The sequence below is a fragment of the Salvia splendens genome, chromosome 21 (assembly GCF_004379255.2).
Source record: "Salvia splendens isolate huo1 chromosome 21, SspV2, whole genome shotgun sequence".
NCBI lineage: Eukaryota > Viridiplantae > Streptophyta > Magnoliopsida > Lamiales > Lamiaceae > Salvia > Salvia splendens.
In genome coordinates this window covers 301,519-362,466 of record NC_056052.1, presented here as the reverse complement: position 1 = coordinate 362,466, position 60,948 = coordinate 301,519, and the positions used below count along the sequence as shown (strand labels likewise).

Below are 60,948 nucleotides of genomic sequence, written 5' to 3'. Positions count from 1 at the left end.
AAAATAATGAGTTAATAAGTAGTAGTGTTTTTTTTAAATGTTCCAATTAATTTGAAATATTGAAAATAGTTCGATTCACTTAAACCTCGGGGACCAAGTTGTGAATAGCAAAAAAAGTTAAGGGGCCTAATCACAATTATTGTTTTGGCCCTTTGTGACTTTGTCAGTATGCGGGAGATGAATCACCGCATACGCATTCATTCATTCATTGCTGTCATCTCCTTCAGATATAAAAAATCCCACCACACTATCTCTGTCTCTGCACAAAAATCTAATCAGACGCCTTTCATTTTCCTTTCACTCGCGCAAAAAATATCTCTTCAGATTTGAGGTTCAGCTTCTTCTTGTTTCTTTTCTACTTTATTTTGTTATTTCGATCGTCTATTGGGTTTTTTTTCGTCTTCTGCATGGTCCCTGTGTGAGGAAATTCAGGTTGTGGGAGAGCCCATTTGTTTTAATTTCAAGAGAATTGATGTTTTTCTGCACAAGTTTTAGTTTGTTTGTGAGTAAATGTGTATGCTTTGGTTTGTGTTTGAAAGAAACTCAGCCATTTTGTTGTTAAAGCTCACAAATTTGATAATTGTTTATTTACATAATCTCTGTGTTGCTTGACATAGTTTTCTTGTGTGGTGCATGTGTCAATCTATAGCTTCTCTACATATAATGTTTTGGAAACGATTTGATACTTCAAATCTGCATCTTGTTTTATTTCAGTGTAATTTTGGCCAATTTGATTTGTTTATTTTAAGTGGCAGATGTCTTAATCAATTTGTTTTGTGTTCTAATTTAAATTTTGCATAGAATGTTTCGATGATTATGGCTACACCTCCTTGTTTGAATAGATTCAATCTATGGAATGATTCAATTTTATTTTTTTCGAAAAACATAACAAGTTAAGAGCTTCCTCTTCTACAGATTAGAGCTCCAATTTCAGACAAACAGCTCTTGTAAACTTCTTTAATTCATATTTTAAGCTCAAGATTACATTTTGGTTCTTTTATCAAGCAATCCATGCTTAAAAGCATCTTATTTTTTTCTTGTGCAACTTGTAATTTTTGGTTTACATTTCAAAAGATGATGTTTACTGTCTTCCAAATGTAACGTTTCTGTTCACGTACTTTTGGATTTAATGTGTTGCTAAATTGCAAATGATTCATTTCCTTTTACTGGGATAGGTATACCAAACATGGCCTCCATGCAAACTAGCTTGGCCTCCTCTGCTTTGACGAAATACCTCAACAGCTCCTTCCTCCATGGAACTAACATGAATGGACAGGTTGCAAGCATAAGAAGAAAGGAAGTCTCCCCTGCTTTCTTTTCAGGTCCCAAAGCTACATTAACTTTTGATCCCTCTACTACCAACAAAGAAAAAGTTAAGACACGGAAGCACACAGTTGATCCGAATGCTCCTGACTTCCTCCCGCTTCCATCCTTCGAGGATTGCTTCCCTAAAAGCACCAAAGAATACACGTGCGTAGATTTGCTATAACATTGTTCCTAATCTTGATTTTGTTCATATGCATAGATCTCGTCGTGTAATATACTCTTTAAGTTTTTTTTTCAGGGAAGTTGTCCACAATCAGTCCGAGACCGTGCTGCACGTCCCATTTAGGCGTGTCCACCTTTCGGGTGATGAGCCACATTTCGACACCTATGACACCAGCGGTCCACAGAACATCAGCCCCCGCGTTGGTATATTCTTACTAGCATTCGTTCTTCTTGTATTTTGGTGAATGTTGAAGTTATTAGTATTCTTCTCTACATTGAAATTTCATATCATTGAGATAACTATTTAAAATTGGTAATCCCATTTTCTTTTCAATTATGTTATGTTCCGATAGTTAGTTACATGTGCTTCATATGTATCTCAACAGGACTCCCGAAGGTGAGGAAGGAGTGGATTGACAGAAGAGAAAAGGTGGGTGGACCACGGTTTACGCAGATGTACTATGCTAAGCAGGGAATCATCACCGAGGAGATGGTGTTCTGTGCTGCTCGTGAGAGGTTAGACCCAGAATTCGTGAGATCTGAGGTTGCTCGTGGCCGTGCAATCATCCCCTCGAACAAGAAGCACCTCGAGTTGGAGCCTATGATAGTGGGGCGCAACTTCTTGGTGAAGGTGAATGCAAACATCGGCAACTCTGCTGTCGTGAGCTCAATCGAGGAAGAAGTCCACAAGCTTCAGTGGGCAACAATGTGGGGTGCTGACACTATCATGGACCTCTCAACGGGCCGCCACATCCACGAAACCCGCGAGTGGATCCTACGCAACTCTGCTGTGCCTGTTGGCACCGTGCCTATCTACCAAGCGCTGGAGAAGGTTGACGGTATCGCTGAAAATCTCACTTGGGAAGTCTTCAGAGAGACACTGATTGAGCAAGCTGAGCAGGGTGTTGATTACTTCACCATCCATGCTGGTGTCCTGCTCCGCTACATCCCACTGACAGCTAAGCGGATGACCGGCATTGTCTCTCGTGGCGGATCCATTCACGCTAAGTGGTGCCTCGCTTATCACAAGGAGAACTTTGCATATGAACACTGGGACGATATACTAGACATCTGTAACCAGTACGACATAGCCTTGTCGATTGGTGATGGATTGAGGCCTGGATCGATTTACGACGCCAATGATACTGCTCAGTTTGCCGAGCTCTTGACTCAAGGTGATTTGACACGTAGAGCTTGGGAGAAGGATGTGCAGGTAATTAGTACTACTCAATTTCCTACTTTAAGTCCATTTACCAAGTTGAGTTGTTTCGACACTAATTATATATATTGAAGCATTATCGTTTACCAAGTCGTAACCATTCTGCGTAACCCAATCAGGTGATGAACGAAGGGCCTGGACACATTCCGATGCACAAGATCCCGGAGAATATGCAGAAGCAATTGGAGTGGTGCAATGAAGCACCTTTCTACACACTTGGCCCTTTAACAACTGATATCGCTCCCGGATACGATCACATCACCTCAGCCATTGGAGCTGCCAACATCGGGGCTCTTGGAACGGCGTTACTCTGCTACGTGACCCCTAAAGAGCATCTCGGGTTGCCTAATCGCGACGATGTGAAAGCCGGAGTCATAGCGTACAAGATAGCTGCACATGCCGCTGATCTGGCAAAGCAGCATCCTCACGCTCAAGCTTGGGATGATTCACTGAGCAAGGCGAGATTCGAATTCCGCTGGATGGATCAGTTTGCTCTGTCGTTGGACCCGGCCACTGCCTTGTCGTTCCACGACGAAACGCTGCCGTCTGATGGTGCTAAAGTGGCACACTTCTGCTCGATGTGCGGGCCTAAGTTCTGCTCAATGAAGATAACCGAGGACGTCAGGAAATATGCGGAGGAACACGGCTATGGGGACGCGGAGGAGGCTGTATTGCACGGCATGGAAGCCATGAGCGCTGAGTTCTTAGCTGCCAAGAAGACTGTGAGTGGAGAGCAACATGGCGAGGTTGGAGGTGAAATTTACTTGCCAGTGGAGTATGTCAAATCTAAGACAGTTTGAAGGTAACTTATTTTCCTCTTCAAGAAACTATATGATAAGAAATACTTAAGTTAATTATAGTTTATAGCTTCACATTTGAGAAGAGTTTCAATTATAGCATGAACTTTGAGAAACTGTTTAGTTATAGGAAGCAACAACAACAATTGTATGTTCGCTAGTGACTTCTGATCGTTATATGACAAGATTTGTTCGATTAATGCATTGGCTTTTCGGTCATGTCAAGACAGATTTTGGCATATTACTCGACAATTTTGGTTGAGTATCAAGTATTATGTGAAAATATTCGTCTTGACATAACCGACAAAGTCCATACATCAATCAGATGAATCTTGTTAAACTTTTCTTGAAGTTCGAGCTAAAGAAAAAACTAATTTCCGAGTTTAGGCTATAAACTATAATTAACCCATTTACTAGGGAAAGTGTTGTGTATCCTACCATTTTAAATTGGAGTCTTTTTGATCAACATCTATTGCAGGGGCTTCTTTCACAGAAGACGCAATAAACAAGGCACGATCGAGAACCGAGTCTTGGAGCTATGATGCACGGATTAGCTAAGTCAAGATTCAAGAATGATGAGGTTTGAGAAACCTCTTGATGCATTAGGTGAGTACAATAGTAGCTTGAGCTATGAAGCGTGTCGAACGCCCTTTTAATGTCGATCACCATGTGCTTATATGGATTGCAATAAAAATGTTTTTTTTTCTTCTTTTGATGTTAAATGTCTCCTTTAGTCCATTGAATGACGTGAAAATGCACCGGGGGTGTCTGTATCGGGTCCAGTTGCAGCCGTTGAGGCTCGGGGCTTGGACCCGATCGGGCTGAGAAAGTCCCTTTGCACCTGAACAGGATAATGCCTGCGTAGGGAGTGTGCTTTTTTGTGTTTTGTGTGTTTGCAGATGGAATGAAGATCGACTGCCCAGTTTGAGCCATCTCTGCACCTTCATATTATGTATGCTTGTATGAAGCAAGCATTTCAGCATGTCCTGTGGTGTGTGTTTTGGTTTAGAAACTTAGAAAATGGCAGATTTAGGTGGGTCGGGGGTGTGGTCTCCGGCACCCCGCGTTGCTGGAGGAGAAGAGAGGCGGGGCACCGGGTCTGGGTATGTGTTGTGGCATTCGAGCCAGGACATTTTAATTATTTTTTTCAAAATTAATTTAAAATACTATTATAAATTATTTATTTTATGAAAAACTAATCAAATTTTTTTATAAATTTAAATTATGTAATTTTTGGTTTATACTATATGTTATTTTAGAAAATTTAAATATGCAATTTTTGGTAATTATAATTTTCAAATTCTATAAATACCAACACATTTCATATTTTTATGTTTTTTTATAAAGTATTTTTTTTATTCATAGTGTTATTTAATTTTGTAAAGTGGATGATTATTAAAAATTGAAACATTAAAATTAGAGTTGTTGGGGTAGAGCTATGTGAAGGTCTGAGAGGTTATAGGAGTTGTTCGGACATAGATATTGAGGAGAAGAGGATATGGCAGATGAGAGATGTGTGTGTGTTTGGATGTGGTTTGTAGATGCTCTTACAGTCTTACTCCATTAGGTTAGGTTAGGTTTGGCCGCATGTGCTCCTCGATTTCTCGTTTGAATGTTTTAGTGTCTTGTTTCATTTTAGTTGGTCGGCTTTCTTTAACAACCATATCGTTGTTTCGTTATCTTCATCAAATGTTATTGCCTTGTTATTTACATTGAGACTATATATTGTGACTCCACGGGTTGGTTTCTCATTAGCGTATGTCGCAAAACGGCCACACTATATCCCTACCGAGGGGTCATCGTGGCTAAAACTCAACCTCCATTGCACCTCCGGAGTTGAACATATTGATCAATCCAACTATGGCAAAACAAGCCATTCATTCATTCACAAATCACAACATGTTCGTATTATCACCAATTACAATTCCATCCAAATTTTCGATTCTTCAATTTTTTAGTTTTGGCAAGAAAAATATTTTTTAACTCAAAATATAGTTATAAAATCTACATACATTTTAACTTTCATTGTAAATACTAAACAATTTTTGCAACTCTAGAAGATAAAATATGCGAACCGAAGCTTCATCTTTACTGTAACCCAATTTAATTTTCTTAATATGAACAATCCAACCAAGTAGGAAAATTAATAATCTAGTATGTATTTTGAATGAGTAAATAATTTAGTAAAATAATGATATATTAAATGTATATTTCAATGTAACCCAATCTAATATTCTTAAAATTAACAATCTAACCAAGTAAGAAAGTTTAATATAGTAATCTATATATTCTGAATTGGTAAATAATATACTAAGGTAATCATACATTAAATGTATTCTCTTAATAAAATGTACTAAAATTAAAACCAATTTGTGATTTTACGAAAGGAAATAGTGTTTATTTAAGAAATTAGTTTTACCTTATATCAATGTTTGCACTTTATTCACCCTCATAAAAAATAGGGTAATACAAATATCACTATAATAAATTTTCCAAGAAATATGCATTACAAATTCCCATCAAACTCAACAAACTTGCCTATCTTCGCTCTGTCCGCCACTGCATCTCTCTCCCCTTCTCCAAACTCTTCAAACTCTCTTTAAGTACCTACAGAGACAAATCTCTTTCAAAAATGGCTTTTGCTGCAAAACCTACTAATGGTTGCTTAGCTTCACTTAAATCACTCTTCACTCCTAAAAAAGCTTCACTCTCACACCCATCTCTCTCAATCCCTTTCAAATCCATTAAACTACAAATTTCTTGCTCCTACGCTTCCTCAATTCCACTCTCTCTCAACAGGAAAGAGCCTCTTCTGAGAGTTTCTGTCATCGCCGCTCAGCAAGAAGAGGACAACCCTGTTCTCTTCGACGGAGAGGCTGATGGCTTCGTGGAGTCGCTGGAGGAAGCCAAATTGTATGTGGGAAATTTGCCGTACGACTTCCAAGGTGGGAATTTGGCTCTGATTTTCGAGGAGGCTGGCACTGTCCAAATAGTCGATGTATGGAGCTTTCAATTCCTTTAATGTATTTGATTAACTTACTACTTATTTGGGTGTGAATTGATGAGTTCAAGATTGAATTTTTATATAGCAGTGAGTTTTGATATAGTGGGTTGCATTGGTTGGGCAATTATTTGGTGTTTCAATATGTTGTCTAGTGTTGATTTGCAGATGATCGATTTAAGGATCTTTCAATTACTTTAATGCGTTTGAGTACTCCATTTGGGTGTCAATTTATGAGTTCAAGATTGGATTTTTATGTAGTAGTTGCATTTTAATTTATACTATTCTGGTGTCAAGGTTAAATTTTGGTATAATGGGCTGCATTTATTTGGAGTTTTGATTTGTGGGCTGATGTTGATTTGCAGATTATTGTCAATAGGGATACTAAAGAGAGTAGAGGGTTTGGATTCGTGACGATGAGTAGTGTGGAAGAAGCTGAGAAAGCTGTGGAAATGTTCAATCGCTATGTAAGTTTGATTGGTAATTGCTGAGGCTCATTATTTACATAATTATATTGTCTGGTTTTTTGGTTGATTATGAATTATTGATATGGTGAAAACTGTTGTTTGTTTTTCTATGTAAGAGTAGTTGAAGAGGGGTGTAATGTACTAATACTATGACACATGCATTTTCATAGTATCATTTTTCTGAGGGAAGCAACATCGCTTCAGGGACTTGCTATATAATAAGGTTTGCGAAGGTGTCTTAATGTGATGACTAAAAAGAACCTCGCATCCGTGATTTTGTTCTTTAAAATCGAAACTTTATACGTGGGGAGGAGCTATATTAGGAGTATTACATTCTAGTTCATGCGAAGAGAAATCCCATTTCTTGTAAAAAGTGTGTTGTTTGTCGACCTTTTGTTTAAAAGCATGCTTCATATCCCCCCAAATCCGTTTGAACAGGATCTCAATGGCCGATTGTTGACTGTTAGTAAGGCGGCTAAAAGAGGAACAAAACCCTGCTCGAGTGTTTACACCTTGTTACAGGATATATGTAGGTAACATGCCTTGGAGTGTGGATGACGAAAGCCTTGAGCAGATTTTTAGTGAGTACGGTACAGTTGTGAGTGCTCGTGTCATCGCGGATAGAGATAGTGGAAAATCTCGAGGTTTTGGCTTTGTAGTGATGTCAAGTGAAGCTGAAATGAACGATGCCATAGCCAACCTTAATGGAGTGGTAAATCTGCTCAGAGCATATCTCTCGCTCTCTCTATATATATATATTTGTGTGTCTGTGTGTGACAGATTCTAGATTCGCAGAAACTCGAAATATTTAGATTGTAATAATGTTCTTCTATTGTGGACTTTGTGCAGAATTTGGAGGGTAGAACAATAAGGGTGAATGTGGCTGCAGATAAACCACCAAGAGACAGTTCCTGAGTTGTGCAACATCGAGTCTTAGGCTGTTGTGACAGATTTTATTCTTTTGTGGTAGATTACCATCGATATGCTATTGTGACAGTTTTGTTTCCATTAATCTTTTGATGCCAATGTTTTTACTGGACTTGTTATGTAGATTTCATGTATGCTGGATAGAGTTATACAATGGTTTTATTTTAAAATTTCATAATCATAAAAATTAGGGTTGATTGCCTGTATGCTCATGAAGATCGAGAAGTTTGGTCAAAATTTGATTCGTCTCATCACAAATTATGAACTTTTTAAAAATTCTCAACTGTCTCACGATGTGTTGGTGCACATGTGAGCCTCATAGATATTTTGTAGGCCAATGTATTGAAGATGTGGGTACTCAATTAACATTACAAACTTCTTGTTCAAATAGATGTGGGACGTCATGAATATTTGACAAACATTAGTTTGCAGAACATTAACTTGATGAATAACCTAACTGTCCCGACTTCAAAACTGCAGACCATGCTCCCTTGCAGCATTGGCTAGAGCCTCGATCCGGCCATGGTAGGGGTAACCACCCCGGTCGAAGGCCACCTTCTCGATCCCTTTCTCCAGACAAGCTTTAGCTATGGCTTCACCCACTCTCTTGGCAACATCCTGTCGCAAGAAAATTGTGTGTTCTGACATTAATAACGATGGTGTGAATTATAAGAAGCAATAAGGTTGGTTAGAGCCATTTTTATGTATCGAAAAAAAGGTGTAATAAGGAATCTTAGACAAAGATTAAACCTCACTTTTCTACATCCAATTTCAAAAGAAGAGATCTTAAAGGCCTGCCTCTTAGTGATATGCCAACTTCTAAAAACCAATAATTACATTTCTTTAACTTAATACAAAGAATCACTATTTCATTTAACCATCAACAAGAAATCCATCATTTTTCTACTTAAGAGGCTCTTGAAAATTGTTTGGCAAGAAAAACTCCTGAACAACTTCTAAGTTGTAAAATTATGTTCCAAAGCTCCCAAAAATAAGTTTCTAAATCCTAACTTATTCTTTCATAATCTTATAAGCTTTATCCAAACACTCCGACAACTTATAAGCTTTTGAGACATTATGTTTCGTAGGCTCTCGAACCTTTAAGGAATTGTCAGAGCTTATAATCTCTCTAAAGTAAGCGCTTAGCCAAACACCCATTAGTTCATTCGTACGTATACTCCTAATGATTTCATTCACTGCCACTACATCCAGGAGAACTTATCTGCCATAAGCTTTTAAAGGCCAATCCTCTACATAAAAGAAGACAGTGAAAACGTCGTTGAGCTTACAATAGTTGGGCCAGAGCTGTAGTCAAACTCCTCTGAGATAGGTTTTTGCATTGTTGAGGCTGAAGCAAGAGTGTGCATCTTTGTATCATCAATTACTTGAGCATAGATGTGCTTGTTGGAGCGAAAAACACACAATCTTGGCCTCTCGGGCGTCCCTTCAACCTGAGAATACTCGGATTAACATAAAAAATGAAGATGAACAAACATGACCATGAATGAGTTTTACTATAAAACAGTACATATATATGATATTCTCACCAAAATCATGTCATATTTTACTCAAAAAAAGCTGTAAATAAAGCTACATTGTTAAATAGTTCTGAAAGATTCGTATCTTAAAACACACTACAGATTTATCAATAATACTAGAATAATTTTTATGTATTCAATGCAATAATAGCTAATAAATAACTCAATATTGATACAAATAATAGAATTACTCAACAATCAAATAGTTAGAAAACAAGAAAATTTTACTACTACTACTATGTAACTGGATCCTCTTATGAAATACAATGTGATTATCATGCAACAATAAAATGTTTCTTATTTTTGATTAATTATTCTTATACATACACGCAGTGAGTCCATGTTTCTGCTAGAAGGTCACCCGATTGGTTGATTAATTTTTTTTTTGCAATTAGCACTCGTTGATTGATGTTCTTCTATGCGTCTTAAACTTGAAATTAACAGTTACCTTCTTGCGAATGCGAATGTGACGAGCAGTTCGGTCCTCTCTTCTGGTGGTGGCGGCGGCTTCGACTACGAGGCGGCGGTGGGGAGCTATTTGCACGGAATTGGGGCAAACTCCATCGGAGAGCTGGCCGTGTTGAATTGTTGTCTGAAGAAACGATAGCGAAATGGAAGTGGAATTGCACCACATCTCTCTCTCTCTCTCTCACTCTCACTCTCACTCTCACTGAGTCTCTCTGTGTGTAACACTATTGATGAAGCAGCTAGCTAGAATGCAAGCATGAGGTGGAGTGTTGGGATAAGGAGAGAGAAGGATAGGAAAATTGGGCCAATGTATTGGGCTTTAATGTTAATAGAGTTGATTGTATTGGGCTTTTCATAAATATTTTGAATAAGCTTAATATTTCCATTTGCTAAAATTAAATGTCTCATGGCGATAAAACATTTTAGATGAAGATATTGTTAATAAATAAATTTGGGTTTAGAAATTATGGTGGTATGGAATATTTTTATTAAACAATTAGTATGGAAAAAAAACAATATTTAATACTATGACTCATGACTTAATTAGAAAGCAAAGAAACAATATATGAGGTAAATTATCGGAGTTATACAAATATGCACGGAGTTGCTTTATTTCATGAACGCAGAGCAGAGTTCTACACTGTGTTGTGTTGCCTTATTTCATATTTATCATAAATATACACATACATGCTCGTAAAATTAGCGGTCCCGGAGTTGCGCTTCTCGGCTAGTCAGTGGCACGTAACGAACACCTGTCTCACTCTGGATGTTGACAGTGCCATCTGCGTTCTTGTCGACAACCTTCAGTTCCTGGGAGATTGTCCCAACGGGGATCACCAATCTGCCACCAGGTTTCAGTTGTTCGATGAAGGCCAGGGGAATTTCTGGTGCAGCAGCACCGACGTGGATGGCATCGTAGGGCACAAACTCCGGCCATCCCTGCCTACCATCTACAACAACACAGCATAGATGATTTAAGGAATGCAAAATGACAGCTTCAGCACATTTATAAATTGACAAGACATATATAAATTGAAGAGATTAAAGGTGTTTGCTTTTAGTGATATCCAAACTAATCTACCATTTTATTTGATGTGATTGATTAATTTTGATCTAGTTTCACCATCTTATTCTTCAAATACTCAATCCTATATTTTACGGTCCATCATATCGCCAAAATAAACGCCCCATAAAAGATACGAGCAATGCGATAATTTATGAGTATGAGATACCAGTAACATGGATTGAGAATGATCCTTCTTTCAGCAGCGGAGCTGCAGCACTCTTCTCTATGTTCTTGATCGAGAATTCAGCCAATTCAGGAATATGCTCGACACCAACAGTCCGGCCTTGTGCTCCGACCATAACAGCAAAGCAGGCAGTCAGATAACCGGTTCCTACAAGAAGAATTTACAAAAAACTCAAACTGTAAATGAATTATCCAGGAATGGAAGCTAAGATTACAGTGTCCCAAATAACCAACATATGCACTAAGTTATACTCCCTTTGTCCCCTAAAAATAGACACTTTGGGATGGCACGAGTTTTAATGCGAAATTGGAAGTATGGGAGAAAAGGAGATAAAGTAGTTGAAGTAGTGTTAGTGGATAGTAGGACCCACATCATTACTAGTGTAACGTGTGGTGGAAAAGGTTTCTATAAATAGAAGTTGCCTAATTTTAACAGACGGGCCAAAATGGCAAAAAGATTATTTTTTGGGGATGGAGGGAGTATTTACAAAAGCATGGTATTAGAACATGTGCTCCGACCATAACAGCAAAGGAAGCAGTCAGATAATCGGATCCTAGAAGAATAATTTACCCAAAAGCTCAAATTGCACAGAAATTTGCAGGAATTGAAGCTCGAATTTACAGTGTCCCACATAACCAACAGTAATCAACATATGTACTAAGTTATATTTGCAAAAATCATTTTATGAAATCTTGGGCACAGTGATGCTATGTTCCTCAAAATGGACCAACCATCTAAAGAACACAACCAGAACAGAAAGTATGCACTGTAAATCTTTACCAGAGCCGACATCCAAAGCATGCATGCCAGGTTTAAGATGGCTCTCCAACAACTCAAGGCACATGGCATGCATGTGAGGTGCAGAGATAGTAGCATTGTATCCGATCTGCATAGGACTATCAACATATGGGGTTGTACCCTCTGGAACAAACAAACCCCTGTCAATCGTTTGCATCACTTCAGCCACTCTCTTTGATTTTATAATACCAAAACTCTGTAAGTGCTGCACCATTCCTTCATTCTTATTGATACTGCTACCTCTCCAGTATTGCTGTTGGGGAAGAGAAAACGAACTTGAGATTGGATGCAATATAAAGTTCCTCTCATGATCAGTTAGTATAGACACCAGAAAAACCACATGACAAGATCATATCTATCATAGGCCTATGAAATAACAATATATACAAACAACTCACCACTCAAACACACAAAGGGAAAAAAAAGCTAAAACAATTTCTTCCCGGACAACAATTCATGTCATCTATTGCCTTTTATAAAATCAAAAGCTCCAGCTAATCATCTCTATCACATCCAGCTCCTACTGTGGGTAAACTTAGGTATCCAACATAAGCAAAGAACGCGTCAGATCTTATAAATCACTCAACACAAAACAGTAAGTAGTATTCTGCATTCTTCATTCTGCAATTCTAGTAGTTCTGTTTTTATGTGAACTAAGTCGATGGATTCATTTATCTTTGCCATCTATAATAGCTAAATTTAAAGGAAAGCACTGGACATATTAACATTGACATACTAAGAATTTCCAGACATAATCTTAGAAAAAGCCTAAATCAAGCTCCAATTAAACAGAAAAGCCCTAATCAGATTAGTATTTAGCTTCAATTAGACTCAATCAGGTCGATATCCAGCATTAATTGATTTCGCTCAGTCAAAATCTGTAAATTGTATTAATCCACACAAAAACAACAAATCTATGATTGCAAATTCAGCTCAACAGAATCATGATGTGTTACTGACAAATTCCAACAACGAGCTCTCAGATTCAAATACTAATCAAAACATTAAATATACAATCTTTGAGTAAACAGACTCCATTACTTCCAAATTCAATCTCGTTTCACAATGCAAATGCACACACACTGCGTCTGCGTGCGTGAGCTTATGATCGCGAGTGGTAATGAAATAGAGTAAGGATACCTCCATGCGGTAGAAAAGAAGGTTGAGGATGCTCCAGCGCCGGAGAGAGAAGGTGTGATCGTTTCACGGTGGCGGTGGCTGCGAGGAGTGAAGTGATCAAAGATCAAACTGGAGGCGCACGGTAGCTGAAAAACTACGCCTTGAGCGTATGATAGCGACAGAAAGCGTTGAAATGTTGAATGATCATTTTATACTATAAACATCTCATCCTTATCAGTATTATATACTTCGAAATTTTGGTTTTTGAAATTACTAATTTTATCCCAATATTTTTAATTTGTATTTGATCAATCATTTTAAATAATAATTCTAAAACTAAAAATACAATTTTTATATACAAATAATCATCTTCGACTATTTATGTCATGATTTACCATTCAAGCGAAATTTAGATAATACACATAATTAATACTCCGTTCTCTCTGGTCCCGTTCGGTTAACCATATAAAATAATGGTGGATAACAATATAGGATACAACAGAGATGGGCTTTTTTTATATAATGGGCTTTATCTAGGATTGATTTAGTAGGAGAGGGTAAGGCTAGAATGAACTTTATCTAAGATTGATTTAGTAGAAGGGGTAAGGCTAGATGAATAGTCTAATTAAAATAGTCAAATTGCATTAGTTATGCCGGCTTCAATTTAAAAGGTGACACCAATTTTTTCAACAGAATCAATTTAAAGGGTGACACTTAATACTGATTAATAGTGCATACCGAACCAACACTCTGTGTATAAAAAAAATTCTTAATTTTCAATTTTCTATCTTCCATTAAAATTAGTTTTATACTACTAAAAATGACTTTTTTTTTGCTTTATCCATATTTTTTTCTCGCTATCCCAGTCTCCATAGCAGAGAGGAACACCCACCACACCTCCCCAAAGTCATCATTCTAATTACATTATGCAAGATGTCCGATCACCTTGATTATTCTATCGGATTTTTTCCTGTAAATTTTTCATGTTTAGTAATCCTTTAAATAAAGGAAAAAAATAATTGGGGAAACGATATCCGTGCCCTTAATTATGTTATTACTAACTATAAAAAAAAGCTTATTTACTAGGAAGAAGCTTGACTTAGAAAGAGAAAGCTGTTTATGTATAACTAGAAAATGATGATATTCACTTTTGTTTGTTTTGAATTAAAAGCGCAAAAAGAAGAATACAGGTACCTCACACTTATTATGGCGGCATGAGTTATTCTTGTAAGGAATCATTGCAAAACAAGATTGTATTCATCTTGTGAGAATTATTGTGAGACAACTATTCACCTTTTAAGAAGGTAAGTGTCCACTATGGCATGGACGCGGCTATAGCCGCGTCCACGGCGGGCGACGGGCGGGTTATAGTGGAGGGCGCGGGCGGACGGCGAAATCGGGGCGGTAGGGGGGCGGACGCGGGATAGCCGCGTTCGGGGCGAGCCCGCGGCTGGGTGAGATGGAGGAAGAATGGGTGGGGCGATGGCCGCGGCGCCCTATAGTGTGGAAACGGGGCGGATGCGGGCGCCGCGGCGGTTGGCGGCTGTGTGAGAAGGGGGGGCGCCGCGGCGGTTGCCATAGTGGACGCTAAGGGATCACTCACCTGATTATCTTCTCAACTAAATTGAAGAATGGTTTGGAATCCGACTAAATTGATTTGAAGAATCAATTTTTAATATATACGTTACAATATTTCAACATAAATTATTTATATTTTATTCATATAATCTTATATATGCATTTAACTCGTAATTAAGATGAGAATTTAATTAATTTCAACAAATAACTTCATTCTACATTATAATTAATACTATAATTCATGAATCTAAAATGACATTGATTTTTAATCATAAGAGAAACAATGACAATTTATAATTTATACATATTGATATACCCAACATTTGATAGAATTTTATAAGTAATACACCTAAGGGAGATGATCAAAATAAGTATGTGTTTAAATCCAGAAATGCAGACCAAATCTTGGCCCTAGGATTAGATGATCTAATGGTCAATAATTAACCAAAAACACGGAAGGTCATAATTAAGCAATTTTAGGTCATATTATAATATTTGGGTTTAATGTCATGCTAAGATCGTTTTAGGTCATGCTTTGTTAGCATGACCTAAAAATTACTTAATTATGACCTAAAAGTGACATAATTATGATATTGTTCTGCGTTTCTGTATTTAAATCTAGTTTTGCATAGATCAAAACCCATACACCTAAACCCTAAACCTTTACAAAAATAGGAAAGTGAAAATAATTTATTAATTTTTTTAATGATAAGAAGAAGTGGAAGTGAAAATATTTTGGAAAATAATAGGAGTGTCGTTATAGATGTTTTTTTTATAAATTAGGAGAGTGAAAAATATTTTTTTCATATATGAAAAAGAGATTTTTTAAGAAATAACATAAATGTCACTGTAAGAACATAAAATAACCTAAAGCTAAACACTTTACTCAGTAGTATACCTAAACATTAAACCCTAAACCCTTTACAAAATTAGCAAAATGAAAATAATTTATTAATTTTTATAATGATAAGAGGAAGTGAAAGTGAAAATATTTTTTTAATAAATTAGGAGAGTGAAAATAATAAGTGCAAGTGATAAGGCTGTCTAGATATTTTTTTAATAAATTAGGAGAGTGAAAAAGATTTTCTTTATCAAAGGAGTTTTTTCTAAGAAATAACAATAAATGTCATTATAATAAAATAAAAATATAATAATGTCACTATAAACCTAATTTTAGTTCTAATAACAAAACTTTAAACAAATAAGAGTTTTTTCTGAGAAATAACAATAAATGTCATTATAATAAAATAAAAATACAATAATGTCACTATAAACCTAATTTTAATTCTAATAACAAAACTTTAAACAAATAATGGATTAACATTTTATGAAATAAATACTCCACAAATTATATATATTATTATACTAAATACAAAAGAGCTATAGTTACGTTTACGCATATACGCAGTAATTTTTATATTTATAATGTGGACATAACTTTTAGTTATTTAAAAGTAGGGGAGTGATCAATGGCTAACTAATTAGCAATCACAAATTAAGATCAAATCTTAGCCATTAAAGATTTAGTGGTTGAAATAATGTGACGTGAATTATATTTTAAATTAAAAAATATATTAAATAAACTTATAGGGTATTAATGTCAATTCTCTCCGATCAAAATTATCTTAAAACTTTAAATTTATGAAACTCTCTCGGTTTAAAGTATTTTTTTGCAAAAAATATATAAAATTAAAGATAATTTTATAAGGATTCCAACGAGATCTCAATTGCATGTGTTCCGACAATGTCCGGGTGATGAAATTTGATAAATTATATTTCAATTTTCGTATATTTTGATAAGCAGATTTTATCAACAAATGCAAAAAAAAATCTCAATATAGTGTATGCAAAATCTCAATATAATGTAGGTAAAATATCAATAAAACTATATTGATATTTTATTGTACTTGTGTTGATATTCTCATGTCATATTGTTGATATTTGTAATACACTATATTGATATAAAATAAACACCCACGAAAATTATCATATGATAATATAATGACGATATTACCCTTTTGTTGATACACTATTTTGTCTACTATTTATTGAAATTTGTGAGCTTTAATCTCATCCACTTATTTCAAAATTCAAGGGTGTAAATTTAGTCTTAGTTTTTAGATTATGATGTTATAAGCATTAGAAGATGAGCCTTTAAAAGTAAAAGTATATAATTTGTATATTTATAAGACACCGAATTTAAGTTATTTAAACACTCTATATATTACTCCATTTTTTCAGAAAAAACAGTTATTTTTAATTTAAGTTTTAACATGGCCCGCTTAGTAAAAACAAACAAAGGAAGTTAGGATTCAGCTAAAATATAAATACATGAAAAATAATACTGTACATTATTTTTGTAAAGTGGAAAAATGACTTCCGTGAGACTAAAAATAAAGCAAATTTACATCACACAAGACAAAAAAACTAAAGAATGTATAATTACCACTTCTCCTAATGAGATTTAAGATATTGTTTACCAAAAGCTATAATTTAAGATTGCACTGACGAGACACTTCCTAGTCGAGCTTCATTTCATTGCAATATAGTGACCATATACACTGAAAACTCAAACCTTGAAACCTAAATCCTAAACCATTAACTTTAAAATATACTCATCATGACCAACAAAAGAGCCAAATATCAATAAAATTCTCCCTCCGTCCCAGTTCAATTTTACTTTGTTGATCACCTATTCTATTTCGGGGGTTTTAGATCTGTATTCGATATCTTACGCTGAGTCGGCCTATTTGATAATCCTTACTGATAGTAGAGGTTTTTTTTACCTGAATCTTGGCTGTAAATCTGTTTATATGTTCATATCTAGAAAGTGCTTTACAATTGGAGTATATGAACGGTAAACAAAAAAAAATCTTGCTTGCATTTATCCAAGCATCTATTCACCCAATGGTATTATTTATTGGAGTCGAAGTAGTGTTTTGTTGAAGCTAGACTGCATTCTATCTAATCAAATAATTGTGTTTCTCCCTTAGATTTCTCTCTTCCTCCATCAACATCCTTCAACTCTCTCCTTCATTAACACAGTTTTTGTAGCAGTCGAATAAACGTACAGTATTACGCTGCTGTTGATACATGCAAACCCCGACCGCCCGTCGATTTCCTCTCCCGGACGACGCTAAATAATATTATAGGCCCTTGTCCAAAAATGACAAATTCTGTCCGTCGGATCTTTCGGATCATTGAGAATAGTTTCTGTCTGGGCCCAATTTATACTCTCTTAAGGTAATTAGTATTTGTTTTTCATATAGAATGCTATATGCTATAAAAAAGTACCTGGTGAGTGTATGAATAAGCATGATTTCATTCAGATCTCTTTGCTGCTTTGTTTTTTTTGGAGCAAGCGCACCTCTGTTCCCTCTTTGGCTCTTTCGTTTGTGGACTATCATCCCATTCCTTCGTCATACTTTAAGAGTGTCTATAATGGTGGCCTTCAATGGCCACCAATTGTGGCCCGGCCACCAATTGTGGCTCCCATGTGGCCTTTGTAATGGCAAATGTAAAAAAGTCAATGCAAATTCAAAGTGCCACCAAATGTGGCCCTCTAAAATGTTAAATTTTTTTTTGCTTTTTTTTAATGTTATTTTTTAATTTAATTTAATGTTATTAAATTTTAGTAGATTAATAATTTGGATAATAAAAATAATTTAATAAAGAGAGAAGTAGAAACAAATTTTCGTCGTACTATTAATAGGGGAAAATTCTACAACGAAAATATTTTAAAAACACAACATAATAATAAAAAGAAAAAAACGCCACCGCTTCCTACTCGGTGGCGTCATCGGAATCCGGCACATCTTCTTCACCTCCTCCACCGCCGCCGACACCGGCCCCACTGCCGCTTGCTTCGCCCGTCGCCGACCCATCGGAGAAGCCCAACTTCGACCTCAACCTAAGAATGAGGTCGTAGTACATCATCTTGGTGATAGGGTCCGTCGACTTCTCGTACAAGGACAAGTCATCCTGGAGTTGCTTCATCATCTGCACCTCCAGTGTTAGAGTCAACGCCGCGGTCGGTGTTGAAGGGTGCGGTGTCGCCGCGCTCGCCCGAGAGACTTGGGAAGCGGATCTAGCTTCTCGGATGGCGGATTGTTGGCCCTGCGGGCGCTGGCGCCTCGACATTGTCGAGGGGGGCTCATCCCTCATATCGTCATTCAGGTCGAATGCACGTGAGTCGGTACCACTGCTGTACGTGCCGTCGGCCCCGATTTTTGTCCGCTTCCCAGTAGGACCGGTCTCATCGTCGCAGATCGCCTTGAATTGAGGGGAGTCTCGGAGAAGCATGTATTCATTCCAATAGGTGAACTTAGGCCAGCTTTCAGTATTAAACAACTGATACGATAAAGCCCGTACGTCGCCTTCGCTGCGGCCGCTTTCGGCATTCTGGAGCTGTCTCTCGTAAATGTTCATGAACCTCTTCACAGCGCTACTGATCCGGCCGAACTTCTTCCGGATCTGGCCTTCATCACGTCCGGCACTGCCTTCTGGTTTGAAGCCGTTGTACACCGTCAGGACGCCGCTCCAGAAGCAAATGTCGGTCTAATCCGTGCTGATGACCGGATTCGTCGTGACCGCCTCCCAAGCCCGCGCAACAGCGAGGGATTCGTCGTCGTTGTACTTCTCGCCACGCCGATCACCACCGCCTCGGCCACCGCCGGTGGCCGGCTCTCTGTCTCCACCTCGCCCGCCGCCGGTGGGCCCATGCTCTCTGCCGCCTCGTCCCCCACCGCCTCGCCTCCCACCGCCGCCGCCTCGCCTCCCACTCCCACCGCCGCCACCTCGCTAGTCGCTCCCCACCACCGCCGGTTCGGCGACCCCCGGTGGGGGCCTCCATCTCCACACTACCGGATGTCGGGGTCTCCGGTGTACCCATCAACTGTTCCCATGTGAATCTATCAGATTCAGACAGAGGAGACGGGGAGTATTGGAATTGGGAGGATTGGAATTGCTGGGATGGGTTGTTGATCGCGTCCATATTCGATCGGTAGTCCTCGAACCCTGATGGTTGGCGAACCAAGTTCCTCTGCTGGGATGGCTGGACCCGGAATTGGGGCGAGTGCGGACTCCACGTCTGATTGGGAAAGTTGTCGTATCCCGAGTCTCCATACCCCGGGGAATTACCATCTCCACCTTGCATTTTTTGTAGTGTTTGAGAGTGTAAAATGAAGGGATTTGAAGTGTAGAATGAAGTGAAAAATGGAAATGAGAGTGTATATTTATAAAAAAATTTCGAAAAAAAAAAAAATTTATATTCCGCGGCCCAGCCGCGATTCGCGGCGCTTGCAATGGGAGGGCCGCGGCTCACACGGCTCAGCCGCGTGAAGGCCGCGGCCGTGGCTCAGCCACGCTTCTCGCCTCTCCGCCCCGGCTCTCGGCCTTTGCAATGGGGGGCCGCGCGCCGAGCCGCGGCCGCGGCTCCCCCATTGTGGACACCCTAATGTAGCTTTTGATATTCTACTCAAATGACTTTTAGTAGTCCAAATGAAATTAAATCAATCATAAATCTCTAATGATTATTTTGACCTTTCATTAGTTGATACAATTTATAGATCCACTAATAAAAAACAGTAACAGTAACAGTAACGCTAGCTTTATTAAATAAACACACAAATAAAATTTGGGATGAAAATTGGGGTGGAAATAGAGAGGAATAGATGTGTGTTTGTGATTGAAATGAGTATGAAATAGGAGTATTTATAGAGTAAATAAATAGAATAAAAAATAAAAAAATAAATAAAAAATGGATATAAAAAAAACGGTCTCATTACCGTTGCAAAATTTTTTTTTTTTTATTAAATTCAAATTTAAAAAAAAATTGAATTATTGCGTCACCGGACGAAGCCCACTCGCGGGGCAGCGAGTGGGCTTCACGCGTCGAATGGGAGGCCGCCACGTCGCCTCGGCGCGTGGCGGAACGTTCCGTTCCGCCTTCCTTCGGAACGGAACGCGGCACGGCATAGGAATGGCGACGGCACGGAACGGCGACGGAACGCACCCCGCAACGCGTGCCGCCGCGGAACCGTTCCACCGGAACGGCATAGGAACCGCAACGGCACAGCGTTGCGGGTGCCCTTATGATAACCTCCGCGATACAATTGGCGCCTGTTAGGTTGAATAAATTTATTAAAAAACAATTTTAATTAAATTAAACTATAATTAATTTAAATATCTCCAAAACTCTCCTTTTATATATGTATAGATAGATACTAGAAAATGATGATATTCGCTTTTGTTTGCTTTTAATTAATTAAAAGTGCAAAATGAAGAATGCAAAATCATTGCAAAACAAGATCATATTCATCTTGTGAGAAGTAAAGTGGTGACTCACCTGAATGATTCTGTTGTCAACAAAATTAAAGAATGATTTGGAATGGGGCTAAATTGATTTGAAGAATGGTTTTGGAGTCTGGCTTCAGTTCAGCCCTTATTTTATTTAAGACACATATCCCTTCCGGTGGAGGTAGAGGTCTCCAAACCGAACCGGCCCGGATGAACCGGCCCGGAACCGTCACCGACGGTTCCGAACCGGAACCGGAACCGTCGGCGGCGGTTCGAACCGGGACCGGAACCACAAAAATTGAAGAACCGTAACCGGCGGTTCCGAACCGCCGGTTCGGCGGTTCCCGACACAATTTCTGGCCTACTCCTAGCCTTTTCAGAAACCGGGCCCGAGGCCGCCGGATTTGACCGAAAACATGGGCGGAAACCGCCGGTTTCCACCGGCAAAACCGGCGGTTCCGGCGGAAAACCGGTGGTTCCCGCCGTTTTTTCCAAATTTTGAAAATTCAAACGGACGCCTAAACCGCCGGTTTCCGCCGTGTTTTTCAATTTTTTTTTAAATCACAATTTTCCCCTATAAATACCCCCCAATCCTCTTCATTTCTACTCACCCCATTCTTGTGTAACTGTGTTAATAAGAATTTCTCTTTCAATCTCAATTTCTCTATTCTCCATTTGATAAGTATCTTATTGGTGAAAAAAGTGGGTATCTTTGGGGCAGATGGTACTGGAACACAAATTTATATATGGAATCTGGATGAATGGAGATCATATTATAGTTTAAAATGGGAAGCTGGGTTCACTGGCGGGAGTTCGTTTCATCAGGCCATCAGGGTGGTATATTCATCCGGGTCCGACGATGAAACGAACTCCCGCCAGTGAACCCAGCTTCCCATTTTAAACTATAATCTGATCCTCGTTCATCCAGATTCCATATATAAATTTGCGTTCCAGTACCATCTGCCCCAAAGATACCCACTTTTTCACCAATAAGATACTTATCAAATGAGGAATATCTTTTAATGATCTTCTAAGTCTTTTTTGTCAACACTTGTAAGTTGTAAATTTGTAATTGTTGTAACTTGTAATTGTTGTAACTTGTATTTAAATTTTTTGATTTGTAATTGTTATAACTTGTAATTGTTGTAACTTGTATTTAAATTTTTTGATTTGTAATTGTTGTAACTTGTAATTGTTGTAACTTGTATTTAAATTTTTCGATTTGTAATTGTTGTAACTTGTATTTAAATTTTTCGAATTGTAATTGTTGTAACTTGTAATTGTTGTAACTTGTATTTAAATTTTTCGATTTGTAATTGTTGTAAGTAACTTGTATTTAAATTTTTCGATTTGTAGTTATTGTAATTTGTAATTTTAAAGTTTGTAATTTGTAATGTTAAGTAATAAGTTGTAATTTGCAATTTTGAAGTTGTAATTTGTAAATTTTAAGTTGTAATTTGTAATTTTAAAGTTGTTTGTAGTTTGCAATTTTAAAGTTGTAATTTGTAATTTTAAAGTTGTAATTTGTAAATTTTAAGTTGTAATTTGTAATTTTAAAGTTGTAATTTGTATCAATAAAATTGCATTTGAACATCGCTTTATTCTAATTTTATTTATGCAAATATATCTACATATTTTACTTGAATTACAAATTTAAAATGCAAAAAAAAAACCGCCGAACCGGATGAACCGGCCCGGAACCGGGCAAACCTAGGCGGTTCCGCGGTTCACGTGAACCGGCGGTTCACGGTTCCGGAACCGGAACCGCCGATCCTTGGTCGGGCCGGTTCCGGTTCTATTTTTTTCCGAACCGGAACCGGCGGTTCCGAACCGTGAACCGCCGGTTCTCGAACCGTGGTGACGTCTAGGTGGAGGACACACTTTCCTACACTATCTCTATCCTTCTATGTGCTTAGACTTGCCTCCACTCACTATTGGTAATAATTATTAGTACTCTGTATTTTATAAGTTCAAATCACCTAGTACTAGTTCCTGCTTTTGTACCATTTTGATCCTGTACAAGTAAAGTATTCCCTTTTGTACCACTCACTATTGGGTTGGACGTTTCTTTATTTATATCTTAACTTGGGCCTTCTATTTGGATTGGCTCGTGGAGTACTACCTTGTCTTTTATTGATAGTTTTACTATTAACAACATTAATATTAATATGAAAATAGTATATATAAGAAAAAAATATTAAAGTATTTTTAATTGAAGTTGAATCAATGATATACACAGAAAAAATTGTGGGTCTTATTAAAAAGAAGAAAGAGATTAATTTTTACGGAAAAATCAAACAATTGATGTTATGTCTAAATTTGAAGTCTCGCGCTATATTTTGATTAAATCTTTAGGGACGGAAGAAGTATAAAATTTATGAAGTTAGGTTAAATTTTGATTAATGCCACACTTTCAAAAATAGCCCATCATATAATTTTGTCATTTTCTCAATTATGACATACTTAGATGTGGAGAAAAATAAGCATATTTGAAATCCAAAATATTTAGCCTAATCTTATTATACTATTTTTTCAATACTAACATTAATGGCTTTTGTGAGTGATATATAACTTTGCAATTTGCAAACAAATCATGAATTTAGGCTTCCAACGTCTTACAAATTTCCTCCAAACACTGAGAAAAATATTAAAGTTATGATATAGTACCTGGTTATTTTAAAAGTTGCGAGACCGACCAGAATTTGATCAAAATTCATAATAATTTTATGCAATTGGCCTTATATGAAAATAATTTTTTTTACAAATTTTCCTTAAAAGAGAATGCACGCCCATAGTAATGATATAAACATACAAAATAATGAAAGCCCAAGGTGAAAGTTGAGAGAGTATTAAGAAAAATAATGATGAAACATAATTTAATTGGTAAGATGTTTCATTAAGTGAATAGACAAATTTGAGTTACCTAGTGCGCCATGAGCGTGAACAAGTAATTCTAGTGCACCGATGAGTGACGATATACACTAAAATTAGTTGGGTGACTATCTACACTAAAATTAGTTTGAAATATAATTAGCATATACTAAAATTTTGAATTGGTCGTTGCAGCAATAATGTAGTGTATGAAAAATCGACATTTCATTTTCTGGTGTAAAGTTCGGGACAACAGTCGTCTTTTTCCAAAGTGAAACTGCCAAGAATTTCTGGGTAGTGGAAATATATATGGCTTTAGTTCCATGTAAAAAAGATTAATGCAATTACATTATGGATTAATAATAATAGCACACGCAATACGGAGCGAGGTGGAGTTGGGGTTCAACCACCTGAACATTGGTTCACGAAGGTCGGAAAACTCCATATTACCAACCTCATGCTAGTACTTCCATCTTAACCTTTAGGATTGATATATAAATCTTTTTAAAAAAAGTTTAATATACCGTTGTTCTGAAGTCGGTTTTAAGAAAAAAATACGGAAAAATGAATTTATGGACATGATACATTTTCAAAAATAGAAAAATTATAGTACTTGCTTATCGTTCTTCATTGTATACGATCTCATTAGTTTCTTTTCTTAGAGCCTTGTATTGAATAAACAATAGTAGTACTTTAATTTCCATCAGAAGTGTTGTACGGTAAATTACTCGTTTTTATAGGAGGCCAAAAATATGGTACTCAGACTGATACGAGATATCTCCATATATCTATTAATTTGTCTATCAATTATTTTCCATATCTTCCATATATGAGATGTTATTCGAGAAGCCTCGAGAGATGCGACGACCTTCTTCACTTCCCCAATGGAATCAACCTCCTCCTCGTCATCTAACAGTGTGTCTTCCTCACCACTGATATAGGGGCTGCAAGGCGGAGAGATCACAGCGGGCGGGGAAAGTTCATCTAACAATCCGTTCTCCTCTCCGCTATCGTCGTCGGGGCTGGATAGGGGGTTTCTTATACCTCCTTCACTTGAGACGGACTCTGGAGAAACCAAATCAAATCCATCACTCTGTATTTGCTGAAACTGATCCTCAATTCCTACCGCCCCTATCCTCTGATTCTCATCGACATGAACCCTAATCGCCCGCAAATTCGCCTCATCAGATCCGTCGAAACGCGAGGCTTTCATCTTCTCGTAACGTGCCTGCTCCTGACAAAATTGATCATAATGGGATGTGTTAGAATAGCCTGCTCCGTCATGTCGACCGGACCGATTCTCCAGCCTATGAGCGGGACTGTCCCACTCCGTCGGTTGTCTGCCACGATAATGATCAAAGCGTGGCTGATCTAGACGCCCATGATCCAAACGCTGCAAGTGAGAATAGGGACCCTCTTCTCACCGGTCCCATGCATTCTCCGACGTCGGCACGTGTCTTCCGGCTCGATTGTCCAGTCTATGCACGGGATTGTCCCACGCCGTCGCCTGCCTGCCGCGACTCTGCCCGGCGTTGACCCCGTAGCAGTCCCACTGCGTCGTCTCCGAGTTCGGCGGAAGAAATCTACCCCAAGGCGGCCCGGCGAACCCTTGTTGAGTCCGATCCGACCCAGCGCTGCTAGAGCCGGATGCATCCCACGGCATCCCCTCCGAGTGTGACGTATTATAACTGCCCCGCGCCTGTGCTCCGTCAAACCCTAGAAGTGGGTGAGACGCCACCGCCGTTGCCGTCGCCAAGATCGGCATGTTCCTCGCTGAATCTCCTCTCCCCCGCTGCCCATCATCAAACGGCGGGTCTGGGTCTGGCCATGGCGGAGGATGCGCGACGCTCTGCCGCCGCTCCATCGCGTCGAAGCGCGCCTCCACGCGTGCAAGCGACGCCAGCAGATGTTCGAACGCCATCGCCGTGGAGTACATCGATCCACTCGACGCCGAGAATTGCTCCAGTCTGCGTATGACTCCGGCGGAAGTCACAACTCCTGATTCCGTGCAGCTCCCCATTCGATTCGACATGGATAATCTGAGATCGTCAATGAAAGCACCTGTTGTTAAGGGTGTTTTCCCCTAACGCTGAATTGCCGACGATAATCGGCGATTGATGAAAAGATAAAATGGACGTCCCGGGCTCTCCCCGAGATCAGCTCCAACTAGGGTTTTGCGGAAAGTAAAGAAAACGATGAATTGAGATATGGTGATGATCTATGTGCATTAGATAGAAATAAAGTTGCACCGTCCTTTCCAATACATTTGAAGGAGATTGCCTTTATCTGTGGGGATTTGCGTGTTAAGGATCCTACATGTTTGAATCCTCGATCAACATCTCTCCACACCGATGCGAGGGTGATCCCTCCGCGCAATGACACGTCATGTTTGAGCATTCTTGGAAGCGTGGACGAGCTTTTCGTTTTGGGATGGAATTTTGCCGACCACATTGGGTATCCTTTGTTGATTGATGATGAAGGGGATGAAAGGAGACGTTCAGCTGTTCGTTGTGCGTTTGATCCAGGAGGAGATAGATCTCGTCAAGCTTATGTTATCATCGACTCTCTTCTGTGCTTCTTCATGTTTCCACCTTGAGGACAAGGTGGATTTTAACAGAGGGGAGTTGATACGGGAATATCTCTACGAATATCTCCAAATCTCTCTTATTTAGTCTAGGATTGATTTAGCATATATTTCCCATATATTATTAGGATCTTTATTTTCTTGTTCTCTAAGTCAGGGTAGTCTTATAAATAGGAGGCATTGTATTATTCCCAATTCAATCAAGAAAATAATCATAAGCATATATGGAAGATATGGAAAATAATTGATAGACAAATTAATAGAGATATGGAGATATCTAGTATCACAGACTATTTTTTCTAAGTTTTAATTTGACAATGACGTAAGAACAATGTTGATCATCATATATGCAAATATTTATTTCAAAACAATATAAGTAACATATAGGAGTATGTTGTGATAGAGGAATCAAAGTGCCGTGACGTACATGTGGAGTTTTTTGTGCCAAATATATCCAAATCATTGGTAACACACTAACGCATACACAGATCTGGTGAATAATTTTTAATAAGTTTATTTATTGCGTTTTTTCTCATCAAAGGGAGAAAATTGCAGTAGATTACTCAGTTGACTGAAGAAATAGAAAAGCTTTAATTTTATTGTGGACTAGTATTATTTAATTTTCAGATTGGAGTGTGACATTTGGGGTGTGTGACAACTGAATCCAATAAGAATATTACAAATATTTAATTTTCAGATTGGAGTGTGATATTTGGGGTGTGTGACAACTGAATCCAATAAGAATATTACAAAAATCCGAACCAAATAAATACTGATTTTTCATTATTATTTCATATCGAGCTAGTTTTGGATATACTTCGCCAAAATCTCGTAATCATATGAATCACATATCATCACCGCCGGTAGTATCTACGATAAATAATAAATGTATTGTATTATAAAACAAATGAAGCATATTAAGCATTATATTTATTTTAAAAAAAACAATCATCCATATTAACTAACATAAAAAATAATAAACTAAAGCTCTTTTTTCGCTCACAAAATACATTATGTGAGTGTTTATTAAAACTATACGTGTTGACTATTTTGTGGGACCCCAAGAGTATTATTTAATCCTATTACAATTATTCTTCAATAAAAATTTAATACTACCAAACTTGAGCTCAAATAAAAATATACTAGGCATTTCAAAATGTTATCAAATTGGAAACCGGTTTCTCGCAATTAGCATGGCATTCATGTAGCCGGCGATCTGAATTGAATAATCTTTTCTTGTCTAAGTCCAATTTGTGGTTCAATCGGGAGTGTGGAAAACGTTATTAAATTAAATATATTACTTATTTAAATCAAATATCAAAGTCAAGTCTTTCGTTCGTTATCTCAGTTTTATTTATTTTTCCTATTAATATTTTCCTCAATGAAGCTGACCTGAACTTTCTTAGTCTCCCTAGATTCGATTTTTCCAACTATCTTTATTTCTTCCCATATATACCCCTTTATTTTATGTCTGAATTCAAAAGGATGGTTTCAAGCAGGTCCATCTTGAGATTTGCGCTTACTATTGTTTATATGGGTGTTGTCTGAAATTTTCATATTTTGTTATGAAGGAATCAAGATTAATGAGGTATAACTAACACTATATGATAGTAGTATTTATATTAGACTAAGTATCAAATACTCCTATGCACTATACTATACACTAAATCGAATAACATTCATTATTCATCCACTTGAATACTTCACAAGAGAATGGTTTTTGAATAAAAATGGTCGTAGTTATCTTGTAAGCATACTAGTATAGTTAGTAGCTAGATATTTATTGATTGATGACCATATTTATACTTTCACTATGATTATGCTTTTTAAAACACAAAATAATATTTTTTGTTTTTATGTTGTTTACGTATAACATAATATCTATATATACTTTTTCTGTTCTATAAAAATAGATTTTTGAAAATGAAACATGTTTTAATGTGAAATTAGTAATATATGACAGAAAATAAAAAAAAATAATTAAAATATTCTTATTGAAAAATATAGATCACATCGTTAGAAATGGTAGTGAACTAATCTTAAGGACAATCTAAAATAACAAAAATGGACTACTACTATTTTTTAGGACGAAAGGGAGTGTATTATAAAGATCAGGGCGTTAATAGATCTATACCACCTATTATTTTATTTGATAGTTATTTTCTTCACTCCAACTTAAGTGATAGAAAGAGAGATGAATATAATAAAGAGAGTAAAAATTATCTTTTCTTAAAGATATGAACTATTTAGCTTGGGATCTAGTATATATGTATACCACGTCTCTCATACAAATCATTGTTAAAATAATTGGTAGCCTGAGTTGCGTTAAAATGCTAACTTTTCTTAAATCGCTAACTTGCTAACTAATCAACGTAGTGTATTAAAAATATCAACACGATCACATTAAAATGTCAACACATATTTGTATTGACGTTTTAATAAACTGTGTTGACATTTAAATATCAATGTCAATACAATGTATTAAAATAGCAACTTAAGTTTATGTTTACATTTCAGTATCATCGTGTTGATATTTTTAATATACTGCATTGATAAGTTAGCAAGTTAGCAATTTAAGAAAAGTTAGCATCGGATCACACTGTTTATACTTTAATATACAATTGTATATACTTCCTCGATCCCAATCTTATAGTAATTTATATCAACATTTCAAGTTTTCAACTGAAAAGGTTAAATTTGTCTTACCACATTTGAAATATTATAGTAATATTAGTACTACTAGTAAAGAAGTCATTAAAAGTTAAAAAGATGGAATAATAAATTAGTAAAGAATGGGTTATTCATGTCATTCATTTGGTCTGCAATCTAGACAGAGATTTCTAACACAAGAAACATAGAACGTGTTTAGAGGGCCATTATTGGTAATTTACTAGTCAACATATGATGTGAACTTTTGGAAGAAAGTCCTCCGCCCCAAATTATTTCACACGGCATCACAACTACAAAATAAAAACATACCACCACCACACAAAACTGAAAACAAACACCAACGCCAATCACCACCACCTCCACCGCCGCCGCCGGCCACCACCAATGGCTCCTCCTCCACCCAAACCCCACCTCCTCCTCCTCCTCTTCACCACACTAATCCTCCTCGTCCAATCAAAACCCCCCACACTCCTCCCCTCCGACCTCGAAGCCTTCTCCCTCATCCACAACGACCTCGGCCGCCCCGCCGCGAATCCCTGCTATTCCGCCGGAATATCCTGCGCCGCCACCAACACCTCCCTCCGAATCACCGCCCTCGTCTTCGAATCACAAGGCCTCAACGGCCGGATCTCTCCCGCCATCTCCAAACTAACCCAACTCAAACAACTCTCCCTCTCAAACAACAACCTCTTCGATCAAATCCCATCCCAAATCGTCGACTGCATCAACCTCGAGATCCTCGACCTCAGAAACAACCAATTCTCCGGCCAAATCCCCGCCGCCCTCTCCCGCCTCATCCGCCTCCGCGTCCTCGACCTCTCCGGCAACATGTTCGCCGGAAGCCTCAGATTCCTGAAACACTTCCCCAATCTCGAGAAGCTCAACCTCGCCGACAACATGTTCTCCGGCACCGTCCCGGCATCCATCCGATCATTCCGCAATCTCCAATTCACCGACCTCTCCGGCAACCCCCTCCTCTCCGGCACCGCCGTGGAATCCGCCGGAATCCCAAAACGCTACTCCTTCGCCGAAACTTCCAACGCCACCAACACGAATAACTCATCCCTCGCCCCGGGCCCATCTCCAGCAGAAGCCCCCTCCGGCCAACCCGCCGCCCGGAGACACAAACCAAACAAGAAAAAAAGAATCATCGGGTGGTCTCTCGGCTTCGCCGCCGGAGTGATCGGAGGGATCCTATCCGCCTTAGTCTTCTCCCTGCTTTTCAAACTCCTCTTAGTCCTAATCCACGGCAGAAACAGAGACACCGGAATCAAAATCTTCAGCCCCTTGATCAAGAAGCCAGAAGACCTCTCCTTCTTAGAAAAAGAAGACGGCCTGTCCTCGCTCAACATCATCGGAAAGGGAGGCTGCGGCGAAGTCTACAAGGCCGTTCTTCCCGGCAGCGACGGAAAGGAAATTGCGATCAAGAAGATTATCCAATCGCCCACGGACCAGGAGGAGCTGACGGAGGAAGACAGCAAGCTGCTCAACAAGAAAATGAGGCAAATCCGGTCGGAAATCAAGACTGTCGGAGAAATCCGCCACCGCAATTTACTGCCGCTTTTGGCGCATCTGCCGCGCCCGGATTGTCACTACCTGGTTTATGAGTACATGAAGAATGGAAGCGTGCACGATTATCTGGTCGGGGTGGCGAAAGGGGAGAAGGAGCTGGACTGGCCGGCGAGGTACAAGATCATCATGGGGATCGCCGCCGGCCTCGAGTATCTTCACATGAACCACACGCCGCGGATCATCCACAGGTAAAACTTAACTACAATTCAGTTATTTTGGTTTATTTGGTTTGAATTCTAGTAAAATTAAGATTATACATATGACACTTACGCGTTTCAAATTGATGGTGTGATTAGGTAGGTGTTAAGTGTGTTGTCAAACTGATTAAGATTTTGAATATCTAAGATTCAGATAAAATAAAGTTAAGATTCGGATTGTTACATATGTCCTCATTAAACAAAGTCTTTTTAATTATGCATATGCCCTCATATTGGAGGAAGATCATCATACTGTAATAATTTGGTTATGGTATGTTGCTTACTAGACATGTACAATATTAAAGAGCATAAGTATGTATATCTTGATTCTTCATGTCAAAGTTGACTTGATTTTTTGAAATGGAGTTTGGTGGATAACATTTGATTTCAACCATCCATTTTATATAGTATTCCAGTCCATTAGGTTTTTTTTTTCTAATGGCAAAATGGAATTAACCCAATTCTTGACCGTATCCACAGGGACTTGAAGCCGGCGAACGTGCTGCTAGACGACGAGATGGAGGCGCGGATCGCTGATTTCGGGCTGGCAAAGTCAGTGCCGGACGCGAACACGCACATGTCGACGTCGAACATCGCGGGGACAGCGGGGTACATAGCGCCGGAGTATCACCAGACGTTCAAGTTCACGGAAAAATGCGACATGTACAGTTTTGGAGTGGTGTTGGCGGCGGTGGTGATGGGGAAGATGCCGTCGGATGAGTTCTTCCAGAACACGGAGGAGGTGAGCTTGGTGAAGTGGATGAGGAACGTGATGACCTCGGATGATCCGAAGCGTGCGATCGACCCGAAGCTGATGGGGAGTGGGTACGAGGAGCAGATGCTGTTGGCTTTGAAGGTGGCTTGTTTCTGCACATTGGATAATCCTAAAGAGAGGCCTGATAGTAAAAATGCCAGGACTATGTTGTCTCAGATTAAGCATTGACTCAATTATGGAGTACTACTTTTATGGCCTAATTTGTTTATGTGCCACCTCCCTCTACTATATATGCTATGGAGCTTTCATTGAAGTATGACAACTTTTAGGCCTTATTGGGTGATGGGCCTTTGAATATTATTTTGGATGAAATTGATTAACTTGTGCGAATTCCCTCAAAAACAAAAGTTTGTGATGATTTTTGACATAAAATAACGTTGTTGGAAGAATACTAAAGCCTCTATAGCTCTGTGGTAGAGCGTCAGTCTTGTACACTGAAGGTCTGTAGTAGTTCGATCCTGCATTGGGGCAAAATATTCTCAAGATATCTATATATTTTTAAAATAATGTTTATAAAACATGTGGCAATGCCTTTTATTTTCTGGTTTCTTTTGTACGCGGCATATTTGGTAGTTTAATTTGGTTTTGAGAGATTTCATATCATTAAGAAATAATCCACAAAGTTGTGTAGAAAAACATTTTTATGACTAAAAAACATTGTTACGAGAGTGATAGTTGTTCTTAATAAAATATTGTTGAAAAATTTAATTAGACCAAGTCGGGTCGGAGTTGACCTGCGCTGGCTGCGCACATAGGAGTTCAGGCATTATACAATTCTGAAAAAAAGAAATTAGTAATGTCATTAATTCCAAGACATCTAAGTTTATTATATTGATAAGTACGATTATTTAAACAGCACTAATCCAAAAATAATATTTGGGGGAAAATTCTGTAGACAGCATGTGTTGCCCAAGTACATGTATAAATTCTATTAATAATCGATAAATGTAAACAAGATTTGGAAATCTGCACTAATCATAAATTAATTAGTGTTAGAAAGGAAAATATGTAAGGAAGGAAAATAGGTAAGCAAGGAAAAGAAATTAATTAGGGAATGAGTATTATGGCAAATCTTGCCATTTTTATGTAACACTTGGCCTATTTAAAAGAGGTGTACCTATTGTAATTGAATAAACAAATTGAATAAATAATACTCATATCTTTCAACATGGTATCAGAGCAACGGCTAAGAACAAAATCATCATAGCCTAATACCTTTCCCGACCAAGAAGGCGGTTATTTCCAACCTGCAACATGTCAGACGATGAAGAGAAACCAAATATGGAGGAGACACGATTAAAGATGAGTAAGAATGTTAATCTAGCCGTTAAACTCAACGGGATGAATTATCCCATATGGAAACGGCTGATGAGAGTAGCCATTGTGGGAAGACGAGCAAACAGGTATATCACCGGTACACCGCAGCCGCCGGAACCTGGAATGAAGGGGTACACAGAATGGGAGGAAGCCGATATGACAGTGTTCTCATGGATAATTGACAACGTCGAAACAGAAATTGTTGTCGACTTTGCACATCACCAAACCGCGCAAGCTCTGTGGGAGAGCCTACAAACTACATTCAAAAGTACTGCAGATCCATATCTATTGTACGATCTAGAGGAAAAGGCAGGCCGAATCGTGCAAGGGGAACATGGGCTAGAAACATATTGGCGACATCTCCACGGAATCTGGGTCGAAATTGACAGATGCCAACATCAACCTGTGGATTGCTGCGACAAGGGGATTAGCCAACTTCGAACGTATGTAGCAACAAGACGGCTGTTCAAATTCCTAACAGGCTTGAATGCAAAATATGACGGGATCCGAAGGGATATTCTCAAGGAAACTCCGTTGCCCTCAGCCGAGACCGCATACGGTCTGGTAAAACGAGAAGCTACGCGGTTGAAAATCATGCCAGCAGCAGACATCGATCCCCAGACCGGCGCAATCAACGATGGATCATCATCGGGCCAAGTCGGACACAAGTTCGCCGTCAGAAACCAGCCATCACCGCGACCAAAACAGCCACCACCACGAACCGCCGCGCAACAGCCCAATCGCCAAGGCGGTTTCAAACCCGACAAATCAAAATTATGGTGCTCTCATTGCGGAAAGCAAAGACATGCTCGAGATACCTGTTTCCTCCTCGTTGGATTTCCGGAATGGTGGGATGAAACTCAAAAGGCTAAAGCTCGATTAGCCATCGGAGTCAAAGATGGAGGCGGATTATTTCCACAAGGAGCAGGGAATAGGGAGATGACTAACATCCGTGGGAGAGCAGGAGATACCGGTCCTCAACCGGGTGGAGGCGGCAGGCCCGGCGAGGTAGCCTTCGCGGAGAAGAAAGGAGGCGGGTCATATGGAGGTAACGGATTGGGGTTGAGAAACACCGATCCCCAATTTGATTTTCAGAATAAACCCCAAAGCATGAGTAATTTAATTTCTGGTCCTTATAGTTCAGAATATATGCAATATGACCCAGGAAAATTACAGTTAGGACCCCAGAAAGACTATATTCCACGTTTGACCCCAAAACTGTCTGAAAATTCCGTCTAAAGCCCAAATCGTTTTGCACCCTTGGAAAATATACCTATTGCATGCATTGCCCAAAGTAAAATTGACCCTAAGGAGAGTGAGTGGATTTTTGATTGTGGGGCAACTGATACTATGACCTACGATATGAAAGATTTTTCTGAATTTAATGGGGCAACTAAAAGCCAAATTCAAACTGCCGATGAAGAGTTGACCGCTGTGGGTGGGAGTGGAACCATTGAAATATCCCCAACCCTAAAGCTTACAAATTGTCTCTATGTGCCCAAATTATCTCATAAACTTATGTCTATCAGCCACGTGATGAAATAATTAAACTGTACGTTACTAATGCATCCAAATTTCTGTGTATTACAGGATATCAGAACGAGGAGGATAATTGGGCGTGGCACTGAGCGTCAAGGTCTTTATTATGTGGATGAGATTACTCAACAAGGTGGCACCGCGATGCTTGCTCACGGATCTGCAAATCGGGAAGCTTGGTTGTGGCACCGCAGATTGGGGCATCCATCCTCGGGTTATTTAAAATTGCTTTTTCCAAAGTTTTCCCATTTTAAGGATATTACTTGCGAATCTTGTGTTTTGGCAAAAAACCACAGACATGAGACAACCCTTTAGATCAAGTGATACTCGTGTTAAGACTATTTTTTCTCTAGTGCATGCCGATGTTTGGGGTCCAGCTCCTATTGTTGGTGATCATGGTTTTAAATATTTTCTCATTTTTGTGGATGACTGCACTAGGTTGACTTGGGTATATTTTTTGAAGCATAAATCTGACGTTTTTGAAAAATTTACCCGTTTTTTTACAATGATCCAGACACAATTCCAAACCACGATCAAAATTCTTAGATCCGATAATGCTAGGGAATTTGTTAACAAAGACATGGCCGATTTTTTTTAAAGAAAATGGGTTAGTTCATCAAACTACTTGTCTTTACACTCCTGAACAAAATGGTGTAGCTGAACGAAAGAATAGGATAATCCTAGAGGTCACGAGAGCCCTGTTTTTTGACTCAAATGTTCCTAAATTTTTATGGCCCGAAGCTGTTGCCACTACTATCTACCTGATTAATCGTTTGCCTACAAAAATTTTGGATATGAAAACTCCTTTGCAGACTCTCGCATCCCTTACTAATATTCCCCCACCTCTCACACTTCCGCTCAAAATCTTTGGTTGTTCCGTTTATGTGCATGTACCGAAACACGAAAGAGGAAAATTTTCTGCATGTGCAATAAAATGTGTTTTTTTGGGGTATGGGATAAATCAGAAGGGCTATCGATGCTATCACCCGGGGTCTAGGAAGGTTATAACAATCATGAATTGTAATTTTCTAGAAAGTGAATACTTCTATCACACCCAACCTCGGGGTAAGGGGGAGAGTGCTGTTCAGGGGGAGAGTGCTGTTCAGGGGGAGTGTGATAAAATTGGACCCCTCAGTTCGCCGATGCCACATCCAAGTATCTCGATCGTGGAACCAACAGAACAAGCTAGTGTCACTGCCGAGTCAGTCACATCTGCTGTAGAGCCTCCTCAACCGCCCACGCCTGAATCGAATCCTCCTCCAGTGATATCTGAGGTAATTCCTGAAACTAGCTCAGATAATACAGTTATTACCCCTGACACTTTTGGTGTAGACAAGAATGAGAATGCATCAATTGATGGTGATACCGGCCGCTATATACTCCCCAACAGAACTACTCGTGGGGTCCCGGCTAAGAGATACATTCCTGAGAGGATTAGTAGAAGCCGATATTCTATGGCGAATCTGGCTAAAGCAAATCTAACAGAGATGGCTAGGGCGTTTGAAGCAGCACTTTACGAAGAAGAAGAAATCCCATATACGGCCGAGGAGGCTATGAAAATTGCTCACTGCCGAGAAGCAATGCTAGTAGAAATGCGGGCTCTGATGAAGAACAATACATGGGAAGTATGTCTTAAACCTGATGGAGTTCGAACTGTGGGATGCAGATGGGTCTTCACTGTCAAACGGAGGCCAGATGGGTCGATTGAAAGGTATAAGGCCAGACTTGTGGCCAAAGGATACACTCAGACTTATGGACTTGATTATGTTGAAACATTCTCACCGGTAGCAAAGATGAGTACTATTCGAGTGCTCTTCTCAATAGCGGCAGTCAGGGAATGGCCACTACATCAGTTCGACGTGGCAAACGCATTCTTACATGGGGAACTGAAGAAGCCCATTTACATGGAGCCACCACCTGGATTTGTTGGAGATTTCGAAGGAGAAAAGATTTGCAAACTAAAACGAACACTATATGGGCTAAAGCAGTCACCTAGAGCTTGGTTTGGGAGATTCTCTGAGGCAATGAAGAAGTATGAGTATGAACAAAGCAACTCTGATCATACATTATTCTTGAAGAAAAGAGAAGGAAAGATCACATGCCTCATCATCTATGTAGATGACATGATTCTCACGGGAGATGATGAAGAGGAAATAAGCAAGCTAAGGAAGAATTTGTTTGCAGAGTTTGAAATGAAGGACTTGGGATTACTAAAGTACTTTCTGGGTATAGAAGTGCTAAGGTCAAAGAAGGGGATCTTCATCAGTCAGAGGAAATATGTATTTGACTTGTTAACCGAGACAGGACTACTGGACTGTAAGCCAGCAGATACTCCTATGGTTCAGAATCATGGTCTGCGGATAGTTGAAGGAGCTGAAGCCACTCACCGCATTAGATATCAACGTTTAGTTGGGAAATTGATATACCTATCCCACACTAGACCCGACATAGCTTATGCAGTTGGAGTAGTTAGTCAGTTTATGCATGCACCTCAAGTAGCTCACTGGGAAGCAGCACTGAGGATTGTTCGATATCTGAAAGGGACAGCGAACCATGGGATTCTATTCGAGAATCATGGACATATAGAGATTCATGGGTTCACGGATGCTGATTGGGCAGGGAACCCAAATGACAGAAAATCAACTGCTGGATATTTTACCTTTGTGGGAGGAAATCTTGTCACGTGGAGAAGCAAAAAACAGAAAGTGGTAGCCTTGTCAAGTGCAGAAGCTGAATTTCGAGGGATTAAGAGTGGGTTGACTGAGATTCTATGGCTGAGGAAATTGATGATTGAGTTGAACTTAAACTTACAGAAGTCATGTAAGTTGTTCTGTGATAATAAGGCGGCAATCAGTATATCTGAAAATCCAGTTCAGCATGATCGGACAAAACATGTCGAGGTGGATCGACATTTCATCAAGGACAATATAGAGGCCAAGACAGTAGAACTTCCTTTTGTGAGATCTGAAGATCAGTTGGCGGATATACTCACGAAAGCTGTCGATGAAAGAAGCTTCCATGAGGTATTGGGCAAGTTAAGTATGGGTAATCTCATTACTTAACTTGAGGGGGAGTGTTAGAAAGGAAAATATGTAAGGAAGGAAAATAGGTAAGCAAGGAAAAGAAATTAATTAGGGAATGAGTATTATGACAAATCTTGTCATTTTTATGTAACCCTTGGCCTATTTAAAAGAGGCGTACCTATGGTAATTAAATAAACAAGTTGAATGAATAACACTTATATGTTTCAACAATTAGTTAATGTGGGTTAGTTATATAATTGCATCATTAAAGTTATCGACTATGGCTCTGTTGGTCTGTGTGAACCAAATTATCGATTATATAATTACTAATCGAATATAATTGATCATTATTTGGTTTAAAATAATTACATACATCTTAATTTAATATCAGAGAGATCGACTCGATGATCTGAATGGATGGTTTGTTTTAACTACTTCTCTCCAAAAGTTAATTATTCGATAGTAACTTCAAAAAATATTTTTTTAATATTTTTTAAACTACTCTCCATATATTTATAGTTTCTAGCAACAAAAAAACACAATTGTCGCATTAGCTATTAACAAATAATCAAACCTTTAATTAAAATTTGAAAAGTTCAATTCATCGGGTCAATTTGAAAATTTGAGAAGTACATTAATTTAATTAGTCTAATGAAGAAAAGTCACCTTGTCGAACTCGCGAATTCAAAATTTTTATTTATGTCTCTAAAAATATTTAGTTAATCAGCAATGACCAATCAAGTCAAGTTTAATTGAAAACGAAATCAAGTAACAAATAGAAAAGTCAATTGATTAATAGATAAAATTAAATTTATTAATCCTATTGAGTGTGGTCCTTATGCATCTTCATTTAATATATATTGTTCTCATAATTAAAGCTAAAAATAATCCTTAATTACGACTGCATAAGCCCTTACGCAAGTTTTTAACTGTATATATAAATATTTCACAAAGTTCTTACAATTTACTGATAATTAATCTTAGATGTCGCATGTGAGGTCTCGTTTAGTTGTTAATCATCCCCACAATTATAGAAATTTTACACTCTTTTATGATTTTATTTTCATATTTCAGAAGTAATTTTAATAAAAATATATAGTTCATTCATTTTTGTAACTTTAGTCTTTATATATAGATATTTCTTAAAGTTATAATCACCTGACAGTAAGTAAGTGAATTTCTCTATTTTTTCTGAACTTACAGATAACTCCAGTTTAATTTATAGTAGTACTAATTGATGGGGTACGGACTAAACAAGCCCAACAGCAGTGACGGCCCATCAGCCCAAAGCCCAAGGAAGAGTATGAGTTCGGTCTCAGTAAGAGTTCGGCCTCAGCCTACAGCTCGGCAAAAGCCAACCAATCAAGCTCTGCTCTCAGGTCGGCATCAAGCTCTACTCTCAGATCGGCAACCAAAGCAGTTCGGTCTCAGTATTCGACCGAACAAGGAGTTAGTGGACCCATACAGGATTTCCACAACTTCCAACACACCCACTACCACGTGGTGTCTGCTCAGGCCACGATCGTAGGCCATGACCTACGCTACATGCAGGACCTCCACGACATCCACAACCATCATTAGTGGTGATGCAAGCCACGATCTTAGTTCAATGTATAAATAGAACTTAGATCAGATAGAAAAGGGTTAAGCTCTCTAGAGATAAAACACCATATAGCAAGTTTGTATTTGTAAGCTGTAGAAAACAGATCAAGCAATACAACTCTGCCCTCTTTTCTTCCCGTGGACGTAGATTTACCTCAGTAAATCGAACCACGTAAAATCTCTGTGTCGTGATCTGCATCTTCCTACATTCACTAACATCAGAAATTCGCCGATTCATCACTGGCGCCGTCTGTGGGAAACAGAGAACCAAATTTGTGATAAGCGAATTTTTGACCCTTTTTCCACCCCAAAAAAAAAATGCATACCAGATCACACACTACCCGTAATACCGTTCGTGAAAACCATGAGGAAGCTAGTCCAGCCCGCAGGTCCGGAAAACAGCCTCGGGAGACATCTACTTCCAGTTTTCACGATGAAGGAACAAGCCGCTCAAAAGGTCCACACACCGAGTCTTCCCAGCAGCCTGATTTGAATGAGGCTGTCAAGCTGTTCTTGGCTGAGAAGCAGGATGAGTTCTTAGCCTTCCTGCAAAAGAGCCAAGAGCCGAAGACGAAAACGGTGGATTCTCCTTCCTCATCCAGACATGAAAGTCGCTACCGCAGTAGTGCCGTGTCTTCCAGGAAGAAGAATCCTCAACCCCGACATGTTCCTGTTCCTCCTCGGTACTGGAATCACAGGAGAACTCCATCTCCTCCATACCGAAGAGGTGTCGGGTTCGCCATGTACGGAGCATTGAAGACTCCGTTCTCGGACGATATCACCCGAACTCCCCTTCCACAGAACTACCGAACTCCGTCGATGACTTATGACGGGTTGGTGGATCCTCATGACTTCCTGGGACGCTATCAGTATAATATGGCGAACCAGGGTCTCAATGAGGTCCAATTGTGCAAGCTGTTCCCCGAGCTGCTCATCGGAAACGCCAGAAGGTGGTTCGACAGCCTTCCTCAAGGCAGCATTAGATCCTACCGAGATCTGATGGATGCTTTCCACAGGAGGTTCTTTCAGAAAGCGAAAGCCCGGAATACTTCGGCTCAGCTGCTTTCTATACGTCAAGGTCGCGACGAAAAGATCAGCGACTTCCTGACGAGATTCCATAAGGAATGCCTACAAGTAGATAATCTCAATGATCTACTTGTCATTTCGGCATTCCAAAATGGAATCCTGCCCGGAGTCCGGTCAAAGATGTTTATTTCATCAGATCAAAGACGAGTCCGGTCAAAGATGTTTATTTCATCAGACCAAAGACGAGTCCGGTCAAAGATGTTTATTTCATCAGACCAAAGACGAGTCCGGTCAAAGATGTTTATTTCATCAGACCAAAGACGAGTCCGGTCAAAGATGTTTATTTCATCAGACCAAAGACGAGTCCGGTCAAAGATGTTTATTTCATCAGACCAAAGACGAGTCCGGTCAAAGATGTTTATTTCATCAGACCAAAGACGAGTCCGGTCAAAGATGTTTATTTCATCAGACCAAAGACGAGTCCGGTCAAAGATGTTTATTTCATCAGACCAAGGACCAAGTCCGGTCAAAGAAGTTTACTTCATAAGACCAAGGACCAAGTCCGGTCAAAGAAGTTTACTTCATAAGGCCGAAGACAAGTACGATGAAATTTTTCGCTAAGCTGTAAATACAGAGTGTTAGAAGCGAAAACAAAATTTCATTTTTCAAATCTTGTTCGGCACACAACTCCGCTACCCTACGAGATGGCGTTACGCTATTACAAAGGACTATTCTACTGTCCAGGGTTGCTAAAGTTGAGCCATCTATTCACAAAATCCTCGTGAAGCTGAGTTCGGGCGTTCCAGGCAGCCGCAGAATAAGCAGGTTGACGAGATGATCTAATCGACCTGCCACCTCTTCTCTGAGCCCGGGAAGCCCTAGCACCTCGGCGGCGAAGAGTCTCTTCACGAAGCATTTGCCGATCTTGCTCACTCATAACCACAGCTCCTCTGCGAACTTCAGTCCGTCCTCGACTTGACGTCTCCGGTTGTCCCTGAGTTCGTTGCTGACTTGGAGTGGGGTTTTGAGCAAGTGAATCAGAGGTTTGAGCTGGAGTACTAGCATCTGTTGGCGGGAAATGCCTGAGGAATCTCTCAATTGAGGGACGCCGGGCAAGAACTATGTCGTACCGAGAAGCCCAGCGCCGCAATGATTTCACGACTTGTTGGCAAGCCGAGCTCTCCAGCGCATTGTTCCTCCGGAGTACATTATATTCCTCCCACAGTTCGTCAACTCGTTCCTGAACTTCAGAGATGGTCATTCCCCCACGCCTGCAGATAAAATCCTCATACGCAGTCCTCTCAGCGACGGCAGTGTTCAGCTCGGCCTCCAGATCCTTCTTATCGGACTCCAAGTCCTTATTATCGGCCTCCAGCTTCACTAAACGAGCCAGAAGCTCGTCATTCTTCGTCTGATCGGCTATAGCTCTTTTCTCAGCTTCGTCTAAAGCCGAAGAGTACAGCCGTTTCCAGTGAAGTATCTCCATCTCCTTGAGTACAAAGCAGCTATATTAGTTCGGCAGCTGTACCGAGCAGATAGTAAAATACAACAGGAATAAAGGCGAGTATGAAAAGCTATACGAAGACAAGTGTAGAGAATTTTTCATTCACAAGGAAAATTTTCTACACTAGGAGGGCTTCAAGGCCACTGTACAAGGAAGAAACTAGACTAAGAGAAGGGAGACGAAATCATACTCCGCCAGCTTCGTCTCCGGCTCCTTGGTCTGGTTCAGCTTCTTTCTCCTGAGCTACCTCAGCCTCGGCCTCGCATCCTACCGGCCTCGCCTCCGCCTCCTGATCGGCTTCCTTCTCCGGATGCCCGGCCCGCTCGACTTCGGTCTCCTGCTCCAGCGGCTCGGCCTCACCCTCTCCGTTGTAAGTCGAAGCGGGTGAAACGGGTCCCACGGAGGCAAAGATAGCCTCCAGGTTCTCGTCCCGATCAGCTCGACAACTCCGGACTCGGTCTGCAGAAAGCAGGACCGAGGATGAAGCGAGCTCCTCAAGGAGCGGCAGATTCTGAAGCCGAGCTGCTATCTCTCGGCTGTACAGAGGCAGCACGACGTCGGCCCCCTGCTCGCCCTTATCGGTAATTAGCCTTACCAGACTACCGACAAAGGCCGAGAACTGGCTGCTCAAAAAGAGTTTCTCCGTGTAAACACGGAGAGCCTCCCCCTGGGCAGCCACGGCGGCAGCATCCCTCCGTTTCGTCTGCTCTCGCTGGATGACGAGCTGGTTTTTGGCAAACTGAGCTTCATCCTGGGCCGAAATCCTAGCAGCTCTGGCCTTCTCAAAGTTAGCCTCAGCCTGTTCGGCCCGATGACAAGCAGCCGCCAACTTCCTCTGCATCTCAGCATAGTCATTGGACGCTTTGGAGAGTTCGACGGCGACGAGCTTGGAGAGCATATCGTTCCTCTGAAAATGGATAAAGAAAAAAGTCAACAAAGGGGCCACAAAAAATACAGAAAAAAAGCAAGGTCAGAAAATCAAGAAGAGAATTCACCTCGGCGAAGTCCGTGGGCCATAAAAACGGCTCATAGATATGTTCCGAAGGAGGCGCCAAGACCACGTCTTTCTCTGGCGCTCTCGGGGGCTTCTGGGCCTTCCCCTTCCCCTTTGCCGAAGTCGACTCCGGCTTCTTCGGATCCGAAGAGGTTTTTTGCCTTTTCGGAGTCCTCTCGGCATCAGACGCCGAGCTGGTGGTTTTCGGCCTCTCCGGCTCCTTGGACTCCGAAGATTTGCGGCTAGCCTTATTCAGCATGTACACTGCCAAAAAGCAAGGAAACAAGGTTAGTTTTCGCTGCTAAAGCAGTAAAGCATAAAAAAGAAATCCTCACCCTCAGTTTCTTCGTCCGAAGACGAGATATTGAACACGAGGTCGCCCTTGACGAGCTCAGTTTCCGAGTATTGTTTCCTAATCATAGGAATCTTATTGAGCTCGCCCTCGAGCTCGGCCAACGGTTCTAACCGAGGATGAGGAATCACGGACTTCGGCCCTCTCCAGGGGAAGCCCGGAGCCGCTGTCCTATTATAAAAAAAGAAGCGGTTTTGCCATTTCGGCCACTTGGTTTTGCAGAATGCCCTAAAAGGCTGTAAGGGGATCAAGTAAAACCAAGATCCCTTCCTTTTAAATTGGAAAAAATTAAGGATTGCCCGCAGAGACAGATCCTTATCTAGCCTACGGAGTTCGGCAGCAAAAGCCGACAAGTGCCTCCAAGAATTCGGAGTCACCTGACCTAAAGGGAGTTGAAAAAAATCAAGAAGCTCTACAAAAGGTGGGGGAAGAGGGAAACGAAGCCCGCATTCTAAGCAGGCTTCGTAAACGGTGGCATAACCCTCCGGCGGGTCGTTAGCCCTATGATCATCGTCGGGAACCACCGCCTTCCCCCCGGGAAGAAGATATTTTTCGTGTAGAGATATCACAGTGTCCTTACTCAAGACGCTGTGAAAGTATTCTACAGTCTTCTCTCCGGACTCTTTCCGGCTAGAAGACCCCTTGCCCCCTTTCCTACCGCTACCTAACTCAGAAGAAGAAGAAGAAGACATGGTTCTTACTCTTTGCAAAATCTGAAGAAATTCTGAAGAAATTCTTGAAAGCGGAAGGAAATTTTTTACGCAAAGGAGATAGAGTGCAGAAGAAGCAGTCGCAAAAGTGCTTCAATGATGAAGAAAGGAGGTATTTATCAGGTTCGGCGAAGATTTCAAAATCGTCGCACCGTTTCGAATCCCACCTTTTCAGGATTCAACGGCCGGATTTTACTGTCGCATTTAATGCAGTCACGTGCAAGGCACGTCCCCTGACGTCAGCCTCCCCCGTACCTTTATCCAGAATGCCGAAGTGACTCGCTTCGCCGAAGTGATTCACTTCGTCTTTCGGGGGGGGTAGTGATGGGGTACGGACTAAACAAGCCCAACAGCAGTGACGGCCCATCAGCCCAAAGCCCAAGGAAGAGTATGAGTTCGGTCTCAGTAAGAGTTCGGCCTCAGCCTACAGCTCGGCAAAAGCCAACCAATCAAGCTCTGCTCTCAGGTCGGCATCAAGCTCTACTCTCAGATCGGCAACCAAAGCAGTTCGGTCTCAGTATTCGACCGAACAAGGAGTTAGTGGACCCATACAGGATTTCCACAACTTCCAACACACCCACTACCACGTGGTGTCTGCTCAGGCCACGATCGTAGGCCATGACCTACGCTACATGCAGGACCTCCACGACATCCACAACCATCATTAGTGGTGATGCAAGCCACGATCTTAGTTCAATGTATAAATAGAACTTAGATCAGATAGAAAAGGGTTAAGCTCTCTAGAGATAAAACACCATATAGCAAGTTTGTATTTGTAAGCTGTAGAAAACAGATCAAGCAATACAACTCTGCCCTCTTTTCTTCCCGTGGACGTAGATTTACCTCAGTAAATCGAACCACGTAAAATCTCTGTGTCGTGATCTGCATCTTCCTACATTCACTAACATCAGAAATTCGCCGATTCATCACTAATAATTCAGTATGATGCTAAAAAAAATAACAATAACATTCATGCTCGATGATACATAAAGTGTAGCACTAATTAATGTGTTAATTACACTGAACCCTCGTGAGACAACCAAGCTTATATTTAAATGAACAAATAAGTGATACGTGTAGTGAAATCAACGGTCAATGAGTTCAGTTTTAATTTATTAAACCCTCACTCATTGGTAAATTGAAGAGTGTGACATTAACGCACACAAATTAAAATATATATTTCCACTTTCTGCGCTAACATCATGTGATACTGTCTTATTTAAAAAATGAATTATATTTCTTGCCACCAAATTTTACGTTATAGTTATTTATTAAATGTTAGTACTACATTTATATATATTTAAGTAGGTGCATGAATCGGCAAACCCCCATACTAGCTAGGAAGTAGACCCTATGTTGCAAAGACACATTTCGCTTGCTTCGTGATTTGCTTAATTCCAATAAGAGTTTGGTTTTAATACTACTCCATATTTTAGTTTTATTTAACAATGGCCACAACTAAAGGTCCATGTCCCCCCAACTTTAAAACTATTATATCTGAATGAAAGCTAACGAATAAAAATGCGAGAGTGATAAAATATTTAAAATGACATGATTGATTTTGTCGTTCAGATAAGTTTCAAACAGTATTAATGTCAAACATATATACTTATATACTTATAAATACTAGTTATTAGTGTAACAATACGTTTCTAGGTATAGGTAGCTCCTAGGTTCCAAACTTAGAAGTAACTTTTGATATATTCTTATTTTTAATTTATAAAAAATTGTAAACTAGAACATATAGGAGTATATCTCGAAGTAAAAGAAGTGAATGAATCATGGAGGATTCGATTTCATATTATAATCTTTGGACAAAACTATTTAGAAAGTTGATGCTTACCTGTCATGAGTCACGTTTGATTGCAATGTTCCGATGGTGACAATTTACGAGAGAACTACAAAGATATTTGGTGACCACAAAAATTATTGCACTCTCTCAAGACTATAGTATCAAAATTTTGGACCTTTTGAATTCCAGATAAAGTGATAAACTTTATAAATCGTAAAGAATGGAAAAATAAAATAATTTCACAAACACATTTCAATAGCAATAAATCGACCATTATACTTTTTTAGTTTTCTTCATCTTGTTTATGTTAAAATTCAATATATTACAAATTTAGTTATTCAAATAGGAATCTATATACGAGACTAAGTAACTAAGTATGACTAGAATGAAATTATGAAATCAATATATATATAGGAACATGAGTCCATATTCCACTATATATTATAAATGCTATCACTCAATATTTAATAGTATAAGAAGAGTAATATGGGTTTATTTGTGCATTTGGTAGCAATGTTACTTATTTGAATAGCCGGTGTTTTATATCCGGTCCGCACAAAACCCACTGAAAAATCTATGTTTCAACCATATATGTAACCCCCAATTTTACTATGTTACATATCAGGATACCTAGTTAATTTTAGTAAATTATGTTTTTACCCATCAATTTTTCTATCCTTAAACAAAATATAAAGGTGCCTCCTTATTTTTCCTCTTCTCAAAATCGCTATTGTCTCTCTCCTTTCATTTTCTCAATCTGCCTCCCTCCGGACGCCGAAATTCGACGATTCCGTTTATGTATCTTTTCCGGCGACTATTTTTGAATCAAAGGTTAAATTTTTGCAATTATTCTTCAAGATTTATCTGAGCAGGAGTAAAAATCTAAACTTTGGAATTGGGGGAGAAGTAGATCGATGCCGAAATAGAGAGAGACGGACTGCCGACGCGTGCGACGCGTGCGGCGAAGCGATGGGACCGCAGTGTGACGGAGACGACGACCAGAGGCAATGGGTTCTGAGCGAGATGGTAGGCAGCGCGAACCGAGGTGTTACGGCGATGAGTTCCAGCAGCGGCGCAGATCGCCGGAAAAAAAAGTGGGATATTGGGAGAGGGAGATGAGGGAGAAGGGAGAGGGAAGGCGGCGTGGTGGCGCCATGGAGAATCGTCGGTCCGTGAAGAGGAGATTGAGGAAGATGGTGATTTTGGGATATTTGGAAATTGGAGAAGTACAGTAGAGAGAGATTGAGGAAGATGGTGATTTTAGTATATTGGAAATTTGGAGAAGTATAGTAGAGAGAGTTGAGGAAGATGGAGATTGTGGAATATTGGGAATTTGGTTAAGTATAGTAGAGAGAGAGCCGTAGAAGAGAGATGGAGTAGCAATTATTCCTCAAGGGTACTTTAATTATTAACTTAAATTAGTGAGGTTAATTTTGACCATTATAATTTTATCATTTTTTATAACTTATGTACCAAACACTTAAATAAAATAACTCATAGTTATCTTAAGCAATCAAACACCCAATCAAGATAACTAAACTAATTGAAACTGTGATAACTATCTTAAATTTTATCATGTCTAGTCGAAACATGACATGGCTACCAAACGTAGCCTTCGTATTTGTGGGTTGTGGCAATATAACATTCGATCAACTCATAGGTTTTTTCTTTCAGATTAATTGCTAAAGAAATGTTTACTTTTACGATAGTAATACAAACATAGAGTATACATTATAGAAAATTAATCAATTAGCAGATCTTTACTATTATAATCACAACATAATTACTGTTTCATGCATGTAATTTAACCAACAGCAACAGTAACGCTACTTGCATTAATATATTTTCCAAAGCTTTTAACTCCTAGAAACGAGGAATGCTATGCTATACAATTTCAAAACATCAAAGAACTTGTGGTACTAATAAATACTTTACACTAACATTATATTCCACATGTCAGCGGATTCAAATATATGCTACGCCTTTATCCAGTGCACTAATTTGAGATCTATATATATTTCCAAACATTATTAACTCATCTTCTTATTCAGTAGTAAAAAAACAAAATACGTAGTAGTATAATCTCACAATTAGGGGTGTCGAAATGGGTACCCAAATCCGATTTTGCGGGTACCCATACCCGAAAACTTCAATATTATACTACCTGATGGTTGGGCGAATTTTTGATGGTAGTAAATGCAGGTAATGAATATAGATCACGACACAAGGAATTACGTGGTTCGATTTACTGAGGTAAATCTACGTCCACGGGAAGAAAGGAGGGCAAGATTGTATTGCTTGATCTGGTTTACAGCTTACAAATACAGACTTGCTATATGATCTTTGATGTCTAGAGAGCTTTTTCTTCTCTGTCTATCTGATCTAAGTTCTATTTATACATTGAACTAAGATCGTGGCTTGCATCACCACTAACTAGGTCGTGGCTTACATCATCACTAATTAGGTCGTGGCTTACATCATCACTAATTAGGTCGTGGCTTACATCATCACTAAATAGATCGTGTAGTGGAGGTCGTGGAGGTTCTGCATGAGTCCACTATCTCCCAGTTCGGTTGAATACTGAGACCGAACTGCTAAACTATTGCCGAGCAGCTTTTGCCGATCTGAGAGTAGAGCTTGATTGGTCGGCTTTTACCGAGCTGTAGGCTGGGGCCGAACTCTTTGGTAATGCCGAACTGATACTCTTCCTTGGGCTTTGGGCTGATGGGCCGTCACTGCTATTGGGCTTGTTTAGTACGTACCCCATCACTACCCCCCCGAAAAGCGAAGTGAATCACTTCGGCGAAGCGAGTCACTTCGGCATTCTGGATAAAGGTACGGGGGAGGCTGACGTCAGGGGACGTGCCTTGCGCATGACTGCATTAAATGCGACAGTAAAATCCGGCCGTTGAATCCTGAAAAGGTGGGAGTCGAAACGGTGCGATGATTTTGAAATCTTCTCCGAATCTGATAAATACGTCCTTTCTTCATCATTTGAACACTTTTGCTATTGCTTCTTCTGCATTCTCTCTCTTTTGCGTAAAAATTTCCTTCCGCTTTCAAGAATTTCTTCAGAATTTCTTCAGACTTTCAAAGAGTAAGAACCATGTCTTCTTCTTCTTCTTCTGAGTCAGGTAGCGGTAGGAAAGGGGGTAAGGGGTCTTCTAGCCGGAAAGAATCCGGGGAGAAGACCGTAGAGTATTTTCACAGCATCTTGAGTAAGGATACTGTGATATCCTTACACGAAAAATATTTTTTTCCTGGGGGGAAGGTTGCGATTCCCGACGACCTTCATAGGGCTGACTCGCCGCCGGAGGGTTACGCCACCGTTTATGAAGCCGGCTTGGAATGCGGGCTTCGTTTCCCTCTTCCCCCTGCCTTTGTAGAGCTGCTAGATTTTTTTCAACTCCCTTTAGGTCAGGTGACTCCGAACTCTTGGAGGCACTTATCGGCCTTTGCTGCCGAACTGCGTAGGCTAGATAAGGATCTGTCTCTGAGGGCAATCCTTAATTTCTTCCAGTTTAAGAGGAAGGGATCTTGGTTTTACTTGATCCCTTTACAGCCCTTTAGAGCCTTTTGTAAAACCAAATGGCCGAAATGGCAAAATCGCTTCTTTTTTTATAATAGGACTTCGGCTTCGGACTTTTCCTGGAGAGGGCCGAAGTCCGTTATTCCTCATCCTCGGGTAGAACCGTTGGACGAGCTCGAGGCCGAGCTCAATAAGATTCCCATGATTAGGAAGCAGTACTCGGAGTCTGAGCTCGTCAAGGGCGACTTCGTGTTCGACTCCTCGTCTTCGGACGAAGAGACTGAGGGTGAGGATTTCTTTTTTATGCATTACTGCCTTGACGACGAAAACTAACCTTGTTTTCTTGCTTTTTGGCAGTGAACTTGCTAAACAAGCTCGGTCGCAAATCCTCCGAATCTAAGGAACCGGAGAGGCCGAAAACCACCAGCTCGGCGTCTGATGCCGAGAAGAATCCGAAGAGGCAAAAGACCTCTTCGGATCCAAAGAAGCCGGAGTCGACTTCGGCAAGGGGGAAGGGGAGGATTCAGAAACCCCCAAGAGCGCCAGAGAAAGACGTGGTCTTGGCGCCTCCTTCGGAACATATCTGTGAGCCCTTTTTATGGCCCACGGACTTCGCCGAGGTGAATTCTCTTCTTGATTTTCTGGCCTTGCTTTTTTCCTGTATTTTTTGTGGCCCCTCGGTTGACTTTTTCCTTTTTCCATTATCAGAGGAACGATATGCTCTCCAAGCTCGTCGCCGTTGAACTCTCCAAAGCGTCCAACGATTATGCTGAGATGCAGAGGAAGTTGGCGGCTGCTCGTCACCAGGCAGAACAGGCTAAGGCAGACTTTGAGAAGGCCAGAGCTGCTAGGATCTCGGCCCAGGATGAAGCCCAGTTTGCCAAAAACCAGCTCGTCATCCAGCGAGAGCAGACGAAACGGAGGGATGCTGCCGCCGTGGTTGCCCAAGGGGAGGTTCTCCGTGCTTTCGCGGAGAAACTCTTTCTGAGCAATCAATTTTCGGCCTTTGTCGGTGATCTGCTGAAACTGATGACCGATAATGCCGAGCAGGGGCCCGAAGTCGTCCTGCCGCTGTACGGCCGAGAGATAGCAGCTCGTCTCCAGAGTCTGCCGCTCCTTGAGGAGCTTGCTTCGTCCTCAGTCCTGCTTTCTGCTGACCGAGTTCGTAGTTGCCGAGCTGACCGGGACGAGAATATGGAGGCTATCTTTGCCTCCTTAGGGCCAGTTTCACCCGCTCCAATTTTCCACGGAGAGGGTGAGACCGAGCAGCTTGATCAGCAGACCGGAGACAGGCAGGCCGAGCAAGAGGTGCTGCTGATCGGTGATGGGGGCACCGAGCAGGCTGGGGGGAGCAGGGAGGCCGAGGCTGAAGCTGAGGCAGACAAGGAGAAGGAAGCTGAACCTCACCGAGGAGCCGAAGACGAAGCTGGCGGAGTATGATTTCGTCTCCCTTCTCTTAGTTTAGTTTCTTCCTTCTTGTAAAATGGCCTTGAAGCCCTCCTTGTGTAAAATTTTTTTTTCTTATGAATGAAAAAATTCTTCTTTCTACACTTGTGTCTTCGTATAGCTTTTCGTACTCTCTTTTACTCCTGTTGTGGTTTACTACCTGCTCAGTAAAATGAAATGCCGAACTGACATAGCTGCTTTGTATTCTTAACTCTTAAGGAGCTGGAGGTACTTCACTGGAAGCGGCTGTACTCTTCCGCTTTAGACGAAGCTGAGAAAAAAGCCATAGCTGACCAGATGAAGAATGACGAACTCTTGGCTTGTTTAGTGAAGCTGGAGGCCGACAATAAGGACTTAGAGTCCGAAAAGAAAGATCTGGAGGCCGAGCTGAACACTGCCGTCGCTGAGAGGACTGCGTATGAGGATTTCATCTGCAGGCGCGGGGGAATGACCATCTCTGAAGTTCAGGAACGAGTTGACGAACTGTGGGAGGAATATCATGTACTCCGGAGGAACAATGCGCTGGAGAGCTCGGCTTGCCAACAAGTCGTGAAACCATTGCGGCGCTGGGCTTCTCGGTACGACATCATTCTTTCCCGGCGTCCCTCAATCGAGAGATTCCTTAGGCATTTCTCGCCAACAGATGGTCGCACTCCAGCTCAAACCCCTGATTCACTTGCTCAAAACCCTACTCCAAGTCAGCAACGAACTCAGGAACAGCAGGAGACGTCAAGACGAGGACGGACTGAAGTTCGCAGAGGAGCGGTGACTATGAGTGAGCAAGATCGGCAAATGATTCGTGAAGAGACTCTTCGCCGCCGAGGTGCTAGAGCTTCCCGGGCTCAGGGAAGAGGCGGTAGGTCGATTAGAGCATCTCGTCGACCTGCTTATTCTTCAGCTGCCCGGAATGGCCGAACTCGGCTTCACGAGGATTTTGTGAATAGATGGCTCAACTTTAGCAACCATGGACAGTAGAATAGTCCTTTGTAATGGCGTAACGCCTTCTCGTAGGGCAGCAGAATTATATGCCGAACAAGATTTAATAAATGAAATTTTCATTTCGCTTCTATCACTGCGTATTTACAGCTCAGCGAAAAAATTTCATCGTGCTCGTCCTCGGTCTTATGAAGTAAACTTCTTTGACCGGACTCGTCCTCGGTCTTATGAAGTAAGCTTCTTTGACCGGACTCGTCTTTGGTCTTATGAAGTAAACTTCTTTGACCGGACTTGGTCCTCGGTCTTATGAAATAAACTTCTTTGACCGGACTCGTCTTTGGTCTTATGAAGTAAACTTCTTTGACCGGACTTGGTCCTCGGTCTTATGAAATAAACTTCTTTGACCGGACTCGTCTTTGGTCTTATGAAGTAAACTTCTTTGACCGGACTCGTCTTTGGTCTTATGAAGTAAATTTCTTTGACCGGACTAAGCTTGTGTCCTAATTTGGCGAGTTTTATCGCTCGGATCGGACTTTCCCTTGTCCTAATTTGGGGATCGGACTTTCCCTTGTCCTAATTCGGCGAGTTTTATCGCGTGGATCGGACTTTCCCTTGTCCTAATTCGGCGAGTTTTATCGCGTGGATCGGACTTTCCCTTTGTTGCAGTTCGTTTCAGACGAACTGCTTGTTTCTTAAGCTGAATTGTGGTCTTGTATCCTCCTTAGAAGCTTGGACTCACAATCGTTGGCTTATATACGTTCTAAAAAGGGGATCAGCCTTCGAAGAACAAGATACCTCAGTAACATTTGTAAGAGACGACACGCACATAGACAGACAAAACGCACATAGACAAATAAAAAAGATGAAAAAAAAGTAAAAAACAAAGAAAGCACATACCCCTAGGACCGAACTAGACACAAGACTGACTGACCGGACTGTCTCTTACAAATGGAACTTCTTGAGGTTGGAAATGTGCCATGTTCGGGGTACTTGTTCTCCTGACATGTGAGTCAATTTGTAAGACCCTTTGCCGAGGACTTCTGACACCCGATATGGACCTTCCCATGTGGGTTCGAGTTTGCCCAGCTTTTCTGCTCGGCTTACTTCGTTGTTTCTCAAGACGAGATCTCCCACTTGAAATTGCAGCTTTTTCACCCTTTGGTTATAATACCGGGCTACTTGCTCCTTGTACTTGGCTGCTTTTATGCAGGCCAATTCTCTTCTTTCTTCGGCCAGATCTAGTTCGGCTCTCAGTCCGTCATCATTCATTTCTGAGGAGAAATTTAGAGTTCGGGGACTGGGTACGCCGATCTCAACCGGAATCACGGCTTCAGTGCCGTACACCAGACTGTACGGAGTTTCACCGTTGGAGGTTTTGGGTGTAGTTCGGTAGGACCATAGGACTTGAGGGAGATTTTCTACCCATTGTCCTTTGGCTTGTTCTAACCGAGCTTTTAACCCTTTCACCAAGATACGGTTTGTTACCTCCGTTTATCCGTTTGCTTGTGGGTGGGAGACCGAAGTGAACCGCTGTTGAATATTCAGCTCTTGGCACCAATTCTTGAATGTCTTGTCGGTGAACTGAGTCCCATTATCCGAAATGAGGATGTGGGGTATGCCAAATCGGCACACTATGTTCTTCCAGACGAAATCCAATGCCTTCGAGCTCGTTATCGTAGCTAATGGTTCAGCCTCCACCCACTTCGTGAAGTAATCCACGGCAACGATAAGGAATTTCATTTGCCGAGGAGCTTGTGGTAGTGGTCCTACTATGTCTATGCCCCATTGCATAAAAGGCCAAGGGCTTTGCATAGCACATAGATCGGTCTGCGGCATCCTTGGGATATTTGCATGGATTTGGCACTTCGTACATGTCTTGACGAGCTGCACTGCTTCTTGTACCAAAGTTGGCCAATAATATCCCCATCTCAGAACTTTTTTAGCTAAAGCTCTAGCTCCGATGTGGCTACCGCAAGATCCTTCATGAACTTCTCTAAGGATGTAGTCCGTCTCTTCTGGTCCTACACATCGCAATAACGGTTGAAGGTAGGACTTTCTGTATAGGACTCCTTCATGAAGTTCATACCGAAGTGCTCGGCATGTGATTTTCCGAGCTTCTCTCTTATCCTCGGGCAGTTGTCCTTGATCTAGATACTGTAAGATTGGCGTCATCCAGTTCGGCGAGCTGGTTACTGAATGTACCTCAGCTTCATCAATGCTTCGGTGTAGTAATTCCTCCACCTTTGAGCTCGGATATGAGGCCAACTTACTTAAAGTATCTGCTCGGCTGTTTTCCGCTCTGGGAATGCGGATTATCCGAAAATAAGAGAAACTTCGGCTAATGCTTTGCGCTTTGTCCAAGTATTTTTTCATCCTCTCATCTCGGGCTTCACTTGTACCCAGCATGTGATTCACTATGACTTGTGAATCACAATGGATTTTGAGAGATTTGACAAATAGACTTTGCGCTAATTGAAGTCCGGCAAGGAGGGCTTCGTATTCGGCTTCGTTATTAGTAGTTGGGAATAAGAACCGAAGTGAATAAGTTACCTCGTGTCCGTCGGGAGCGATAAGTAGAATACCAGCTCCACTTCCCGTCTTATTCGAAGCTCCATCTACGAATCCACTCCAGCAGTCCGGCGGTTCTACTTCGGATTCCTGGGGCTGTGTTAGTTCGTCATTGGCAGGATTTTTCTGTTCGGCAATAACAGGGATTGCTTGATCGAACTTTGCCTCTGCAAGAAAATCTGCCAAGGCTTGTCCCTTGATGGCTTTCCGAGGTAGATATTCTATTGAGTGTTCTCCCAACTCTATGGCCCCATTTGGCGATTCTGCCAGATGCTTCTGGCTTGGTCAAAACTTGCCGAAGTGGCAGATCGGTTAAGACGCATACCTTGTGAGCATAGAAGTATGGCCGCAGTCTCCTTGCTGCATTTACTAACGCCAGAGCAATTTTTTCCAGAGGTTGATACCTTGTTTCTGGACCTCTTAATGCTCGGCTTGTAAAGTAGATGGGAAGCTGCTTTAGGCCTTCTTCTCGTACAAGCACCGCGCTAATAGTTTGACCTGATGCCGCTAAGTATAAGAATATCACTTCGGCATCTGTTGGAGCAGAGAGAATTGGAAGCTTGGCTAAATAACTTTTGAGCTCGTCAAAAGCCTTTTTCTGCTCGGCTCCCCACTCAAACTTTGGTGCCTTTTTCAACACTTTGAAGAACGGCAGTTGCTTTTCGGCTGCTTGGGAAAGGAATCTATTCAGTGCGGCTAGACATCCAGTTAGTCTTTGCACATCATGTATGGACTTCGGCATCGCCATGTTCTGAACAACTTGAACTTTTGAGGGATTTGCCTTGAGTCCGTCCTTTGAAACCCAACAACCCAGAAACTTTCCCGAATCTACCAAAAAGGTACATTTTTGGGGATTGAGTTTGAGGTTGGCTTTTTTGAGCACGTCGAGGGTGGATTTGAGGTTGTCTTCGTACTCCGAAGTGCTTCTGCTTTTGACGACTATGTCGTCAACATACACTTCAACCTCTTTTCCGATCAAATGCCGAAAAAGCTTATCTACCATCCTTTGATATGTGGCTCCGGCATTCTTTAAACCGAATGGCATCTTTTTATAAGCAAAGATGCCGAAGTCAGTAATGAAAGCCGTTTTTGAAGCATCATTCTCATCCATTAAAACTTGGTGGTAGCCTTTGTATAAATCAAGAAAACAGAAAATTTCGAAGCCGATCAAAGCTTCTACTTTTTTATCTATGTTCGGAAGGGGATAGCAATCTTTAGGACAGTGCTTGTTTAGATCGGTAAAATCTATGCACATCCGCCATCCTCCTTCTTTTTTCTTGATCATCACAAGATTGGCCACCCAAGAAGGATATTTCACCTCGAATAATACATCCGCTTTCAGTAATTGGCGGACTTCGTCATGGATGACTTGATTTCTTTCTGCCGCAAAGAGTCTTTGCTTCTGTTTTATGGGCCGGACTGAAGGATCAATATTTAACCGATGAGTGATTACCTCAGGGGGCACTCCGGTCATGTCCAACGGAGACCATGCAAAGACATCTTTGTACTCCTTGAGGAGCTGGATGGTCTTTTCCCGGAGTAGAGGCGTTCCCGCGAAACCGATCTTGACCGTTCTGGATGGATCATCTTCGTATAACTGAACGGTCATTGAGTTCGACTCTGGTGTGACTTCGGTCATTTCGCTTGCCTCTGACTCCGGCTGCTGTGATTGCTATGCTTGATGATGCCGATCTGATTGCTCGGCACTTTTAAGCGCAATCTGCAGACACTCTTTTGCTCTCTTTTGATCACCTCGGATGACCGCTATCCCACCTTTAGTGGGAATCTTGATGGTGAGGTGATAAGTAGAGCAAACGGCCCGAACTGCGTTGAGCCAGTCTCTTCCCAAGATGATGTTGTACGGGGACCGAGCTTTTACCACAAAGAACTCGATCATCGTACTGGAGCTTGTAGGCGCTTTTCCCACCGTGATCGGAAGGCTGATAATACCTTCAGGGCGGGTGTCCTCCTGGGCGAAACTTTTCAGAGGAAGTGGAGCCGGACTGAGCCGAGCTGGATCCACTTCTAGTTTATCGAAACATTCTTTAAAAAGAATGCTGACTGACGCTCCGGTATCCACAAACACTCTGTGGATCAGTTTGTTTGCCACTCCGGCTTGGATGACAATAGCGTCTTGATGAGGAGAGATGGCCGGGACGGGATCTGCATCTGAAAATGTAATCACTTCGTCCTGCTTCAGCCTTTTATGCGTTGGCTCCTCTCGATTGAAGCCTCTGCGCTCTGACTTCAGGGACGATTTAGTCTTCCCGGCAGGGAGAGCATCAATAGTCAGGATTACTCCATCATATTGCAGCTCGTCATCGTCTTCGGGGTCCTGTTGCTTTTTCGGATCCTGAGGAGCGCAGTTCGCACCTCTCTGCTTTTTGTTCTTTTTCGGCTGCTTGCTTTGGTATTTTTTTAACGTCCCTGCTTTCACAAGAGCATCAATACCTGCAGCCAAATGTCGGCACTCCTCGGTATCGTGACCGTGGTCTTGATGGAAGGAGCAATATTGATCCTGAGGTCGACGCGCGGCCGATTTCGTCATCCGCTTTGGTTTTTCGAACATATCGGAATGCAGTTCGAAAATTTCCGCTCTCGACTTGTTCAATGGTACGAACTGAGCGGGCGGCTTCTCAGGATTGAGACGTGGCCCCAATCGGTCTTGCACCGGAGCCCTTTGAATCCTTTCAAAAGGAGTTCGGCGAGGATGTCCCTGATCGCCAAAAGGAGTTCGGCGAGGATGTCCCTGATCGCTATGATCGGGCTTCCTCCTGTCTCCTCGGGATGAGCTGTCTAAAGACCGTTTGCGACGGTCTGCCTCATCGGCACGGGAGAACTGGTCCGCAATGTCCCACATCTCTTGAGCTGTTTGCGGACTGCATTCCACGAGCTTTCTGTAGAGAGCTCCGGGCAGGATTCCATTTTGGAATGCCGAAATGACAAGTAGATCATTGAGATCATCTACTTGTAGGCATTCCTTGTGGAATCTCGTCATAAAGTCGCTGATCTTTTCGTCGCGACCTTGACGTATAGAAAGCAGCTGAGCCGAAGTGATTCGGGCTTCCGCTTTCTGAAAGAACCTCCTGTGGAAAGCATCCATTAGATCTCGGTAAGATCTAATGCTGCCTTGGGGGAGGCTATCGAACCACCTTCTTGCGTTCCCGATAAGCAGCTCGGGAAACAGCTTGCACATATGGACCTCATTGAGACCCTGGTTCGCCATGTTATACTGATAGCGTCCCAGGAAGTCATGAGGATTCACTAACCCGTCATAAGTCATCGACGGAGTTCGGTAGTTCTGTGGCAAGGGAGTTCGGGTGATATCGTCCGAGAACGGAGTCTTCAATGCTCCGTACATGGCGAACCCGACATCTCTTCGGTATGGAGGAGATGGAGTTCTCCTGTGATTCCGGTACCGAGGAGGAACAGGAACATGTCGGGGTTGAGGATTCTTCTTCCTGGAAGACACGGCACTACTGCGGTAGTGACTTTCATGTCTGGATGAGGAGGGAGAATCCACCGTTTTCGTCTCCGGCTTTTGGCCCTTTTGCAGGAAAATTAAGAACTCTTCCTGCTTCTCGGCCAAAAACAACTTGACAGCCTCGTTCAAATCGGGCTGCTGGGAAGACTCGGTGCGATGAGTCTTTGAGCGGCTTGTTCCTTCTCCGTGAGAACTGGAAGTAGATTTCTCCCGAGGCTGTTTTCCAGACCTGTGGGCTGGACTGGCTTCCTCATGGTTATCACGAACGGTATTATGGGTGTTACGTGATCTGGTATGCATTTTTTTTTTTTTTTTTGGGTGGAAAAAGGGTCAAAAATTCGCTTTATCACAAATTTGGTTCTCTGTTTCCCACAGACGGCGCCAGTGATGGTTGGGCGAATTTTTGATGGTAGTAAATGCAGGTAATGAATATAGATCACGACACAAGGAATTACGTGGTTCGATTTACTGAGGTAAATCTACGTCCACGGGAAGAAAGGAGGGCAAGATTGTATTGTTTGATCTGGTTTACAGCTTACAAATACAGACTTGCTATATGATCTTTGATGTCTAGAGAGCTTTTTCTTCTCTGTCTATCTGATCTAAGTTCTATTTATACATTGAACTAAGATCGTGGCTTGCATCACCACTAACTAGGTCGTGGCTTACATCATCACTAATTAGGTCGTGGCTTACATCATCACTAATTAGGTCGTGGCTTACATCATCACTAAATAGATCGTGTAGTGGAGGTCGTGGAGGTTCTGCATGAGTCCACTATCTCCCAGTTCGGTTGAATACTGAGACCGAACTGCTAAACTATTGCCGAGCAGCTTTTGCCGATCTGAGAGTAGAGCTTGATTGGTCGGCTTTTACCGAGCTGTAGGCTGGGGCCGAACTCTTTGGTAATGCCGAACTGATACTCTTCCTTGGGCTTTGGGCTGATGGGCCGTCACTGCTATTGGGCTTGTTTAGTACGTACCCCATCACTACCCAATCCCGACCCGTATAGTTATACGGGTAACCCGATACTCGCATCGGGTATCCCAAACCCGCAGGCATAATTTGAATTGTGTATTCAATGGTATTATGCTTTTAGTTTTCGCTTATCATCAATGCTAGTCATCTAATACAATAATTTTATGTATATGTTTGTAATTCTAGAATGAATTTTGGGATTGTTGCTAGTTGCTACACTATGATTTTAGATTTATATATTTTTTTTTACTTTGTTGTATTTGCATAATTTTCAACTATTAACTATACACAAATATGATGATTTCTCATCTCTTAAATATAATATGACTACGTATGAAATATAATGCAAATTCAAATTTCAAATAAGCAAATATGATAGAAACATCAAGCATGTCTAAAGTTAAATCACCATTCAAAAATTTAATATAAAATAATTATATATAAATTTGAAACTAATTAACTAAAATAAAATATTTTAAAACCCTAACCTTAAAAATAACGAGTATTATCCGGTTTAACGGGTGTACCCGCGTGGGTAGCGGGTATACCCATACCAACAAAAATTTAAAACAAACTACCTGATCCCGCCCCGTTTCCCATTGTCGTCGAGTAGTAGGTACCCGATACCGGGCCGGTAGCGGGTCGCATTGAGGGTTTCCCGATACCAGCTACCCGTTTCGACACCCCTACTCACAATTAGACTATTTTGAAAATTATAACACAATTTTTAATAAAGAATCTTGTTAAAAAAAAGTAAAAAAAAAACAAAAAAAAACTCAATCACTATAGTGATCTGAAATTACAACTTTCCAAACCCTAATTTCCCCATCGATGCTTCCACTAATAACTGAAAACCCTTGACCATCCAATCCTTCATCTTCAACAACAACTACTGATTTCACTGGCTTACAATGGCCTTCCATCTCCGCCACACAGCAACCTCTGTATCCAAATCCCTTCCCATATTTCCAGATTCTCACTCTCCCATCCGAAGATCCACTGATCACTAAATCACCCACACAAACCAAGCTCAAAACCGCCCCTTTATGCCCTTTCAAGCAACACGCAACGAAGAAATCCATGTCTTCCCCATCACCACCACCATCTCTCCTCTCCCAAACCAGAATCACTCCGTCTCCGCCTCCGGAGACCAACCCCGCCCCGTCCGGCCTCACCGCCAGCGCGTTCACGCTCGACTTGTGCTTCGACAGCATCGCGCTCAATCTCCGCTTCCTCCCGTCGCTGGTGGCTCTCCACACCTTGATCTGCCCGTCGGCAGAGCCTGTGTAGACGGTTCCGCCGGCGACGGCGACGGCGTTCACGGCGTCGGAATGCGCCAAGTTGACGGAGTCGATGCACTGTATATCTGAGGTGGTTTTCCACGTTTTGAAGCTCTTATCCCAGGAGATCGAGTAGATCTCGCCGCAATCGGCATCGACGGCTAGACCGGAGACGGCGTCGGCGTGCTGGATCCTCAGGCGCCGCTTGTTGCGGCGGACTTTGACGTAGTTTTTCGCGGATAGGCAGTTGTGAAACCGGTCCTTCAGCGTCGGAAGCGTTGTAATCAGGCGGTGTTTCGATTTGGGGGAAATCGATGGCGTCCAAACCCTAATTTTGCAATCCTGGTGCGCGGTGAAGATTCTTCCGTTGGTGAAGGCGATTGACTTCGCCCAGCCCGAGCCCGAGCCGAACGTCTCGACGAGCGCGAGATTGGCTGGATCGAAGACGTTGATCCCCTTGATCGTCGCGGCGTAGAGGAGGCCGTCGTGCACCGCGAGGCAGCTGATGTGCGCCGCCGCCGCATTGGTACTCGAAATGCAGAAGTGCGAGGCCGACGGTTTCGCGGTGGTTTGGTAGGTGTAGTATGTGCGTGCGGAGGAGCTGGATCTGATGCTGCTGAAGCTCGAATCCGCACACAGTGAGGGTGCACTGCGCGTTGTGGTTGAGGAAGACGATAGAGACAGCGACGAATCCGAGTATATCAGTGAAGGTGAGATGTAATTATCAATTGCTAGCCATGACTGCACGTCCGCCATTGTTGATGTGTGAGTAGAAAAGGGAGAGAAAATTTACACACATAAAAACACACAGTGGAGTGATGAGAAATGAGTTGCATTTTGAGTCTATTAATAGAACATTTTGGGGAAGGAGAAGTTGACACTTAGTGTTAATTGGTTGGCTTAGCATTTGTTAATGGGGTTAATTTTTTAATTAGAAGCTAATTAAACTAAGGTGATCAAATGGAAAATGGCACTTACTTTTTTCTACACACTTATTAAAATGGTTTAAGTTGATGTGGTGGTTTGATCAAATCTTTTTCTTTAAGCCTACACCCTTGAGAAAAATGTGTGGCCACAATAGAAAATTGACCAATGATAAAAGAAAATTAAACTGACGTAATATACAAGTCAATTTTGTTAATCAAGTGAATTATGTTGGCAATTGAAACATAAAAATAAATATAATAATATCTCACATCGGTGTACACAAAGAGCTTAATCCACTATATAAGTCACATGAGCATCTCCTCTTATC

The 60,948-nt window shown here is 41.1% G+C and overlaps 5 protein-coding genes, 1 non-coding gene and 1 pseudogene across 8 annotated transcripts; 4 read left to right on the top strand and 3 right to left on the bottom strand.

Moving 5' to 3' along the window:
• Positions 1 to 204: 204 nt before the first annotated feature.
• Positions 205 to 4,716, top strand: LOC121784023 (phosphomethylpyrimidine synthase, chloroplastic-like). Of its 3 annotated transcripts, XR_006046694.1 has the most exons (7): positions 292 to 432; positions 1,176 to 1,470; positions 1,565 to 1,692; positions 1,875 to 2,701; positions 2,827 to 3,509; positions 3,983 to 4,110; positions 4,288 to 4,716. XR_006046694.1 is itself a non-coding variant. In XM_042182202.1 (6 exons), the coding sequence occupies exons 2-5, from the start codon at positions 1,187 to 1,189 to the stop codon at positions 3,505 to 3,507; spliced, it is 1,920 nt and encodes a 639-aa protein (XP_042038136.1). In that variant the 5' UTR covers positions 205 to 331; positions 1,176 to 1,186; the 3' UTR covers positions 3,508 to 3,509; positions 3,983 to 4,226. The 3 variants fall into 3 exon arrangements, 2 of the variants coding, with proteins under 2 accessions (XP_042038136.1, XP_042038134.1); XM_042182202.1 differs by lacking the exon at positions 4,288 to 4,716 and having other exon boundaries at positions 205 to 331; positions 3,983 to 4,226; XM_042182200.1 differs by lacking the exon at positions 4,288 to 4,716 and having other exon boundaries at positions 3,983 to 4,226.
• A 71-nt stretch (positions 4,717 to 4,787) lies between these two features.
• On the top strand, positions 4,788 to 8,099 carry LOC121784022 (annotated as a pseudogene).
• Positions 8,100 to 8,239: 140 nt separating this feature from the next.
• On the bottom strand, positions 8,240 to 10,160 carry LOC121783543 (50S ribosomal protein L18, chloroplastic-like). Its single transcript, XM_042181643.1, has 3 exons — positions 9,886 to 10,160; positions 9,189 to 9,350; positions 8,240 to 8,517 (listed from the first exon to the last, which is right to left on the bottom strand). Exons 1-3 carry the CDS (start codon positions 10,069 to 10,071, stop codon positions 8,368 to 8,370), a joined length of 498 nt encoding a protein of 165 aa, XP_042037577.1. The 5' UTR covers positions 10,072 to 10,160; the 3' UTR covers positions 8,240 to 8,367.
• A 263-nt stretch (positions 10,161 to 10,423) lies between these two features.
• On the bottom strand, positions 10,424 to 13,273 carry LOC121783542 (protein-L-isoaspartate O-methyltransferase 1-like). Its single transcript, XM_042181641.1, has 4 exons — positions 13,094 to 13,273; positions 11,936 to 12,206; positions 11,138 to 11,302; positions 10,424 to 10,855 (listed from the first exon to the last, which is right to left on the bottom strand). Exons 1-4 carry the CDS (start codon positions 13,097 to 13,099, stop codon positions 10,605 to 10,607), a joined length of 693 nt encoding a protein of 230 aa, XP_042037575.1. The 5' UTR covers positions 13,100 to 13,273; the 3' UTR covers positions 10,424 to 10,604.
• Positions 13,274 to 29,372: 16,099 nt separating this feature from the next.
• Positions 29,373 to 31,936, top strand: LOC121785141 (leucine-rich repeat receptor-like serine/threonine/tyrosine-protein kinase SOBIR1). Its single transcript, XM_042183514.1, has 2 exons — positions 29,373 to 30,832; positions 31,322 to 31,936. Exons 1-2 carry the CDS (start codon positions 29,457 to 29,459, stop codon positions 31,782 to 31,784), a joined length of 1,839 nt encoding a protein of 612 aa, XP_042039448.1. The 5' UTR covers positions 29,373 to 29,456; the 3' UTR covers positions 31,785 to 31,936.
• A 76-nt stretch (positions 31,937 to 32,012) lies between these two features.
• TRNAT-UGU lies at positions 32,013 to 32,087 on the top strand. The gene has a single exon. It is a non-coding gene; the product is annotated as a tRNA-Thr (tRNA).
• Positions 32,088 to 59,189: 27,102 nt separating this feature from the next.
• On the bottom strand, positions 59,190 to 60,457 carry LOC121784582 (protein JINGUBANG-like). Its single transcript, XM_042182751.1, has one exon. It carries the CDS (start codon positions 60,447 to 60,449, stop codon positions 59,190 to 59,192), a length of 1,260 nt encoding a protein of 419 aa, XP_042038685.1. The 5' UTR covers positions 60,450 to 60,457.
• Positions 60,458 to 60,948: the final 491 nt, after the last annotated feature.

Coding starts and splice junctions, on each gene's coding strand:
- LOC121784023 (XM_042182202.1), top strand. CDS start 1,187: ATGGCCTCCATGCAAACTAGCTTGGCCTCCTCTGCTTTGACGAAATAC. Junction 1,471..1,564: donor AAAAGCACCAAAGAATACAC/GTGCGTAGATTT, acceptor TTTTTTTTTCAG/GGAAGTTGTCCACAATCAGT. Junction 1,693..1,874: donor GAACATCAGCCCCCGCGTTG/GTATATTCTTAC, acceptor GTATCTCAACAG/GACTCCCGAAGGTGAGGAAG.
- LOC121783543 (XM_042181643.1), bottom strand. CDS start 10,071: ATGTGGTGCAATTCCACTTCCATTTCGCTATCGTTTCTTCAGACAACA. Junction 9,351..9,885: donor ACATTCGCATTCGCAAGAAG/GTAACTGTTAAT, acceptor GAGTATTCTCAG/GTTGAAGGGACGCCCGAGAG. Junction 8,518..9,188: donor ACAGCTCTGGCCCAACTATT/GTAAGCTCAACG, acceptor TTCTTGCGACAG/GATGTTGCCAAGAGAGTGGG.
- LOC121783542 (XM_042181641.1), bottom strand. Junction 11,303..11,935: donor TGCTTTGGATGTCGGCTCTG/GTAAAGATTTAC, acceptor TTCTTCTTGTAG/GAACCGGTTATCTGACTGCC. Junction 10,856..11,137: donor ATTCTCAATCCATGTTACTG/GTATCTCATACT, acceptor GTGTTGTTGTAG/ATGGTAGGCAGGGATGGCCG.
- LOC121785141 (XM_042183514.1), top strand. CDS start 29,457: ATGGCTCCTCCTCCACCCAAACCCCACCTCCTCCTCCTCCTCTTCACC. Junction 30,833..31,321: donor ACGCCGCGGATCATCCACAG/GTAAAACTTAAC, acceptor CCGTATCCACAG/GGACTTGAAGCCGGCGAACG.
- LOC121784582 (XM_042182751.1), bottom strand. CDS start 60,449: ATGGCGGACGTGCAGTCATGGCTAGCAATTGATAATTACATCTCACCT.